The sequence below is a fragment of the Erythrolamprus reginae genome, chromosome 11 (genome assembly GCF_031021105.1).
Source record: "Erythrolamprus reginae isolate rEryReg1 chromosome 11, rEryReg1.hap1, whole genome shotgun sequence".
NCBI classification, from domain to species: Eukaryota; Metazoa; Chordata; class Lepidosauria; order Squamata; family Dipsadidae; genus Erythrolamprus; species Erythrolamprus reginae.
In genome coordinates, this window is record NC_091960.1 from 4,088,317 (window position 1) to 4,158,947 (window position 70,631).

At 43.7% G+C, this 70,631-nt stretch overlaps 4 protein-coding genes across 6 annotated transcripts in view; 1 reads left to right on the forward strand and 3 right to left on the reverse strand.

Moving 5' to 3' along the window:
* Positions 1-1,951: 1,951 nt before the first annotated feature.
* Positions 1,952-10,075, reverse strand: APOE (apolipoprotein E). The gene is made up of 4 exons (XM_070764691.1): positions 9,981-10,075; positions 9,102-9,159; positions 4,891-5,041; positions 1,952-3,080 (listed from the first exon to the last, which is right to left on the reverse strand). The coding sequence occupies exons 2-4, from the start codon at positions 9,142-9,144 to the stop codon at positions 2,453-2,455; spliced, it is 822 nt and encodes a 273-aa protein (XP_070620792.1). The 5' UTR covers positions 9,145-9,159; positions 9,981-10,075; the 3' UTR covers positions 1,952-2,452.
* Positions 10,076-28,578: 18,503 nt separating this feature from the next.
* On the forward strand, positions 28,579-32,094 carry LOC139174104 (apolipoprotein A-IV-like). Its single transcript, XM_070764185.1, has 3 exons — positions 28,579-28,666; positions 30,046-30,193; positions 31,491-32,094. The coding sequence occupies exons 1-3, from the start codon at positions 28,630-28,632 to the stop codon at positions 32,029-32,031; spliced, it is 726 nt and encodes a 241-aa protein (XP_070620286.1). The 5' UTR covers positions 28,579-28,629; the 3' UTR covers positions 32,032-32,094.
* An 18,971-nt stretch (positions 32,095-51,065) lies between these two features.
* TOMM40 (translocase of outer mitochondrial membrane 40) lies at positions 51,066-66,908 on the reverse strand. 2 transcript variants are annotated; one of them, XM_070764175.1, is made up of 10 exons: positions 66,803-66,908; positions 63,446-63,658; positions 61,676-61,743; positions 59,753-59,845; positions 58,533-58,634; positions 57,341-57,446; positions 57,034-57,156; positions 55,318-55,394; positions 54,554-54,656; positions 51,066-52,822 (listed from the first exon to the last, which is right to left on the reverse strand). In XM_070764175.1, exons 2-10 carry the CDS (start codon positions 63,648-63,650, stop codon positions 52,683-52,685), a joined length of 1,017 nt encoding a protein of 338 aa, XP_070620276.1. In that variant the 5' UTR covers positions 63,651-63,658; positions 66,803-66,908; the 3' UTR covers positions 51,066-52,682. The 2 variants fall into 2 exon arrangements, with proteins under 2 accessions (XP_070620276.1, XP_070620275.1); XM_070764174.1 differs by having other exon boundaries at positions 66,673-66,871.
* Positions 66,909-68,432: 1,524 nt separating this feature from the next.
* The window catches only part of NECTIN2 (nectin cell adhesion molecule 2), an 89,965-nt gene continuing 87,766 nt past the window's right edge, over positions 68,433-70,631 (reverse strand). For both annotated transcript variants that reach the window (XM_070764176.1, XM_070764178.1), the window contains exon 9: positions 68,433-70,631. This exon is cut by the window's right edge and continues 844 nt beyond it. The gene's annotated coding sequence lies outside the window, so the exon portion shown is untranslated.

The following is a 70,631-nucleotide window of genomic DNA, read 5'->3' on the forward strand; positions in this document are numbered from 1 at the left end:
ACATACCATGCATAACTTGTAATGGCCTAGGGGGAAGGAATATCTCAACTCCCCCATGCCTGGCGGTATAAATGAGTCTTGAGTAGTTTACGAAAGACAGGGAGGGTGGGGGCAGTTCTAATCTCCGGGGGGGAGTTGGTTCCAGAGGGCCGGGGCCGCCACAGAGAAGGCTCTTCCCCTGGGGCCTGCCAAACGAAATTGTTCAGTCGACGGGACCCGGAGAAGGCCAACTCTGTGGGACCTTATCGGTCGCTGGGATTCGTGCGGTAGCAGGCGGTTCCGGAGGTAATCTGGTCCATTGCCATGTAGGGCTTTAAAGGTCATGACCAACACTTTGAATTGTGACCAGAAACTGATCGGCAGCCAATGCAAGCCACGGAGTGTTGAAGAAACGTGGGCGAATCTTGGAAGCCCCACGATGGCTCTCACGGCTGCGTTCTGCACGATCTGAAGTTTCCGAACACTTTTCAAAGGTAGCCCCATGTAGAGAGCGTTGCAGTAGTCGAGCCTTGAGGTGATGAGGGCATGAGTGACTGTGAGCAGTGACTCCCGGTCCAAATAGGGCCGCAACTGGTGCACCATGCGAACCAGGGCAAACGGCCCCCTCGCCACAGCCGAAAGATGATGTTCCAATGTCAGCTGTGGATCGAGGAGGACGCCCAAGTTGCGCACCCTCTCTGAGGGGGTCAGTAGTTCCACCCCCAGGGTAATGGACGGACAGATGGAATTGTCCTTGGGAGGCAAGACCCACAGCCACTCCGTCTTATCAGGGTTGAGTTTGAGTTTGTCATCCAGGCCTCAACAGCCTCCAGGCACCGGCACATCACTTCCACTGCTTCGTTGATAAGTGTAATATACACAAGTGTAGGATGAAACATATTGCTAAGATCGTTTTTGAAATAAAAGCCTTTTTTTTTAAAAAGTAACACAATTTATGTTTCTAAGTGAGAAATAAATTTTACCCCATTATCAGTTAACCAGTTATCAAGCGTCAAAATGTTGATCAGGCATCAGCTAAAAGAGGCTGCAATGCTCATAAGTGTGAAAAATAGTCATAAGTCAATGACATTGCAACTTTGAACGGTCACTAAATGGACTGTTGTAAGTCGACAGTAATTGGACTAGTATCATTCTTTAGCAAGACAATGTAGATCACGGGTCCTAAAACTTGGCAACTTTAAGACTCGTGGACTTCAACTCCCAGAATTCATAGCTGCCTGGAGATTTTGGGGAGTTGAAGTCCACAAGTCTTAAAGTTGCCGATTTTGGGGGACCCCTAATGTAGATAAAAAGTTTTTTTTAAACCTCCAAAAGTTTTTTAACTTCTAAAAAAAACCTCTCCGGGGTGGGGGGTGTTGGTATACGTTGGCAGGGCAAAACATTACAATAATAGATTATTTTGATTAGGTGATTTATGGATTTGCTGATCAAAGAGGGCCGAATGTGGGAAGAAGGGAAAGATATTTTAAAATTTTAAACAGGGAAGGGTAAGAATTTATTTACTTACAACTGCTCTATGGGGAAGGTGCTTCTTAATATGCCTTTTTTGGGTTTCTTTGTGACTTTTCTCTCTCAGATGTTTTCTTTTTCTATCTCTCTTCACTTTTTTCTTTCCTTCCATTATTTCTTCCATTCTATCAGTTTTCTGGCCATGGTTTTTTTGCTACAAGTTGTAAAGATGGAAAGGCGGCTTAAAAAAAATAATCCCGCCACTAAATGTTTATTTTTTAAATTTTCTATTCTATTCTATTCTAGTCTAGTCTAGTCTAGTCTAGTCTAGTCTAGTCTGCGGGGTGGCAAACAAATCTAATAAATTGAATAAATTGAATAAATTGAATCGAATTGAATTCTATTCTAGTCTATTCTATTCTAATTTCCCCTCTGCAAAAATGTTTGAGGTCCATACCCATTCCAAGCAGGGAAAAAAACAACGCCAAGTGACCAGGAAAAGTTCATAACCAAAGTATATTTTATTGTTACAGATCAAAATACCAGTAAAGCTGAGGAATGGGTGGTGAAACACATCTGGAATGCAGGATGTTACAGTGGGAAGGGGGAAACAGGCCTCGGGAATCGTTCCAGGGTCTTTCCAGGAAGAATTCACAAGTACAACGGCACAGAACTCGGGTTAATGCGTGGAAGGGGAGTGTTGGTTAAGAGGGCCGGACAGCAGAGGACAATGGGGTCTTTTGTGCAAAGCAGCATGAGGTTAGTGCAGTCTTTCCCCCCACCCCCCCAAACTCTGGTGCGCTCCAGATGTGTCGGCTCGCAAGCCCAGTGCTGAAGGGTGTCACACTACACATCTGGAGGGCTTTCAGACAGTTGGGAAAGTTAGGTTAATACGTGGCTGGGCTGTCAAGGCCCATCTCAACCAAGGGGCCCTCGATTTTGGAGGTTCCGCTCGGTTTCCAAGGAGACGAAGCGGGCGAGTGGCGGAAGGCGCCGGCCCATCTCACGACTCCTGGCTGACCTCCCCCTGCCTGGCTTCGGCCTGCACGCCCATGTCCTCCAAAATGGGGTTGACCAACTGGCGGAGTTTGTCGACGGCCTGGTCGAAGGCGGTTTTCACCTCCTGGAGTTTGGCCTGGAACTGGACCTGGAGCTCCTGGACGCGGCTGCTGAGCTGTTGACGGACCATTTGGCCTTGTTCGCCGATGGCTTGCTGCAGGGCCTGGATCCTCTCCTGCCCCTTCTCCTGGATGTTGGAGAGGTAGGGCTGCAGGTTCTGGCGGACGGCGCTGACTTTCTCGCCGGTGTTGGTCCGCAGCTCCTGCGCGTAGCTGCCCAGTTTCTGGCGGAGGTCTTCTGTGTCCTTGGTGAGGCGCTTCTTCAGTTTGCGGATCAAGAGGTTGAACTGGGACTTGACGTTGTCCACGTTGTGGTCGATCACCAGGCGGGCGTCTCGGCAGTATTGGAGCAGCTTGCCCTTGGTCTCCTCCATGTCGCTTCTCAATTTCCCGGTCAGGGTGGACACTTCGGCGGTCAGGCGGCCTTGCAGCTCTTGGGTGTAGGGGCCAAACTTGGAACGCAAATCGTCGGTGTAGACTTCCACTTCCTCCATGGTGTCGGTGATAAGGACACTGAGAAGACAAGGGGAGGCAGGGGTCAATTCCTCGGGAGCATCACATTTATTTATTTTATTTATTTATTAGATTTGTATGCCGCCCCTTTCCGTAGACTCAGGGCGGCTGACAACATAATAAAACATACTATACATAAATCATATAGGCCCGGGGGAAATATCTCAATTCCCCCATGCCTGACGACAAAGGTGGGTTTTGAGGAGTTTACGAAAGGCAAGGAGGGTAGGGGCAGTTCTAATCTCTGGGGGGAGCTGGTTCCAGAGAGTCGGGGCCGCCACAGAGAGGGCTCTTCGCTTTATATTTACATAGCTGTTTTATTTATTTATCTATCTGTCCATTTATTTATTATTTACTTGGCGTATTTTTCACACCTTTTTTCCTCCCTAAAAGAGGCTGAAAATATACAACTGAATGCAGCTTTTTTCGAAGCTTTCTCCCCCCAACTAGGTGCTAACGATTTTCCTAGCTCTCTTACCTTGCAGGTTCTTTCATTGTTACTGTCTGCAAAGAATGTTTTCCAAGCCTTAAGTCTTTGCAGGGGTTTTTTCCCATTGCTATAACTTGCTCCGAATGGTTCTTTCCAGCCCTAACCAGGTGCTAATGATGTTCCCAGCTCTCACCGGCTTGCAAGCCCTTTCATTGTTACTCTTTGCTAAGAATGTTTTCCAAGCCTTAAGTCTTTGCAGGGTTTTTCCCCATTGCTATAACTTGCTCCGAATGGTTCTTTCCCGCCCTAACCAGGTGCTAAATATGTTCCCAGCTCTCACCGGCTTGCAAGCTCTTTCATTGTTACTCTCTGCTAAGAATGTTTTTCAAGCCCTAAGTCTTTGCACGTTTTTTTTCCATTGCTCTACTTGCTCCAAATTTTGCTTTCCAGCCCTAACCAGGTTCTAACAATGTTCCCACCTCTTACTGGCTTGCAAGCTCTTTCATTGTTACTCTCTACAAATAAGGGTTTTTTGTTAAAAAAAGTCCTAAGCAAGGGATAAAATAATGTGCTGAAATTGACCTGACTAAGGACGTTAGCCAGATAAGCAGATTTTTTTCCCTATTTTCCTCCCCCAAAACTAAGGCGCGTCTTATATTCCGAAAAATACTTATATATTTATTTATTAGATTTCTATACTGCCCTTCTCCACAGACTCAAGGCGGCTCACAACAAAGGTAAATAAGAAATCTAACTTAAAATATACTCTAAACCCCCGATTTTTAAAAACCAATCCTCCACATTCATCTTTTCATACATTATACATTCAGTCATCGGCTGGGGCCAGATGTTAAAAGTCAATGGCCCCAAGCCTGTCGACAGAGGTGAGTTTTTAATACCTTGCGGAAGGCTGAGAGGGCGGGAGCAGTGCGAATCTCTGGGGGGGATTTGATTCCAGAGGGCTGGGGCCACCACAAAGAAGGCTCTTACCCACGGGCCCGCCTAGGGTGGTTGGTTTAGGAATGGCAAAGGACCAAATTAGAAACTAGGAGGCCGGGAGTTCTAGTTTTGCCCGAGGCAGGAGAATTGGCTGGGGGACTTTGGGCCAATCGCCAGGAGATTGTGAGTTCTAGTCCCACCTAAGGCACCGAAGCCCACTTCTCAATTCAATTCAATTCAATTTATTAGATTTGTATGCCGCCCCTCTCCGAAGACTCGGGGCGGCTCACAACAGCCCAACCCACCTCCCCAAATTGTTGTGGTAGTGGTGGACAAAACAGGTAGAGGAAGGATGATTACCAGCAGTTTTATTCTACTTCGTCGTGTTATTTATAAACATAACAAAGGCGGGATTAAAAAAAAAATAAGGAAGACACTCACTCCAGTTCCCGGCTGAGCTGCGAAGTTCTGATCTGAGCGGTGACGTCATCGGCCATGTTCGCGGCCTTGGTGACGTAGCCCCAGAAGGCGTTCACCGTTTCCTCCCATTTGGATTTGGGCTCGTCTTGGTAGAAAGGATTGGCCCAGGAGGCTGCGGACAAAATTAAGAGGAATAAAACTCAGCTAAAATGTCTCTATTTCGAACTCAGGGCCTCCATCCCTCTATAGTAGTTTCTTGAGTAAGTGTCAATGCTGAAGGTTCGATGGTGAACTTTGCAACAAACGCCCCCACCTTGCCCTGATTTGGGGTCCTCGAGAAGTTGCACCAGGTCCCATAATCCTGCATTAGCTGGGCATTATGGGGTCTAAACCCCAACACAGCCTCGGGGAAGGAAGGCTCAGATTAATCGATTTACATCTGTAGCAGGTGATCATTGGAGGGGGTCCTTTGGTGGTCTCTGAGCTTGGTTGCTTTCTTGCAGATGTTTCATAACCCAATAACATCATCAATGCTAGGACTGACATTGATGATATTCCCTAGCTGGGTCATGAAACGTCTGAATGAAGACAACCCAGCTTCGAGACCATCAAGGACCCGTCATTTCAACTCTGAGCTACAAATATTCTCCTTTATTGGAGCTCTCTTGGGTTCCAAATCTTCCTAAATCCGTACTTCAGCATGTTGGTCTTGTCAAACCCTTTCTTAATCTTTTTATAGAAACATAGATGATTGATGGCAGGAAAAGACCTCCTGGTCCATCTCGTCTGCCCTTCTTCTATATCCTGTATTTTCTCTGAATTTAAATGACGTGAAACGAAACGTTAATTTTAATTGAAATTTAACATTGATCTCTTCTGTGTATATTTTTTTTACTTCCCCAGCAAAATAATAATAATAATAATAATAATAATAATAATAATAATAATAATTTATTTGATTTGTATGCCGCCCCTCTCCGTGGACTTTAATAACTTTAATAACTAATAACAAAATGTATTTTGTTAACATAGAAACATAGAAGATTGACAGCAGAAAAAGACCTCCTGGTCAATCTAGTCTGCCCTTCTACTCTTTCCTGTATTTTATCTTAGGATGGATCTATGTTCATCCCAGGCATGTTTAAATTCAGTGACTGTGGATTTACCAACCAAGTTTGTTCCAAGGATCTACTGCTCTTTCAATAAAACAATATTTTCTCACGCTACTTCTAATATTTCCCCCAAGTAACGTCAGATTGTGCCCCCTTGTTCCTGGGTTCCCTTTCCTATTAAAAAACACTTCACTCCTGAACCTTATTTATCCCAGGCATGTTTAAATTCAGTGACTGTGGATTTACCAACCACGTCTGCTGGACGTTTGTTCCAAGCATCTACGACTCTTTCAGTCAAATAATATTTTCTCACGTTGCTTCCGATCTTTCCCCCAACTGACCTCAGATGGTGCCCCCTTGTTCTTGGGTTCACTTTCCTATTAAAAAACACTTCCCTCCTGAACCCTTATTTATTCCTTTAATCTATTTAAATGTTTCGATCATGTCCCCCCTTTTCCTTCTGTCCTCCAGACTATACAGACTGAGTTCATGAAGTCTTTCCTGATAGGTTTTATGCTTAAGACCTTCCATCATTTTTGCAGCCCCAGTCCCCCCCTGCTCCTTTATCTTCACAACGACACTGCGAGGTAGGCTAAAAGTTGAAATATTGCAAGCAGCCCAGGTTCTACTACACAAGCAGGACAAACCACAACAAGAAAACTGCTTCCTGGCAGTGTGTGTGTGTTTTTTTTTCTTTTCCTCCTGTGGTTAATTACAATGCCCTCCCGTCCTTATGCAGGATGCCCTCACTTATCCGAGAGCTTTGTTGTGGCAGGGAGTCCCAGAGGCTAGACGGGAAACAGGAAACAGACTGGAATGGAGACCAATTCAGGCCTGTGGCATTTACTCAAGTCTGAAAGTAGTTTGTTCTTAGACAAGTTTAGTCACAGATGGGTTCAAGCATGACTCAAATCCTGATTCTCTCGCAATTGACATGAGCCCAGGATGCTACAACAGGCATAAGGACATGCCAGTTGCTAAGTGTCTGAATTTTGATTATGTGACTTCAGGGAGGCTGCGATGGTTCTAAGTATGAGGACTCTTTCAGGTCATATTTTTCAATATTATTGTAACAGTTGTAAGTCGAGGTCTATCTGACTTAATGAACTCCATCTGTATAGTCTAGAGGACAGAAGGAAAAGGGGGGACATGATCGAAACATTTAAATAGGTTAAAGGGTTAAATAAGGTTCAGGGGAGAAGTGTTTTTAATAGGAAAGTGAATCCAAGAACAAGGGGACACAATCGGAGGTTAGTTGGGGAAAGATCAGAAGCAACGTGAGAAAATATTATTTGACTGAAAGAGTTGTAGATGCTTGGAACAAACATCCAGCAGACGTGGTTGCTAAATCCACAGTAACATGAATTTAAACATAGATCCATCCTAAGATAAAATGCAGGAAATAGTACAAGGGCAGACTAGATGGACCATGAGGTCTTTTTCTGCCGTCAATCTTCTGTTTCTATCTAAACTCCATCTTTCATTAAAAAAAGGGTGGGGATGGATATATGCCATACACAATATCTTCACTGGCTTCCCACAAACTACTCAACCTTATCTCAGTGTGGGAAAATGATCCTCTCTGGATCAAAGCAGGCGTTAGAAGAAGATAGAATAACAAAGATGGGAGGGACCTTGGAGGTCATCTAGTCCAACCCACTCCCCAGCTCAAGGAGGAGACCCTGCATCATTTCTGACAGGTGTCAATCCAGTCTATTCTCAAAAGCCTCCAGGGTTGGAGCTCTCACAAACTTCCAAAGGCAACTTCTGTCCCACGAGTTGATTTTTTCTCACTGTCAGAAAATTTCTCCTTTTATTTTCAGGTTTGAATCTCTCCTTGATCGGTTTCCATCCATTATTCCTTGTCTGGCCTTCGGGTAATTTGGAAAACAGGGTTCGGCCCCTCCAGTGTTTAGAGACAAAGACTCTCAAACCTACGGAGATCCTCCTCCTGCCCAGGGACCCCAAATTTTTAACCTCTTTTTTTTTAAAGTACGTAGGGCTGGAAGCTAGCCAAGGAGAGAACCAACCTAGGACGAAGGACAAATTTCCCCAGAGTGAGAACAATTCACAATTATCTCCAGGCATTGTGGGTGCTCTCATTGCTGGAAGCTTTCAAGAAGACAAGATAGCCATTTCGACCGAAATGTTATAGGGTTCACCTGCTCTAGTAGCAGGGTGCTGGATTAAAACAAGGGTCTCCAACCTTGTCAACTTTAAGTCTTGTGGACTTCTTCAACTCTTAGAATTCCTCAGCCGAGAATTCTGGCAGTTGAAGTCCACCCAAGTCTTAAAAGTTGCCAAGGTTGGAGATCCCTGAAGATCCTTTCCTGCCTGGATTATTCTTCTTTTCAGAGAACTCAGAAGCTACCCTGCCACTATCTATAGAAGCTCCACCACTGTGAAGGAGAGGCATCGTCTACATGCCAACGACTTTCAAGAGAACCAAAACGGGGTCGATAAAACAGACCACTTACCATATTTTTCGGAGTATAAGGCACACCTGTTTCCTCCCTAAAAGATGCTGATAACTTGGGCGCATCTTATACTCTGAATGTAGCTTTTTTCCCCCAGCACTAATTAGCTGCTAACAATCTTCCCATCTCTTACCTTGCAGGTTCTTTCATTGTTTCCCTCTGCAAAGAATGTTTTCCAAGCCCTAAGTGTTTGCAGGGTCTTTCCCATTTCTCTAACTTGCTCCGAATAAGTTTCTCTTCAGCCCTAACCAGGTGCTAACAATGTTCCCATCTCTTACCAGCTTGCAAGCTCTTTCATTATTACTCTCTGCAAAGAATATTTGCCAAATCTTTTCAGGGTTTTTTCCATTGCTCTACTTGCTCCGAATGTTTCTTTCCAGGTGCTAACGATGTTCCCAGCTCTATACTAGCTCGCAAGCTTTTTCATTGTTACTCTCTCTGAATAAAGTTTTTTTAAGCCCTGGGGATAAAATAATATGCTGGCTGAGGATGCTAGCCGGATGAATACCTGGTAAGCAGATCCTTTTCCCTATTTTCCTCCCCAAAACCTAAGGTGCGTCTTATACTCCGAAAAATACAGTACTTATTTTTCTACCTCTCCGCTTTGTAGAATTGCTCACCTCCCCCCAACTTGATTACTTACCACTCAACAGCCCAACGGCGAAGAGTAGAGTGAAGACTTTCATGGTGATCAGTCGATCCTTTGGGTGGGGGGCAAAAAAGAGAGAAGCACATCAGGTTAGGGGGTGAATTTAGGGGAATTGGGAGATGGGGGAGATTTCTTTTTCCCCTTAAAATTAAAATTTGGACCCTACAACCCCCAAACGTAGCCGTCCTGAATCCCATTGGTATGAGCTGCATACAAATATAAACAATTAATAAACAAATTAATAAATAAACTCCCCATACCCAGGACCAGTCAAGGCTCACCCCTCTATTCTTTTTTATTCTGTTCTATTATTCTATGCTAATAACCCACCAAGAAAATGTAGCAATGCCGAAAGTTTGAAACAGAAATTAGAATCTAAATCTTGGGTTTCCTTTTGCTTTTGGGAGATGGGGGAGATTTCTTTTTCCCCTTAAAATTAAAATTTGGACCCTACAACCCCCAAACGTAGCCGTCCTGAATCCCATTGGTATGAGCTGCATACAAATATAAACAATTAATAAACAAATTAATAAATAAACTCCCCATACCCAGGACCAGTCAAGGCTCACCCCTCTATTCTTTTTTATTCTGTTCTATTATTCTATGATAATAACCCAGAAAGAAAATGTAGCAATGCAGAAAATTTGAAACAGAAATTAGAATCTAAATCTTGGATTTTCTTTTGCTAATTCAACGTCCAAGATTTAGATTCTAATTTCTGTTTCAAATTTTCTGCATGGCTATCACTAGCTAGAGCTACCATCTCCCCCAGGGTGTTCAACCCCTCCATCCTCCCTGTTTCTAACCTAGTTTGCAACCAGCCACCATCCCAGGGGGGGAAATGATGCATAAAGAGTCAAAGAAAAGACTCACCAAGTAGCCAATGAATTCTCCTGTGAATTCACCTCCCTTTCGGCTGACTCCAAGGAAGTTTGTCCTACCAGCCCTTCTCCTCTGCAGACTTATAAATACCCGGTTCAGCCGGAGGGGGTGGGTGGGGGCTCCAGGAAAGAGGCGGCCCTGGCAAGAGTCAGCAGCTGGAAGAACACACAAACACACACACACACAAAAAGTTTGTCATGGTGGCACTGGGGACAAAGTTTAATCTCCATCACCACTCGTCCACGTTGGCTTAACCCTGAGATCTCCAGGATAAAAAGAAAAGAAAAAGAAAAGAGGGAAAGAAACAAGAGTGCTTTGCACACCTGGGAAAGGTGTGCAGTTTCTTTGGGCAAAAAAATATTTGCACACCTGGGAAAGGAGGGAAAGTTTCTTGGCATACAAAATGCTTTGCCCACCTTGGAAAGGAGGCAGGTTCTTTTGCAGGCAAAATGTTTTGCACACTTGGGAATGGAGGGAAAGTTTCTTTGCACGCAAAATGTTTTGCACATTTGGGAAAGGGGGAAAAGGTTTTTTTGAACACAAAATGCTTTGCACACTTGGGAAAAGAGGCAAAGTTTTTTTTGTGCACAAAATGCTTTGCACACTTGGGAAAAGAGGCAAAGGTTTTTTGCACACAAAATGCTTTACACACCTGGGAAAGGAGGCCTTTTCCGGGATGTCAGGAGACACACATACCTGGGCATTTTTCTTCTTATTCCCCCTGTGATATTGGCTGTGTTTGTTTGATTGTTATTTTATTTATTTGTATTTATTTGCTATACTCAATTATTCAATCGGTACACAGCCTGATGCCTGACTAAAAACAAACCAACAAAACTGAGAGCTAGTTTGGTCGGACGGTGAAAAAAGTGCTTTTTCAAAAGGCAACTGGACTTTCTGTTTTTCCCTTGAAGATGTTTCACTTCTCATCCAAAGGAGTTCGGCTCTGACTGAAGAAGAAGCATCCTAAAGTTTGTGACCACAGTGGCAACCACCATGTGATTGTGTATATGTGCGTGCGAGCGTTTTTAAAGTTTAAATCAGTTTCCGGTCACAATTCAAAGTGTTGGTTATGACCTATAAAGCCCTTCATGGCATCGGACCAGGTTATCTCCGGGACCGCCTTCTGCCGCATGAATCCCAGCGACCAATTAGGTCCCACAGAGTTGGCCTTCTCCGGGTCCCGTCAACTAAACAATGTCGTTTGGCGGGACCCAGGGGAAGAGCCTTCTCTGTGGCGGCCCTGGCCCTCTGGAACCAACTCCCCCCAGAGATTAGAATAGCCCCCACCCTTCTTGCCTTTCGCAAGCTTCTTAAAACCCACCTTTGTCGTCAGGCTTGGGGGAATTAAGATATTCTTTCCCCCTAGGCTTCCACAATTTATGTATGGTATGTTTGTACGTATGATTGGTTTTTAAAATAAGGGTTTTTAGCTTCTTTAGTATTGGATTGTCGCACGTTGCTTTTATTACTGTTGTTGGCCGCCCCGAGTCTGCGGAGAGGGGCGGCATACAAATCCAATAAAATGAAATGAAATTAAATTAAATTAAATCTGCAAAAGAGAGAGAGAAGGGTGATGGAGGGGACATGATTCTATCTGGCTCAATTGCTCAAGAAGACCGATTAGATTTTTAAGTTGGTCAAATGTTATTGTTGAACAAGAGGTCACCAGGAACAAAATCTTGGTTTTAGGCTGCTGAAAATCACGGCCATTTGGGGTTTGTGACTCTGACTCACTACCCTAAACAGGGACTTTCTAAGATCCCTTTCAGGCAGGCTGCCAAGTCAACGCACTACTTTGCTTTGCAAAACAAAAATAACATGACAAAACCCCAACACAATTGGCACGAAGTGTCATCCCCCCCCCCCAAGCATCAGATGTTCTCCTTCCACAAAATTCCTAATTGGGTTGATCATGTAAGGGAGGGAGGGGGCATTGATTTAGCTGACAGAGCCATTCTTTCAAGTCCAGCTGTGTTTGAGGGTTGCACAAACACACACTCACACGCAAAAACCTTTATTCTACATGAGGCAACAAGCTCGGCGCTTTCTTTAAACCGGTGTTTCCCAACCTTGGCAACTTGAAGATATTTGGACTTCAACTCCCAGAATTCCCCAGCCAGCGAATGCTGGCTGGGGGATTCTGGGAGTTGAAGTCCAAGTATCTTCAAGTTGCCAAGGTTGGGAAACACTGCTTTAAATGGTAAGATTAGCACCCGAGATCTTTCCAGATATGCAGAAACTTGGTTGCAAGAAATACGACGTCAGCCACAGAATGGTCAACACCTGGAATGCTCTACCTGACTCCGTGGTTACTTCCTCAACCTCCTCCAAACTTTAACCTTAAACTGTCTACCATGGACCTCTCCCCCCATTCCTAAGAGGTCCGTAAAAGGAGTAGGCATAAGCCCACCAGAGTGCCTACAATCCCTGTTTAACCATCCCCATTTATTTGTATTTATTTCCTTTGTTCATGTCCATGTTCATATTTATACCGGCTATCTTACACATGACCGACAAACTAACTGAATAAATTAGTAATAAATAAATTAGTAGAACAAGAAGTAATGGGTGGAAACTAAACAAGGAGAGAAGAAACTTAGAACTACCTACGGCACCGCCTTCTGCCACATGAATCCCAGCGACCGATAAGGTCCCACAGAGTTGGCCTTCCCCGGGTCCCGTCAACAAAACAATGCCGCTTGGCGGGACCCAGGGGAAGAGCCTTCTCTGTGGCGACCCCGACCCTCTGAAATCAACTCCCCCCAGAGATTAGAACTGCCCCCAACCTCCTTGCCTTTTGCAAACTCCTAAAAACCCACCTTTGTCGCCAGGCATGGGGAAATTGATTCCCTTTGGCTGCTCCATTTTATGAATGGTTTGTTTGGGTTGTATGATTGTTTTTAATTAAGGGTTTTAAAACTGTTTTTGCTTTTAACATTGGATGTGTATATTGTATTGCTGTTGTGAGCTGCTCCGAGTCCTCGGACAGGGGCGGCATACAAATCTATTATTATTATTATTATTATTATTATTATTATTATTATTATTATTATACATCACGCAGTCCTAGGTGCTTGGGAAGTGCCCGACTGGTGATGAAATACGAATTATTATTATTATTATTATTGTTGTTGTTGTTGTTATACAGTGTATAAGTGAACGAGAACGGAAAGAGTTTTAGGGGTGGCAATTTGTACAAATAAAACATTAGATAAGCAACCATAAAAAGTAACGATAGTTTTGATGTCATCAGGCTGCCCACAATTCTGTTCTTAAAAGGGCGGCTGTACAAATCTCTCCCATAAAATAAATACAAATAAAAAGATGTACAGGCAAGGGTTCACAGCTGGCTTGTGAAAGCGAAGGCTGTCCAGCTCATTAAAAATAAGTTTCATTCATCCATCTGTAGCCATTAATTCAGGATCACAAGAGGCTGTTTTAGAAATGTTCTCCCCGAAGGATGGAATTGCCTCCAGCGACCTCTTGGTGTTTCTGAAAAGAGTTCCCTTCTCCTTTCAGATTTTGCCCTGAAGTAACCTGGCTTAACACTGCAAACAAAGTTCAGGATGATTTGATCAGGGTTGATAGTGACATCTGGAAAAATAGCTTTAAGGGTTGTTTTTTTTTCTTGGAGAAGATAAGCAAACCGAGTGGGCTTTTCGCCATCTCTGGCTGAGAACAGCCTGAAGCTACAAAGTTAGTTCTTTGTTTAGACAGGAGCTTCCCTTGTCTTGCATTTAATAATTGTTTTGTAAGTTGATGTTTTACAAAGTTTAGGGCAACAACAAGCCTGGGGTAACAAACTCTCTCCTTTTCCAGGCTGAGTGGAAAAAATAATAATAATTGCAAATGTCTTGGAAAGGAGAAACCAAACAAATAATTTTTCTTTCCTCTACTCTCCAAAGTCAGGGATAGCATTTCTTTTTCTTAGAAAAAAAATAATCTATTTTAAGTTTCTACATATAAAAACAATTTAAAGAAACAGAACATACAAAGAAAAAAAAAGAAAGAAAATGGAAAAAATGGACAGACAAATCAACTTATAAACTTAAACGACATAGTTCTGTGTTAGCAAAAAGTTCTGTGTTAGCAAAAACTTCAGAAGAGAAGGATTTAGGGGTCGTGATTTCTGACAGTCTCAAAATGGTGAGCAGTGTGGTCGGGCGGTAGGAAAAGCAAGTAGGATGCTTGGCTGCATAGCTAGAGGTATAACAAGCAGGAAGAGGGAGATTGTGACCCCACTGTATAGAGCACTGGTGAGACCACATTTGGAATAATACTGTGTTCAGTTCTGGAGACCTCACCTACAAAGAGATATTGACAAAATTGAACGGGTCCAAAGACGGGCTACAAGAATGGTGGAAGGTCTTAAGCATAAAACGTATCAGGAAAGACTTCATGAACTCAATGTGTATAGTCTGGAGGACAGAAGGAAAAGGGGGGATATGATCGAAACATTTAAATATATTAAAGGGTTAAATAAGGTCCAGGAGGGAAGTGTTTTTAATAGGAAAGTGAACACAAGAACAAGGGGACACAATCTGAAGTTAGTTGGGGGAAAGATCAAAGGCAACAAGAGAAAATATTATTTTACTGAAAGAGTAGTAGATCCTTGGAACAAACTTCCAGCAGACATGGTTGGTCAATCCACAGTAACTGAATTTAAACATGCCTGGGATAAACATATATCCATTGTAAGATAAAACACAGAAAATAGTATAAGGGCAGACTAGATGGACCATGAGGTCTTTTTCTGCCGTCAGTCTTCTATGTTTCTATGTTTCTATATAAAGCATTCAGTTTCTGCGGTGTTCGATATATGCACATAGAGAGTTATTTCTGCATTTTTTTAAAAATATATATGTTATGCCATTTTATCCTTTAGGTTAGTCTGAGTGCTTAGTCTGAGTTGTGGGTTTTAAACTGGGGTTTATATTTTAGATATTTATATTTTTCTTTATATTGTACACTATTTGTGTTTTTTATAGTGTTGTGAGCCGCCCTGCGTCCTACGCGATTGGGGAGGCATCGAATAAAATAAATGAATAAAATAAATAAATAAGAGTCTTCTGATCCGCTTTCCAAACTTCCCAAATTTCCAGGCAGCACGGTCGAGGGAACGCCGGGAATTATAGTTTTGAGACTACATTACGCGTAGCCTTCAAGGTGGGTGCCCCTTTGAGTCCAATTTTTTCAAAAACTTGCAAAGTGGGACCGTTGTTAAGTGAGTTCTGCCCCATTTTATGACCTTCCTTGCCACAGTGGTTGTTAGGTGAATCACTGCAGAAGTTGCAACAACATGGCCTTTTTTTCATACTTATGACAGTTGCTGCAACTCCATGGTGACGTGATCAAAACTCAAATGCTTGGCAACTGGCTTGGACTTATGGCTGCCTATGAATATCACAAAGTGTTGAATCTTATGACTCTTGATGAATGTACAGTGGTCCCTCTACTTACGAACTTTTCTAGTTAAGAACCGGGTGTTCAAGATTTTTTTGCCTCTTCTCAAGAACCATTTTCCACTTACAAACCCGACCCTCCGAAACTGTTACTGGAAAAGGCAGGGAGAAGCCTCCGTGGGGCCTCTTTAGGAATCTCCTGGGAGGAAATGGCCGGAAAAGGCAGGGAGAAGCCTCCGTGGGTCCTCTTTAGGAATCTCCTGGGAGGAAATGGCCGGAAAAGGCAGGGAGAAGCCTCCGTGGGGCCTCTTTAGGAATCTCCTGGGAGGAAATGGCCGGAAAAGGCAGGGAGAAGCCTCCGTGGGGCCTCTTTAGGAATCTCCTGGGAGGAAATGGACGGAAAAGGCAGGGAGAAGCCTCCGTGGGGCCTCTCTAGGAATCTCCTGGGAGGAAACAGGGCCGGAAAAGGCAGGGAGAAGCCTCCGTGGGGCCTCTCCAGGAATCTCCTGGGAGGAAACAGGGCCTCCACCCTCCCTGTGGTTTCCCCAATCACACGCATTATTTACTTTTACATTGATTCCTATGGGGGGAAAATTGCTTCTTCTTACAAACTTTTCTACTTAAGAACCTGGTCACGGAATGAATTAAGTTCGTAAGTAGAGGTACCACTGTATTTTATTTTTCTTTATGTACCTCGAGAGCATATGCACCAAAGTCAAATTCGTTGTGTTTCCAATCACACTTGGCCAATACAGAATTCGATTCTATTGATACAGGATTTTCTGCTTTGGAGTTTTCACTGGTATTCAATAAATTTGCCCGTGGACTAAAAAAAAAATTCAAAAAAAAGATATGCTTTTGAAGGATGGATGCCAAAGTGCCATAAAACATTATCAGTTGCCCAGACCTAACGTGGCACTTACTTGCTATCTCACCAGAAGGCAACAGAGTCCACAAATTCCAGCGATACAACTGGAAAATGCCATCCTAGGCAGATCCAAAAAGAAGGCTGCTATCTCATCGATTTCAACTCTCGTTCAGCAATTTTTAGGTCCGGGGTTCAAGATAGGTGGCCCAGGAATATGGGTGTGTGAAGGAGGTGTACCGTTTCTAAAGTTGTTCTAGTGACAGCTTGAACTCTGCACCAAAGGACAGGGTCGTTATTATAGATGTGAATAGAATAGAATTATTTTGTTGGCCAAGTGTGATTGGACACCCAAGGCATTTGTCTTTGGTGCAGATGCTCTCAGTGGACATAAAAGAAAATATAGATTTGTCAAGGATCATGAGGTACAGCATTTAAAGGGTAAAATAAGCAATGAAGAAACAGAAACATAGAAGACTGACGGCAGAAAAAGACCTCCTGGTCCATCTAGTCTGCCCTTATACTATTTCCTGTATTTTATATTAGGATGGATCTATGCTTATCCCAGGCATGTTTACATTCAGTTACTGTGGATTTATCTACCACGTCTGCTGGAAGTTTGTTCCAAGGATCTACTACTCTTTCAGTAAAACAATATTTTCTCATGTTGCTTTTGTTCTTTCCCCCAACTAACTTCAGATTGTGTCCCCTTGTTCTTGTGTTCCCTTTCCTATTAAAAACACTTCCCTACTGAACCTTATTTAACCCTTTAACCTATTTAAATGTTTCGATCATGTCCCCCCTTTTCCTTCTGTCCTCCAGACTATACAGATTGAGTTCATGAAGTCTTTCCTGATACGTTTTATGCTTAAGACCTTCCACCATTCTTGTAGCCCGTTTTTGGACCCGTTCAATTTTGTCAATATCTTTTTGTAGGTGAGGTCTCCAGAACTGAACACAACAACTGAAACAATCAATATTAATAAAAATCTTAAGGATACAAGCAACAAGTTACAGTCCTAAGTGGGAGGAGATGGGATGATAGGAATGGTGAGAAAAAACTAGTAGTAATAATAGTGCAGACTTAGTAAATAGTTTGACAGTGTTGAGGGAATTATTTGTTTAGCAGAGTGATGGCGTTGGGGAAAAAAACTATTCTTATGTCTAGTTGTCTTGGTGTGCAATGCTCTGTAGTGACATTTTGAGAGTAGGAGTTGAAACAGTTTATTTCCAGGATGCGAGGAATCCGTAAATATTTTCACCGCCCTCTCTTTGACTCGTGCAGTCTACAGGTCCTCAATCAAAGGCAGGTTGGCAGCCATTGTTTTTCCTGCAGTTCTGATTCTCCTCTGAAGTCTGTCAGTCTTGTTGGGTTGCAGAACCAACCCAGACGGTTATAGAGGTGCAGATGACAGACTCAGTGATTCCTCTGTAGAACTGGATCAGCAGCTCCTTGGGCAGTTTGAGCTTCCTGAGTTGGTGCAGAAAGAACATTCTTTGTTGTGGTTTTTTTAAATGATGTTTGTGATGTTAGGTGACCATTTTAAGCCTTGAGATATGATAGAACCTAGAAATTTGAAGGTCTCTACTGTTGATACTCTGTTGTCTAGTATTGTGAGAGGTGGAAGGATGGGAGGGTTTCCCCTAAAGTCTATCACCATTTCTACGGTTTTGAGTGTGTTTCAGTTCTAGATTGTTCCGGTCACACCAACTTTAAAAGCAAGGAGTTTGATTCTCAGCCACCAAGCTCTAAATGCCTGGACTCCAACTCCCAGAATTCCCCAGCCAGCAGGCTTTAAGATGGCTGGCTGGGGCATTCTGGGAATTGAAGTTTATCTATCTTAAAATGTCCAAGCTTGACAAACACTGCCCTAAACACTAATTAGCAAGAGTGAGAGCTGCTATTTCAGGGAAATGCAAAATTCAGACCTCTCGTTTTAGGTTTTCTCTTCCTAACTCATTCTTCCAAAATTGCTCTCGGCTCCCCGAAGGATGAGGAAATTGCTCCCCACTTTAGGCAAAACCTCTTGGTCCTGCCTGCGTCTCACATCTTTAATTCCTTCTCCCATCCCAAAAAATTTGTACCGAAAAGAAATTGTGTTTTGACACTTCATTACTTTTCCAAAAGACAAACTGCTTTGGCAACGGAGCTTTTTTCCGCTGGAAAGCGAATCGAAGAAGACAAAAATGTAATCAGAGATGCTTGGTATATATATATTTATGTCGGATCACCCTGGTATATAAATGGTCCTGGGTTGGGCCTAGAGGCAAAAAGGAGCTGTGACGTTCCTTCTATATACCAGGGTGATCCGACATAAATATATATATACCAAGACCGTCATATATATATACATGAAACACCAGCCTGAAGATGACGAGTGAGACCTCGTCGAAACGTCGCCAGAAATTTCCAAATCCTACACGGGAAGAAACCCGAATATACCAAATATATACATACATACATACATACATACATACATACATACATACATACATACATACTTACTTACTTACTTACTTACTTATTTATTTATTTACTCCAATACATAATACACATTGAAGAGAACAGATATTTAGTAATATAACTAAAGAAACAAATAGAAGAATATAACTAAAGAAACAAGTAGAAGAAAAGATATAAAAGTATAGGTGAACAAATTTGAAAGGAAGAAAAGATAAATGAGAGAAGGAGAGACAATTGGAGAGGGGATGGAAGGCACACTGGTGCACTTATGCACGCCCCTTACTGACCTCTAAGGAACCTGGAGAGGTCAATCATGGATAGTCTAAGGGAAAAATATTTGGGGTTAGGGATTGACACTACAGAGTCAGGTAATGAGTTCCACGCTTCGACAACTCATTTGCTGAAATCATATTTTTTACAGTCAAGTTTGGAGCGGTTAATAATTAAGTTTGAATCTGTTGCGTGCTCTTGTGTTGTTGCGGTTGAAGCTGAAGTAGTCATTGACAGGTAGAACGTTGCAGCATATGATCTTGTGGGCAATACTTAGATCGTGTTTTAGGTGTCGTAGTTCTAAGCTTTGAAGACCAAGGATTGATAGTCTGCTTTCGTAGGGTCTTCTGTTTCCAGTGGAGGAGTGAAGGGCTCTTCTGGTGAAGTATCTTTGGACATTTTCAAGGGTGTTGATGTCCAAGATGTGGTATGGGTTCCAGACAGATGAGCTGTATTCAAGGATGGGTCTGGCAAAAGTTTTGTAGGCTCTGGTGAGTAGTGTGAGATTGCCAGAGCAGAAGCTACGTAGGATCAGGTTAACAACTCTAGAAGCCTTTTTGGCGATATATATATATATTATTTTTATTGCTAAACAGAAAGGATGTGATCCTGGGGGGTTGGAAAACTCCCAGATTTGGTAGCGGAGGGAGAGTTACTGGAAAGAGAACAAGGCGAGATTTTGTTTGGCTTTTCACTTATAGGAAATCAGAAGGACGCAGTGACTTGCTTAGTTACACAATGATTCAGAAGAATTCTTCCCTCCCCACCCACTCACCCAAAACAGAAACTAGGGAGACAGAAGTCAAATCAAGAATCCATTCAGAGCAATGAGTTTAGTTTTTACCATGTGCCTTGGTCGGTGAGAACAGCCTCCCCTTCTCGGCTCCTTCTGGGGGGGTCTTGGAGTCCCACACCCATCATTCCCTGCCGAGGTGGTCCTTCGTAATCGATGTTCTAGGGCAGGGGTCTCCAACTTGGGCAAATTTAAGCCTGGTGGACTTCAACTCCCAGAATTCCCCAGCCAGCAAAGCCCGGTTTAAAGTTGTCAAAGTTGGAGACCCCTGTTCTAGGGGGTTGTTTCGGAGCAAATGGTGAGGTTTGGAGAGATACTTTAGAAGGGTGTGAATATTTCAGAGGTTACGTGCCTGACTCCTGAATTTGTGAAGGCTCAATCGCTGGAGGTTTTTAAGACATCCTTGGACAACGATTGGTTCAAGATGGTATAACGACTCCTCTCTTTGAACAGGGGGTTGAGCTAGAGGACCACCAAGGTCCCTTTCAGCTCTGGGATTCTAGGATTCTGGGTATGGTGCCGATGAGCTTCAATCAGAGGGCCTATGGCCTTCAAAAGTGTGTGGGATGAAACATGTAACCATTTCTTTCTTTCTTTTTCCTTCTTTCTTTCTCTCTCTTTCTCTGTCTCTCTCTTTCCTGCCTCTATTTCTTTCTTTCTTTTTTCCTTCTTTTTTCTTTCTCTCTCTCTCTTTCTCTGTCTCTCTGTCTCTTTCTTTCCTGCCTCTTTTTCTTTCTTTCTTTCTTTCCTTTCTCTCTCTCTCTTTGTCTCTTTCTTTCCTGTCTATTTTCTTTCTTTCTCTCTGTCTCTTTCTTTCTTTTTTTCTTTCTCTCTCTTTCTCTTTTTCTCTTTCTCTCTCTCTTTCTTTCTCTCTGTCTTTTTCTTTCTTTCTTTCTCTCTTTCTCTCTCTCTTTCTCTTTCTATCTCTCTTTCTTTCTTTCTCTCTGTCTCTGTCTTTTTCTTTCTTTCTTTTTCTTCTTTCTCTTTCTTTCTTTCCTTTCTTTCTTTCTTTCTCTCTCTTTCTTTTTCTCTTCCTATATTTCTTTCATCTGTCTCTATTTCACTCCCTATCTCCCCTGCTATCGTTCTCTTTCTTTCTTTGTGTATTCCATTCATTTTCTCTCTATCTTTTCTTGCTTGCTGGTTTTCTGTCTCTCTTTCTCCCCCCACCCTTTCTCTTCAAACAAATATAAACAACATGCCAAGACACACACTAAAAACAAAATGTGACTTTTCACATCAAATCCTGTTCCTCTTTCTACCCCAACGTGTCTGGGTCGCAGTGCCATCAAATGCCAGCCTGGGCATGGGGCAACTTCCCCAGACAGCTATACTTGGAATGCAGAACCACTGGTGGTGGTGGTGGTGGTGGAATGACAACAATGGCTTGTGACCGTCCACGTTAACCACAAAGATTACAAGTTTAACTGGAGCCCTTCACTTTTCAAGGTGGCTTAATAAGCCGATAACAGCAGTCTTGATGTATGTCAAAAGTGAAAGGAAGAAAGGGGGAGTTTAAATGAAGGGCAATGACCAACTGCAGAATCAGAATTGTTGAGTAATGCTGGACAGAGGCTAAACGATTGCAGGATTAGAAAAATAAGACCAACAAAGCTACAATAGATCAACCAGTACTGGGGCAAAGTTCTCTTTCATGTGAACAGAAAGCATTAGAGATGCATTTTCTAGGATTTTACAAGAGGGATGTGATTTTAAATACAAGTTATATATTGTTCACTCCAAAGTTCTTAGATTCTTGGCCGCTTCTGAATGTATGGACTTCAACTCCCAGAACTCCCTAGTCAGCATGGCTCACTGGGCAATTCTGGGAGTTGTAGTTCACAACATCTTAAAGTGACCACGATTAAAAACACAGGCTTATTCTAAAGTTTCTTTCCTGTATACCAGTAAGTGCTCAGTCACACAAACCTGGCTTGCTGGAGAGAATTAGAGTTAATAACTTATTTTATTATTTATTTCAATTCTTCCTCTTTGATTTTGGCATCCCCTGACATTGCTGCATTTATAAAAATTATTATTATTTATTGGATTTGTATGCCGCAGAGTCGGGGCGGCTAACAACAGCAGTAAAACAGTATATAACAAAATCCAATACTAAAAAACAGTTAAAAACCCATTATATAAAAACCAATCATACATACAAACATACCATGCATAAAATTGTGAAGGCCTAGGGGGAAAGTGTATCTTAGTTCCCCCATGCCTGGCGGCAGAGGTGGGTTTTAAGCAGCTTATGAAAGGCAAGGAGGGTGGGGGCAATTCTAATCTCTGGGGGGAGTTGGTTCCAGAGGGTCGGGGCCGCCACAGAGAAGGCTCTTCCTCTGGGTCCCGCCAAGCGACATTGTTTGGTTGACGGGACCCGGAGAAGACCCACTCTGTGGGACCTAACTGGTCGCTGGGATTCGTGCGGCAGAAGGCGGTCCATGAGATATTCTGGCCCGGTGCCATGAAGGGCTCTTTTCATTTACTGAGTGTGTTTTGTTCAGGATGGTGGTTGGTTCGTACATGAAAATCTAATTGTAGTAGCAATAGTAATAATAATATTAGGAATAATAAATCTGGTGAGCTGTCTAAAACAGTGTTTCTCAACCTTGGCCATTTTAAACCATCTGGTTTTCAAATCCCAGAATTCCCCAGCCAACTGACTAGGGAATTCTGGGAGTTGAAGTCCACATGGCTTAAAGTAGCTGAAGTCTAATGCAGAGGTCTTCAAACTTGGCAACTTTAAGACAATGTTGACTTCAACTCCCAGAATTCTCTGGCCAGCTATGAATTCTGGGAGTTGAAGTCCACAAGTCCTAAAGTTGCCAAGTTTGAAGACATCTGATCTACATTGTCTTACTCAAGAATGATATTCGTCCAATTACAGGTAGACCCTTGACTTACAACAGCTCATTTAGTGACTGTTCAAAGTTACAATGGCTCTGATTTATGACCATGTTTTACATCTTAATGGTCACCTGATCAACATTTGAATGCTTGATCACTGGTTCATAATGGGGTTAAAACTTATTTCTCACTTAGCAACAAAACTTGTGGTTGTACTTTTTAAAAAATTGGACTACACCTGTGTACATCCCACACATCTGAGAAGTAATTGTAGGTTGCGATATTAGTAAATTTCTGATAATTATCAAATGGATTGAACCCAGAGAGGGGTTGTATTGATTTTGGTCCGAACTTCTATTGTGTATATCTTTATTTTGATTTATATTAAGAGATTTTAATTGTTTTTTGTTTTATTGTCCTTAAAGTTGGATAGACATCTGAACCATTTCTCCCAGGCCTTGTAGAACTGTGAATCATTTTTGTTTTGAATTTCCATTGTTAATTTTGATAGTTCGGCGCATTCCATAATTTTACTAATGATGGTTAAATTTGTCGGTGTGTCTTCTTTTTTGTGCATATGTTAATCTGGCGGCCGTTGGTATTTGAATAATAAGGTATCTGTCTTCTTTACTTAGTTTCTGTCTAAAAATGCCCAGAAGGAATAGTTCTGGTTTAGTTATTATCTTTGTCAATATGACTTGGTCCATTATTTTTTTAATTTGTGTCCAAAATTTTTGGGCGTATGTACAAGTCCACCACATATGATAGTATGTTCCCTGGTTTTTTTAACATTTCCAGCATGAAGATGATACGTTTGGGTACATTTTAGAAAGCCTAGCAGGTGGAAGGTGCCATCTGTATATCATTTTGTATAGATTTTCCTTGTAGGAAACAGCGAGTGTCATTTTATAATTAATTGCAAATATTTTTTTCCCATTCTGTGAGTCACATCCCACACATCTGGATGAGAGTGTTAAAAAAAACACCTACAAAAAGCAGTGGACTTTACTGATTCCTTTTAGCTGACTGCCTCCTTTTGATACAGTTCAAAATGATGAATCCCAAGTAATAAAATATGGGCCACATGACAAACATGTCCTTAGCCATCCGAAATGTGATTTTATTTTATTTTCTATTTTAATGTTTTTGATGAAACCATCTTTTCAAAAGCTTAGCACAAATTTCCCAAGATTTAACTTCTGGATCAAATTTCTCAACGTTGCTAGATAGCAAACTTGTTCTGGGAATAGAAGTCCACAAGTTTTAAACTTGCTAAGTTTGGGGACCCAAATTCTCACGCTGGCTGGGGAATTCTGGCAGTTGAAGCCCACCCATGTTACAGTTGTTAGGTTTGAAAACACAGGCCTCCTCTTTAAAAAAATTAAGGATTTAAGATTTGTTTTGCTCCACAAGGGTCCCAAACACAGAATTGGCCTGTTGAGCAGAATTACTTATCTGTTGTTTTTCTTGGCAATCTCATTTTTTGGATAAATCCCCAGATTGCTAGCACAGTAGCACCTACATTTTCTATCCCCGAAAAATGTTATGAAATCAACTTTTCCAATCGAGATAAGACTCCCGGTAAACAAGTCAATAAAAGGAGTGATTCATAGCGGTCCTGAAGAGATTTTTAGTTGTTATCAGCTGATAGCTGGTAGATCTTTCTAGGTGGGGAGACATCCTGTCAGACAGTGCAAAAACTACACAACACAAGCACTTTTTAAAACAGTTTCTGCCTTGCAACGGGACTAAAAAGAGACCTGGGGAAAACCAGACTATTTGACTAAGCAAGAAAAGCCAGTTTATTTTGAGTTGTGGTGACTGGCACCCTGTTGTATTGCAGTTGTGAATAATTTTCATTGCCTCATTTTTCGTCTGTGAGGGTGCTGATGGCATCTTCAAAAGCAGAACTGGGAAAATCAATGCAAAATGTTTGAGGTGTTAAGAAAAGAGACCGACAGAATTGCAAAAATGTTCCCTAATATGTCCCCGTTGTGCTGGAAGTGTAAAAAAGAAATAGGTTCATATTATCATCAATGGTGGAGCTGTAGCAAAGTCAAGACATATTGGAAAATGATAGAAAGAATAATAAAAGAAATAATAAAGCAAGAGATAGAAAAAACTCCGGAATTTTACTTACTAGGTATAAACAAACAGAAATCACAGTCACTCATGCCCTCATCACCTCGAGGTTCGACTACTGTAATGCTCTCTACATGGGGCTACCTTTGAAAAGTGTTCGGAAACTTCAGATCGTGCAGAATGCAGCTGCGAGAGCAGTCATGGGCTTCCCTAAATATGCCTATGTTACACCAACACTCCGCAGTCTGCATTGGTTGCCCATCAATTTCCGGTCACAATTCAAAGTGTTGGTTATGACCTTTAAAGCCCTTCATGGCATTGGGCAAGAATATCTCCAAGACCACCTTCTGCTGCACGAATCCCAGCGACCGATTAGGTCCCACAGAGTGGGCCTTCTCCAGGTCCCGTCAACTAAACAATATCGGTTGGCGGGCCCCAGGGGAAGAGCCTTCTCTGTGGCTTATCTAACTGTCTTGTCATCATATCCATTTCAGCGCAGTCTAATATTTTCTTAATAACCTCCTCCTCTTTGGGAATATCTTCCCCCTTCCAATTTTGCGCATATACTATCCTGGCCACTGTCGTTATATGAATAACTAAATGTAAAATATCTTTCTTATATTTATTTATTTATTTATTTATTTTATTTTATTTTATTTATTAGATTTGTATGCCGCCCCTCTCCGTAGACTCGGGGTGGCTCACAACACAATAAAAACAGATTTATAACAAATCTAATAATTTACAATTTAAAATATTAAAAAACCCCATTATTAAACAGACAGACACACAAGCATACCATACATAAATTGTATAGGCCCGGGGGAGATATCTCAGTTCTCCCATGCCTGACGACAAAGGTGGGTTTTAAGGAGTTTGCGAAAGGCAAGGAGGGTAGGGGCAGTTCCAATCTCTGGGGGGAGCTGGTTCCAGAGAGTCGGGGCCGCCACAGAGAAGGCTCTTCCCCTGGGGCCCGCCAACCGGCATTGTTTAGTTGACGGGACCCGGAGAAGGCCCACTCTGTGGGACCTGACCGGTCGCTGGGATTCGTGCGGCAGAAGGCGGTACCTGAGATAATGTTGTTAGATTGATTTGGGATTTACAGGGTTGTTAGGGACGTGGAGTTTTATTTACTATTGTTGCTCAACTTTTTTTTGTTATTGTACTATTGTATTGTTTTTTAAAGCTGCCCAGAGACTTACGGGAGTGGTCAGCATAGAAATCAAATAAATTAAATTAAATTAATTAAATTAAATGAGTACAAGATAGCAGGTATAAACATAAACAAAAGCAAAATAGGTACAGGTAAATTAGGCAATAGGACAGTAGGACAGAACAGGTGCACTTATGCAAACAAACTTGTTGCTTGCATCCTTACGATTTATATTAATATTGATTGCTTCTTCATTGTTTATTTAACCCCTATGACAATCATTAAGTGTTGCACCTCATGATTCTTGACAAATCTATATTTTCTTTTATGTACATCTTCTATGTACTTTTGGCTGCATAGCTAGAGGTATAACAAGCAGGAAGAGGGAGATTGTGATCCCCTTATATAGAGCGCTGGTGAGACCACATTTGGAGTACTGTGTTCAGTTCTGGAGACCTCACCTACAAAAAGATATTGACAAAATTGAACGGGTCCAAAGACGGGCTACAAGAATGGTGGAAGGTCTTAAGCATAAAACGTATCAGGAAAGACTTTATGAACTCAATCTGTAAAGTCTGGAGGACAGAAGGAAAAGGGGGGACATGATCGAAACATTTAAATATGTTAAAGGGTTAAATAAGGTTCAGGAGGGAAGTGTTTTTAATAGGAAAGTGAACACAAGAACAAGGGGACACAATCTGAAGTTAGTTGGGGGCAAGATCAAAGGCAACGTGAGAAAATATTATTTGACTGAAAGAGTAGTAGATCCTTGGAACAAACTTCCAGCAGACGTGGTTGGTAAATCCACAGTAACTGAATGCAAACATGCCTGGGATAAACATATATCCATTGTAAGATAAAATACAGAAAATAGTATAAGGGCAGACTAGGTGGACCATGAGGTCTTTTTCTGCCGTCAGTCTTCTATGTTCCTATGTTTCTACACTGAGAGCATCTGCACCAAAAACAAATTCCTTGTGTGTCCAAATCTTACTATACGTTGATACACAGTCACTCCACTGGTATTCCATACAGTCACAATCACTTTGGGGTTGGAGGCTCTAATTATTGTTGAAAGAACCAGAAATAAAATGTGTGTAGAAGGCTAATAGAGAATGAGGGAAATCTGGTAGGATGACCTCAGTCTTCATCGCCCTCTGGTGGTGGATGGCTTAATTTAACATTCAATTTATTTACACAATTTTTAGAAGTTCTTTTTTTAATACGGGTTGTGGTCCTCTACCAGGGGTGGGCTACTGCCCAGATCGGGAGGAACCAGTGATGGGCTACCGAAATTTTTACTACCACACTGATGACTACAATTGATCCCAAAGGTTCTGTGGCTAAGTGAGGCATTTGTTAAGAGGGGTTTGCCCAACTTTACAACCTTTCCCGCCACAATTGTTAGAAACACAGAAACATAGAAGATTGACGGCAGAAAAAGACCTCCTGGTCCATCTAGTCTGCCCTTATACTATTTCCTGTATTTTATCTTACAATGGATATATGTTTATCCCAGACATGTTTAAATTCAGTTACTGTGGATTTATCTACCACGTCTGCTGGAAGTTTGTTCTAAGCATCTACTACTCTTTCAGTAAAATAATATTTTCTCCCGTTGCTTTTGATCTTTCCCCCAACTAACTTCAGATTGTGTCCCCTTGTTCTTGTGTTCACTTTCCTATTAAAAACACTTCCCTCCTGGACCTTATTTAACCCTTTAACATATTTAAATGTTTCGATCATGTCCCCCCTTTCCCTTCTGTCCTCCAGACTATACAGATTGAGTTCATGAAGTCTTTCCTGATACGTTTTATGCTTAAGACCTTCCACCATTCTTGTAGCCCGTCTTTGGACCTGTTCAATTTTGTCAATATCTTTTTGTAGGTGAGGTCTCCAGAACTGGACACAGTATTCCAAATGTGGTCTCACCAGCACTCTATATAAGGGGATCACAATCTCCCTCTTCCTGCTTGTTATACCTCTAGCTATGCAGCCAAGCATCCTACTTGCTTTTCCTACCGCCCGACCACACTGCTCACCCATTTTGAGACTGTCAGAAATCACTACCCCTAAATCCTTCTTTTCTGGAGTTTTTGCTTTTGTTAAGTGAACCACGCCAGTTACTAAGTGGATCTGGCTTCCCCATTAACTCTTGTTTGTCAGAAGGCCGCCAAAACCTCTGGGCATGAACCCTGGGATTCTGCAACCATCATAAATTCAAACCGATGGCCATATGTCCGAATTCTGACCATGGCCATGCTGCCATAGTTCTAAGTTTCCTTGTGCTACTCTTACACCGATTTCCCAATCCCCTATCCGTTGAATTGAGTGGTCATTTTGCAATTGTAACTGCGAAGCTCCTTGATTGTAAGAAAGAAGGAATCCTACAACTCATGTATGGTATCTACAAAGATTGACGCATAAGCTCAATGCCTTAACGTCTCCAAGGTTATTGCTTTGGAGGAGATAGATCGGACAAAGAAGGTGGATCAATGAAATCCACCTTCTTTGATGTCCTCTTGCGTTCCTTATCGAAGATTCTCCTTTTTTGCTTCATCTTCTTTTGTATCCCAGTTGACCTAAGTAAAGAAGACCTTCTAGTGTCCCTCATCCAGGGACATCCAGAGGCCTGCCTCGTGTTAATGAATGACAGGAAGTAGAGATGGAAGCGTTCATTTAAGCTTGGCGTTCCTGCTACTCGTACAATTTCTGCTTTCCTCTTGGTCGAACATCTCAAGAAGGTCCAGGAGCCACCATGAAGTTCCTCATTCTGGCTGTTGTCACTTTCTCAGGTGAGTGGAGGATTTGGCTGAGGCTGAAAAGCTGAGACTTCTTTTGGCTAGTTGGACAATCTCTTTTGCTGGCTCTCCCCTTCACGCTTGTCAATGTGTGTTTAACCTTTCTTCATCCACCCCCCTAATGTACCAACAACTATAGAGATGTCTTTGAAGACCTTTCGTACAATCTATCCATTTTGATAATTGGATATCTGTGTTTTTATCATTTCTTTCCATTCTTAATGCACCAATAGCTATAGAGATGACTTTGAAGACCTTTCATACAATCTATCCATTTTGATAATTGTATATCTGTGTTTTTATCATTTCCCCCCATTCTTTTCCTTTGGTTTTACTATCTCCAGACATTGCTACATCTATTCAAACTTCCTCTTTTCATTTCAGTTGTTAGTGTGCTGTCTTGTAGATGGCAATTGGGTTTTTTTTTAAAAATCCAACCATGAGAGTACTAGTAATAAAAATATTTATTAGTAGTATTAGTGCTATCTCTTTTATTCATTAAACATGAAACTCAAGTCAACTGAATATTTAAAAATGTATCACAAATAGTATTATTGACTGGTACTGGTGGTTGATATGGGTTGCATCCTAGGTATCAACCACGCATCTTCTTAAAATGTATGTTAAAATGTGTGAATCCAGTTTTTTGCAGTTCTGCTGGTGTTATTGCAGGAAGCTGCAATTTCCTGATGTGTTTTGTAAAATTCTTGGACATGGTAGCTTGTGCCCCGATAACAATGGGTATCACTGTTACATGTTGCTGTTATTGTTGGTTGTTGTTGTTGTTGTTGTTATTGTTATTATTATTATTATCATCATCATCATCATCATCATCATCATCATCATCATCATTTCTGGTAGTTATAGTCCACACATCTTAAAATTACCAAAATTAAGGAACATTGATGATAATGAGAATATGACCTAAAATATTCCTTAACTTTGGCAACTTAAAGAGGTGTGAACCAATCCCAGAATTCCCCAGTCTGCTATACTGGCTGAGGAATTCTGGGAGTTGAAGTCCATACCTCTTTAAGTTGCTGAGCTTGAGAAACTCTGGCCTAAACTCCTCGGGGAGTGGCAGCATATAAATCCAATTAAATAAATAAATTAAATAAATAAAGTCTAGCGAGACTGTGTGTATGTTTCAACAAAACTTTAAATCAAATTGGTTGAAATACATGGACCATCTCAATTAATTTAATCGATTTAATTTCAACAAACGTATATTGGACAGAGATGCAATACCTGCTCCCAAATCCTCCACTTTTTTGTAATAGAAAGAAGGTTACATTCATCATCATCATCATTATTATTATTATTATTATTATTATTATTATTATTATTATCATCATCATCATTTTCTCACGCAGCATCCCAAGCCTATGTTCTCCGAGATGAGCCATATCCTCACCTGGCCAAGTTAAACCAAGAGCTCCTAGAATACATGCAGAATGTCACCAGGATCGTGAATGAAAAAATGGACTATATCCAAAACCTGGAGCTTAGCCAATCAGCACTGTAAGAAAACTGATTGTTCCATGCTATTGGTGGGGGCGTGGGGGTGTGGGAGGAAAGAGATAAAGCAAAGTAGGTCTTATTGCTTGCCGGTGTAAAACAGGCTGGACGGCTGGCTTTCCGCTGGCAATTAATCTGATTAATAAATAAAAATAAATAAATAAATAAATTGCCAACTTCTGGCTGGGGGTAGAGCAGTTTCAGTTTGCTGCTGTTTTTTTAAAAAAAAGTATAAAGAAAGTTCGTTTATGTCTGTCTGTCTGTCTTTCTTTCTTTTTTCCTTCCTTCCTTCCTTCCTTCCTTCCTTCCTTCCCCTCCCTCCCTCCCTTCCTTCCTTCTCTTTCTCCGTTTATCCATTTATCTATTTATCATCTGTCTCTATCATCTACTTAGCTATCTATCTATATAATCTATCATCTATATGTCTGTCTGTCTGTCTGTCTGTCTATCTATCTATCTATCTATCTATCATCTATCTAATCTCTATCTATCTATCTATCTATCTATCATCTCTCATCTATCTATCTATACCTAACCATCCATCATCTATCTATCTATCTATCTATCTATCTATCTATCTATCTATCTATCTATCTATCTATCTATCTATCATCTATCTATCTATCCAGCCATCCAGCCATCATCTCTGTCATCTCCCTACTTATCATCTACAGTATCTATGATCCTTCCATCAATCCTTCCATCAATCCGTCTGTCTGTCTATCTATCTCTATCTCTACCTTCTATCGATCTTATCCACCCACCCACACATCTATTCCTCCCTCTCCCTCCCCCTCCCTTCTCTCTTCCCATTTTCAGGAATTTCCTATTCTGTAACATAGCTCTTAATTGTTTCTTCATTGCTTATTTGACCCCTATGACCATCATTAAGTGTTGCACCACATGATTCTTGACAAATGTATATTTTATTTTATGTACACTGAGAGCATCTGCACCAAGACAAATTCCTTGTGTGTCCAATCACACTTGGCCAATAAAGAATTCTATTCTGTTCTATTCTATTCTATTCTATTCTATTCTATTTCTATTCTATTTCTTTTCTATTCTATTCTATTTCTTTTCTATTCTATTCTATTCTACTGTATTTCTATTCTGCTCTGCTCTATTCTATTCTATTCTATGTCTATTCTGTTTCTATTCTATTTCTTTTCTATTCTATTCTATTTCTATTCTGTTCTGCTCTGCTCTATTCTATTCTATTCTATTCTATTCTATTCTACTCTTTCACCTCTAACCCTAACCCCCAAACCATTTTCTTCTCTCTCTCTCTCTCTCGCAGAGACCGCCTTCGTCACACCTACTTAAAAATAAAGGAGCGCTTGAGTTACTTGGAGTCTAAATTGCCTCCTGATGTTCCGAGGGCGTATTATATGACCCTGGCCATGTCCATGGGCTTGGTGGAGAGAGGCTTCGATACCTTAAACCACGTCAAGAGGCGAGTGAGCCCAGTCACGGACAGAGTGGCCCAATCCCTGTACTCCATCGTGGCTCCCTTTGCCGATTCGGTCCTGGAGAAAGTGGGGCCCTACTCCGAGGCCCTGCGTCGGGCCGTCAGCAGCACCTCAGTTGAGGGACTCAACCCGAAGTTGAGCGAGAAACTCAAGAAGCTCTTGGAAAGGCTGGCGAAAGAGTTGGCTCCGTTGCTTCAAACCCTCCAGGAGGAACTGCGAGAGTTCAAGGCGTCTTTGCAACCGGCGACGGACCATGTCCAGAAGAAGGTGAAGGAAAACATGGAGAAGATACGCCAGCAGTTGCAACCCTACATCGCTCCGATTCTTGAAACCCTCGAAAAATACACCAGGGGCTTTCCGGAGGAATAGCGATAGCGTTTGCGCAAGCAGAACCTTAGCTGATCTCTACGGAGAAATCGGTCGATAATAAAATATACGGATGTGGCCCTTTGGATTAGAGCTCTTTGTGATTCCCCACTTTTTTCAGGCCATACAGCAAAGGGGAAGTAGGGAGCGGTGGCCCTTTTAGGACTTGTGGACTTCAACTCCCAGAATTCCGGAGCCAGCAAGGAATTCTGGGAGTTGGTCCACAAATCAATCTATCAATCTATCTATCTATCTATCTATCTATCTATCTATCTATCTATCTATCTATCTATCTATCTATCTATCTTTCTATCATCTATCTATCTATCTATCTATCTATCTATCTATCTATCTATCTTTCTATCTATCTATCTATCTTTCTATCTTTCTATCTATCTATCTATCTATCTATCTATCTATCTATCTTTCTATCTATCTTTCTATCTATCTATCTTTCTTTCTATCTATCTATCTATCTATCTATCTATCTATCTATCTATCTATCTATCTTTCTTTCTATCTATCCCCCCCTTCCCTGGGGTCGAGGCTGGTGCCATATCTGAAACCCGGCTGGACATATTTCCGAGAGAGGCACCCCTCCCTCTGGGCCCAGCCAGGTTTCAGTAACACATGCCAGATCGGCCTCCTCATCCAGGATCAAATCTCGGATGAGGAGAGCTTTATTCACGACCAATCTGGCATTGAGTAGCAGCAGCTTGAGCCCAGGGCCCGGACTGCACTCATCACCAGGGCTCCGGTTTGAGCTCACGGGACCGGAACAAGGGATCGCTATTAAGCAGCGATCTCTTTTTCCTCCAGAACGGCTAGCCCCGTGGCTCCCGCCATATCTACCTCTCCCCAGCAGGACCGGAATATTCTGGCCCTCTGTCACCCCGGAGAAAGATACCCCCATGCCTCCTGTCTCTCTACCGTCAGGTAGGCTAAATTCTGCATTCATACTGACCCTATTATTCCCATACATGCCATCCCACTCACCCCACCCATTCATATTATAAAAATTACAATTACCATTTACCCATCCTGCAAGTTAATCCCACCATTCATTGGATTCATTTCATATATATACCTTCCATCCGATCCCAAATATCCATCACTAAAATTACCCCCCCAATAAATCAGTTAAAAAATGTATAAAAATTAAAAAAATAATTAATTAATTTTAAAAAAGGTTAGCCAGTCAGTTATAAAATTAATCTGAGACAATAGTATAAATTAGAATCAGTTAATATGAAATCAGTTCTTGAATAAATAAGTAGATTAAAATTCATCAGTCAATCAGTCATCAGATGATAGATAGATAGATGGATGGATGGATGGATGGATGGATGAATGGATATGGAGGAGAGAGATGATAGTGAGATGATTGATAGATTGATTGATAGATAGACGGATGATACATGATAGATGAATGGATGGATAAATAGATATAGATGAAAGAGAGATGATAGATCAATAGGTAGACAGACAGAAAGGCAGCTGTTCATCATTCTATGTTGCTGAACATTGGAACCATTCCACGATCCTTTTCCCAGAACAACCAAAGATTGTTGCTGATGAACAAACAGGTCATTTGTCTTGGCAAACTGCAGCCCTGTTGCCTCCGGCCTCAACTGAGTTGGCCTTTTAGGGCATCATGACCAAGAGCTTCAAGGACGTAATGAAAGCCATCCAGATTACCCTGCATTAATGATTGACAGAAGGTAGGCATGGCAAGGACACAGTTTATCTCCTTTGGAGCCTTCACAAGCTCAGAGTCCACTGTACCTTCAAACAGGCAGGTTTTGGGGAACCTTGGTTGGCTCAGTCAACCCAGAAAAGCGTATGCAGTAAGCTAAGTGTACACAATATTTTTTATCTGAAATTATTATTATTATTATTATTATTATTATTATTATTATTATTATTATTATTATTTATTAGATTTGTATGCCGCCCCTCTCCGTAGACTCGGGGCGGCTCACAGCACAATAAAACAATTCATCACAAATCTAATAATTTACAATTTAAAATATTTTAAAAAACCCATTATTAAGCAAACATACCTACAGTCATACCATACATAAATTGTATAAGCCCGGGGGAGATGTCTCAGTTCCCCCATGCCTGATGACAAAGGTGGGTTTTGAGGAGTTTACGAAAGGCAAGGAGGGTAGGGGCAGTTCTAATCTCTGGGGGGAGCTGGTTCCAGAGAGTCGGGGCCGCCACAGAGAAGGCTCTTCCCCTGGGGCCCGCCAACCAACATTGTTTAGTTGACGGGACCCAGAGAAGGCCCACTGTGTGGGACCTAATTGGTCGCTGGGATTCGTGCGGCAGAAGGCGGTCCCTGAGATAATCTGGTCCGATGCCATGAAGGGCTTTATAGCTTTATACACTTTGAATTGTGACCGGAAACTGATCGGCAACCAATGCAGACTGCGGAGTGTTGGTGTGACATGGGCATACCTAGGGAAGCCCATGACTGCTCTCGCAGCTGCATTCTGCACGATCTGAAGTTTCCGAACACTTTTCAAAGGTAGCCCCATGTAGAGAGCGTTACAGTAGTCGAGCCTCGAGTATACATCAAGCTTTTAGTCTTTTCTATCATTCTAGCCTGACAAAAATGGCTAGAATGATAGAATTCTCGGAAAAATGCCATTCCTAACTCCCCAGTTCCCTCCAGTGTGTTTTCCTTCCCCCACTGGGTCAAACTGTTGCTAGCCAGTATTAACTACAGATATTGCCACGTCAGCAGTCAAACACTGATTAGTTGAGATTTCTTGGGTTCATCTTTGGACCTGGATGTGAGCTCTGTAGACCTAGCGTCTCCTAATTAGTTTCATACTATTTCGGGAATTCTGGGAGTTGAAGTCCGCACACCTTAAAGTTTACTACCTTGCTGGCTGTGGAATTGTTGGAGTTGAAGTCCCCACACCTTAAAGTTTACAGTGTTCCCTCACTTTTCGTGGGGGATGCGTTCCGAGACCGCCCGCGAAAGTCAAATTTCCGCGAAGTAGAGATGCGGGAGTAAATACACTATTTTTGGCTATGAACAGTATCCCAAGCCTTCCCTTAACACTTTAAACCACTAAATTGCAATTTTCCATTCCCTTAGCAACCATTCAGATTATTACTCACCATGTTTATTTATTAAAGTTTGTTTTAAAAAAATATTTATTAAAGGCAGACAAAAGTTTGGCGATGACATATGACGTCATCGGGTGGGAAAAACCGTGGTATAGGGAAAAAACCTGCGAAGTATTTTTTAATTAATATTTTTGAAAAGCCGTGGTATAGACATTTCGCGAAGTTCGAACCCGCAAAAATCGAAGGAACACTGTACTACATTTCTGGCTGGGGAATTGTGGGAGTTGAAGTCCACACACCTTAAAGTTTACTACCTTTCTGCCTGGGGAATTGTGGGAGTTGAAGTCCACACACCTTAAAGTTTATTACCTTTCTGCCTGGGGAATTGTGGGAGTTGAAGTCCACATACCTTAAAGTTTATTACCTTTCTGCCTGGGGAATTGTGGGAGTTGAAGTCCACACACCTTAAAGTTTACTACCTTTCTGCCTGGGGAATTGTGGGAGTTGAAGTCCACACACCTTAAAGTTTACTACCTTTCTGCCTGGGGAATTGTGGGAGTTGAAGTCCACACATTTTTCATATTGCCAGAATTGAGAAACATCGATTGAAACGCTTGGGATGAGCTGATTTTTCATCCCAAGGGGTTGTCCAATGGCCCTTTTTTCTTGCCTGGGATGAATTCAGCCAAAATGGACTTTTCCCTCAACAAGGAGGACACCGAGACAAAGTCTTTGCATGTCACGCTGTGTTTATTGTTCCAGGAAGTGGATAATGGTTACAACGAGGTACAGGGCCAGATCGGCAGATCCATGACGGGGTTCTTCCTCAAGCCTACTTCCACTTCTTCTGGGTTCATCAGGCTCTCCACCCACCTTCTCAGGGACCTGTGGGCTTCCATGGGAGGCTTCAGAAACTCATTTTCCTTTGCATCATGCCGTAAAAAGAGTTAGGGCTTTGTTCCCCCATCCACCCGACAAGCCTCTGGATCTTGTTAGCTATAGGTTCTACCACCTCCTCGTTCATCGTCATCACGGTCGGATGCTTCTTCATCTCCGCTAGCGAGCTCACCACTTTCTTGTACTGATCGTTCATCGCCTCCCTGCCTTGATTGAGAAGCGTCTGGCCGTAAGACATACAATCCTTCAGAATGTAACTGAACCTGCGGTTCGCCAATTTCTGTGCGTTGTATTTCTTCCCGACCTCCGTTGCGTAGGCCATAGCATCAGTCGCGGTCCCTCTGTGGAAGAGAAGACTTAGAATAACTTTAGCGTCACTTGAAAGTTGGCCATCTCCAGGTCCCATCGGCTAGACCAGTGATTTTCAACCTTTTTTTGAGCCGCGGCACATTTTTTACATTTACGAAACCCTGGGGCACATTGAGCGGGGGGGGGGGGGCTAAAAAAGTTTGGACAAAAAAAATCTCTCTCTCTCTTCCTCCCTTTCGCTCTATTTCTCTCTCCCTCCCTCTTTCTCTCCCTTCTTTCCGCTTTCTTTCTCTTCCTTCCTCTCTTTTTTGCTCTCTTTCTCTCTCCTTCCCTACCTCCTTCTATGTCCTTCTCTCTCTCTCCTTCCCTCCTTCTTTTTCTCTCTCTCTCTTGCTTTCTTTCTCTCTCTTTCTCTCTCTCTTTCTTTCTCTTGTTCTCTTTCTCTCTCTTGCTTTCTTTCTCTCTTTCTCTCTCTCTTGCTTTCTTTCTCTCTTGCTTTCTTTCTCTCTTGCTTTCTCTCTCTCTTGCTTTCTTTCTCTCTGAGCTTTGCGGCACACCTGACCATGTCTCGCAGCACACTGGTAGAAAAACACTGAGCTAGACAATGTCATCTGGTGGTGGGTCCTAAAGGAAGAGCCTTCTTTGTGGGGGGCCCGGCCCTCTGCAATCAGCTCCCCCCCCCGGATATTCGCAGTGCTCCCCCCCTCCTCGCTTTTTGTGAGAATCTGAAAACGTACTTATGCCGTTAGGCTTCGGGTCACTAGACCCCAGCCTATGGCCAGTGAAAGTGTAGGATGTTTTTTTAACGATTGATTTTTAACGACGTGTTATTTTGTTATACATGGTGGATATGTATATTAAGAGATACAGTGTTCCCTCGCTTTTCACGAGGGATGCGTTCCGAGACTGCCCGCGAAAGTTGAATTTCCGTGAAGTAGAGATGCGGAAGTAAATACACCATTTTTGGCTATGGACAGTATCCCAAGCCTTCCCTTAACACTTTAAACCCCTAAATTGCAATTTCCCATTCCCTTAGCAACCATTCAGATTATTATTCACCATGTTTATTTATTAAAGTTTATTAAAAAAAAAAATTATTAAAGGCAGACGAAAGTTTGGCGATGACATATGACATCATCGGGTGGGAAAAACCGTGGTATAGGGAAAAACCCCCGCAAAGTATTTTTTAATTAATATTTTTGAAAAACCGTGGTATAGACTTTCCGCGAAGTTCGAACCCGCGAAAATCGAGGGAACACTGTAGTTGTGAGTTAAGTTGTTAGTAGGGTATAGATAAGTATCAGGGGAATTAGACTCAGACAGAGTATGTGATTAGCTTTCGGTCGATGCTTTTGTTGTATATGTTTTTCCTTCGTTGTGGAATGAAAGATTCTCAGTTGGTTTCTGTTTTATTGTTTTGTGGCATAGATGGTAAACGATTGATTTTTAAACGCTTAGCTTTTTAAAAATTATTTTAAATTAATTGTTTTGTTAATGGGATTCAGAAGTATTTTATATATTGTATTTTTTATTGAACTGTTGTAAGCCGAGTCCATGGAGAGGTGTGAATGAATGAATGAATGAATGAATAAACAAATAAACAAATAAACGTACACCCAACGGCATATATTAAAATTAAATTTCGTTGCCTACCGCAGTGTTTCCCAACCTTTTTTGAGCCGCGGCACATTATTCACATTTACAAAATCCTGGGGAACATTGGGGGGGGGGGCTCAAAAGTTTGGACAAAAAACCCTCTCTTCCTCCCTTTCACCCTATTTCTCTCTCCCTCCCTCTTTCTTTCCCCCTCTCTCTCCATCCTTCTTTATTTCTTCCTTCCTCTCTTTTTTCCTCTTTCCCTCTCCCTCCTTCCCTCCCTCTTTCTCTCTTTCTTGCTTTCTCTCTTTCTCTTGCATTCTCTCTCTCTCTTGCTCTCTTTTATTCTCTCTTTCTCTCTCCCTTGCTTTCTCTCTCTCTCCCTTGCTTTCTCTCTTTCTCTCTCTCTTGCTTTCCTTCCCTCTTTCTCTTTCTCTCTTGCTTTCTCTCTCTCTCTCTTTCTCTCTCTCTCTTTCTTACTTTCTTTCTCTTGCTTTCTCTCTCACACACACTCTTTCTCTTTCTTTCTCTCTTGCTTTCTTTTTCTCTCCCTCTTGATTTCTCTCTTGCTTTTACTTCTCTCTCTTTCTCTCTTGCTTTCTCTCCTCCTTTTTCTCTCTCTTTCTCTCTCGTGCACCACACCAGCAACAGAGAGAGAAAGAGAGAGAGAGCGGAGAGAGAGTGGAGGGCGGCTTGCTGGTCCACGACCCCCTGGATCAGCAGCCCCGCATGGCCCCAGCACGGACTCCGCCGTCGCCTTCGCCTCCGCCTAAGAGGCAGCAGCCACATTCACCCCTTCGCCCTCCCAGGTGTCCATGGCGCTCAGCGCCCGGCCACGCGCCGCCTCCGCCTCCCGGTACCCCCGCCTGACTGCTACCTGCAGGAATGGGTGGTGGGGCGCCACGAAGGGCGGCGCTTGAAAGCCACCACAGCGCCGTTGTTGTCATCACGGCGCAAAGCCACACAGTCCCGGATCGCTTGCTTCTCCGGCCAGCAAGCCGGCTGCCCGGGAAAGCGGCGCGCTTTTAAAATGCGTGTTTTTCAAATGCGCCGCTTTCCTAGGCAGCAGAGTTTGCTGGCCGGAGAAGGGAGCAATTCAGGACTGCGTGGCTTTGCGCCACTTCAAAAATTTCTGCGGGGGGGGGTGTGTTTCCTAATGGCTGTGCGGGCGCCCGCCCACGCAGCTTAAAAGCAACAGTGGCCAGTGCCCTCCCACGGGGCCCCAAAAGCTCACGCCGTCACCGCTAGGGAAGCTCCAGCCAAGCCGGGCTCGCGGCACACCTGACCATGTCCCGCGGCACGCTAGTGTGCCGCGGCACACTGGTTGGGAAACACTGGCCTACCGCTCTCAAAGGATCACCATCTCCAATATAGAGTACAGAACCATGAAAAAAATATCAACCAACTGTTAAATATCGCATACATACAATTAAACTTAATAAAAACTTCACTGTAAATAATCAAAAGTGAGGGGCAGTATGCACCCACTATAAAAACAGAAACCATAGGTCGTTTGTTCATTGACATATCTATTCCTTTCTCTTTTCTCTTTAATATTTTTCTTTCCGTTCTACTTTTCTACCTTGACAAAATTGAACTGGTCCAAAGACGGGCTACAAGAATGGTGGCAGGTCTTAAGCATAAAACGTATCAGGAAAGACTTCATGAACTCAATCTGTCTAGTCTGGAGGACAGAAGGAAAAGGGGGGACATGACCGAAACATTGAAATATGTTAAAGGGTTAAATAAGGTCCAGGAGGGAAGTGTTTTTAATAGGAAAGTGAACACAAGAACAAGGGGACACAATCTGAAGTTAGTTGGGGGAAAGATCAAAAGCAACATGAGAAAATATTATTTTACTGAAAGAGTAGTAGATCCTTGGAACAAACTTCCAGCAGATGTGGTAGATAAATCCACAGTAACTGAATTTAAACATGCCTGGGATAAACATATATCCATCCTAAGATAAAATACAGAAAATAGTATAAGGGCAGACTAGATGGACCATGAGGTCTTTTTCTGCCGTCAGACTTCTATGTTTCTATGTTTCTATGTTTCTATGTTTCTTTCCCTTTTATATTCTGTTACGTTGACATTTGAATAATCATTTTTTACCCAGATGTCAAATGTACAGGAGGTAGCACTGGACGGATTATGAATACCCAATTCAAAGATTTTATTATTATATTGTATTATAAAATTGATGGGATATTATATGGCATATGTGATTGGTGGGGGGGGGGGGGAAAACATTTTTCCTGAAAAAATTAAATTAAGAAGTTGAAGTCCACCTGGTTTCGGTTGGTGGGCTCCCAAACGTTTTGAAAATAATTAGTTTAGTTTAGTTTAGTTTAACCAGATGTGTATGCCGCCCCTCTCCGCAGACTCGGGGCGGCTCACAGCAACAACAACACAATGTAAAACAAATCTAATATTTAAGTTAATTTTAAAAACCCCAATTTAAAAACCAATCATAATCATGAGCATATTTGCCTATTTGCCGATGACTCTAAAGTGTGCAATAGGGTTGATATTCCTGGAGGCGTCTGTAATATGGTAAATGATTTAGCTTTACTAGATAAATGGTCAAAGCAATGGAAACTGCAGTTTAATGTTTCCAAATGTAAAATAATGCACTTGGGGAAAAGGAATCCTCAATCTGAGTATTGTATTGGCAGTTCTGTGTTAGCAAATACTTCAAAAGAAAAGGATTTAGGGGTAGTGATTTCTGACAGTCTCAAAATGGGTGAACAGTGCAGTCAGGCGGTAGGGAAAGCAAGTAGGATGCTTGGCTGCATAGCTAGAGGTATAACAAGCAGTAAGAGGGAGATTATGATCCCGCTATATAGAATGCTGGTGAGACCACATTTGGAATACTGTGTTCAGTTCTGGAGACCTCACCTACAAAAAGATATTGACAAAATTGAAGGGGTCCAAAGACGGGCTACAAGAATGGTGGAAGGTCTTAAGCATAAAACGTATCAGGAAAGACTTCATGAACTCCATCTGTATAGTCTGGAGGACAGAAGGAAAAGGGGAGACATGATCGAAACATTTAAATATATTAAAGGGTTAAATAAGGTCCAGGAGGGAAGTGTTTTTAATAGGAAAGTGAACACAAGAACAAGGGGACACAATCTGAAGTTAGTTGGGGGAAAGATCAAAAGCAACATGAGAAAATATTATTTTACTGAAAGAGTAGTAGATCCTTGGAACAAACTTCCAGCAGACGTGGTAGATAAATCCACAGTCACTGAATTTAAACATGCCTGGGATAAACATAGATCCATCCTAAGATAAAATACAGAAAATAGTATAAGGGCAGACTAGATGGACCATGAGGTCTTTTTCTGCCGTCAGACTTCTATGTTTCTAAAGCCCCTTCCCTCCCCTATGGAAATTAATTCTCTCCTGATCGAGGTCATCACACGCCCTTTGGGAGATGCCAAATTTACTCTGGGTCGGAACAACCTGTGACACCGAGCGAGAGGCCAGGAGATAAGAGGGGAACTCTTGCATCACGTTGGCTGATGAAATCTTTGCTTCAACTCACTTTATCGTTTCCAAACCATCGTTGATGCTTCCGGTAACTTGGCTGGAAATTTTGCCCAACTGCTCTTTCAACTGTTCCAGAACGGTTTGGTTCGGCTCCGTGATCGGTGGAGGAGGCTCCTCATTGGGGGCAGTAGCTTGAAAACCTGGGAAGGGAAGGAAATAGCAAGGATGAGGGGACGCCCCCCCAAAAAGAGTGGGAAGAAACCATGTACTGTAGGTCATATACCTTTCTTCTATTCCTATATTTCTTCTTCTATTCTTTCATTCTTTGATATATTCTATTCCTATATCTTCTTTTCTATTCTTTCTTAGATATATTTTACTATGAGTATCTCCTCCATAACCTTCATCATGTATTTTATTATGTCTATATAGATATATACCCACTAAAACCCTCCTTGTGTGTTGGACAAAATAAATAAATAAATAAAAATAAAATTAAAAGTAGGTCATCTAGTCCAGTGTTTTTCAACCGGTGTGCCGCGGCACACTAGTGTGCCGTGAGACATGGTCAGGTGTGCCGCAAAGCTCAGAGAGAGAAAGAGAGAGAAAGAAAGCAAAAGAGAGAAAGAGCGAGCGAGAGAGAAAGAGAACAAGAGAGAGAGAAAGAGAACAAGAGAAAGAAAGCAAGAGAGAGAGAAAGAGAGAGAAAGAAAGCAAAAGAGAGAAAGAGCGAGCGAGAGAGAAAGAGAACAAGAGAGAGAGAAAGAGAACAAGAGAAAGAAAGCAAGAGAGAAAGAGAGAGAAAGAAAGCAAGAGAGAGAGAAAGAAAGCAAGAGAGAGAGAAAGAGAGGGAGGGAAGGAGAGAGAGAGAAAGACATAGAGGGAGGGAGGGAGGGAGAAAGAGAGCAAAAAAGAGGAAGGAAGAGAAAGAAAGGGATGGGGAGAGAGAAAGAAAGAGGAAGGAAGGGAGAGAAAGAGTGAAATAGAGCGAAAGGGAGGAAGAGAGAGAGATAATTTTTTCCCAAACTTTTTTTAGCCCCCCCCCCCGCCCCGCTCAATGTGCCCCAGGGTTTCGTAAATGTAAAAAATGTGCCGCGGCTCAAAAAAGGTTGAAAATCACTGATCTAGTCGCAGGGGTTCCCAACTTTGGCAACTTTAAGACTTGTGGACATCAACCCCCAGAATTCTGGCAGTTGAAGTCCACAAGTCTTAAAGTTGGCAAAGTTGAAGACCCCTGGATCTAGTCCTGCTCCACGCACAGACAGGAGACCATACACCAGCCACTTGTGGCTCTGGAGCCGCATATGGCTCAGAGGTGGGTTCTTACAGATTCCTAGTTTTTTGGTGCTATCTTTGTTGGTCCGTGTGTGGTGCCTTTTTTTTTTAACCCCCTAATTTTTGGCTATTGATCTATCCAACTGCATTTCCGGTCACAATTCAAAGTGTTGGTAACAATTCAAAGTGTTGGTAATGACCTATAAAGCCCTACATGGCATCGGACCAGAATACCTTCGGGACCACCTTCTTCCGCACGAATCCCAGCGACCGATTAGGTCCCACAGAGTTGGCCTTCTCCGGGTCCTGTCGACTAAACAATGTTGCCTGGCAGGATCCAGGGGAAGAGCCTTCTCTGTGGCGGCCCCGGCCCTCTGGAATCAACTCCCCCCCCCGAGATCAGAACCGCCCCCACCCTCCTTGCCTTTTATAAGCTATTGAAGACCCACCTATTTTGTCAGGCATGGGGTAATTGAGATACCCCATGGCTTATATTGTTTGTTTGTTTGTTTATTTGTTTGTATGTTTGTTTATTTATTCATTTGTCCAATACACAAATACATAGGAAGAAAAATAGACATGTGGTAATATAAATAAGGGTAAAAGAGAACTTAGAGGAGAGGATATATGAAAGGAAGAGAATATATAAGATAGGTGAAAGAAAGGAAAGACAATTGGACAGGGGATGAAAGGCACACCAGTGCATTATGTACTTATGTATGGTATGATTGTGTTGCATGGTTTTAATAATGGGATTTTAGATGTCTTTTAAATATATTGAATTTCTTTCATTGCTGTTATTGTTGTGAGATGCTCCGAGTCTCTGGAGAGGGGCAGCATACAAATCTAATAAATAATAATTATAATAATAATAATAATAATAATAATAATAATAATAATAATAATAGTTGTTTTGTTGTTATTATTATCATCATCATCATCATCATTATTATCATCATTATTATTATTCATCCATCTATCATCCATCCATGCATCCACCCAGCCCACCCGTCATAAGTCGAGGACAAGAAAACCTCCCCTCCCACTAAAAATGATAGGAAGTGGAGTTACTTGTAGAAGCTGTCAAGCGTTTCATACAATAGATTATCCTTAACTTACAACTGTTCGTTTAGTTCAAGGTTACAAAAGCACTAAGGGGGGAAAAAGTATCTTATGACCAGTCCTCACACTTATGACTATCTTGGCATCGAGGGATCAAAATTCAGGCATTTGGCAACCAGAATGCATTGCCAATGATTCCGACAAGCAACGTCATTGGGGGAGGTCAGATTCGCTTAGCGACCAAGTGCAGTGACTTGCTTAACAAACATGGCCAATAAAAAGGTAATTAAATCAGGTGGGGCTCCGTTAACATTTGCCTTGCTCATTCCAAGGGTGGCTATAAATTGAAGATTAACTGTCTTTTTAGAATAGAACTGACATGTTTGGAAACAGAAAGATAGAAGACTGACGGCTGAAAAAGACCTCATGGTCTATCTACTCTGCCCTTATACTATTTCCTGTATTTTATCTTAGGATGGATATATGTTTATCCCAGGCATGTTTCAATTCAGTGACTGTGGATTTATCTACCACATCTGCTGGAAGTTTGTTCCAAGTGGAAGTTTATTCATATGTTTTATGAACAACTGAGAAAACATCCAACTAATAATAAATAATAATAATAATAATAACAACAGAGTTGGAAGGGACCTTGAAGGTCTTCTAGTCCAACCCCCTGCTTAGGCAGGAAACCCCTACACTACTTCAGACAGATGGTTATACAACATCTGCTTAAAAACGTCCAGTGTTGGGGCATTCACAACTTCTGGTGGCAAGCTGTTCCACTGGTTAATTGTTCTAACTGTCAGGAAATTTCTCCTTAGTTCTAAGTTGCTTCTCTCCTTGTTTAGTTTCCACCCATTGCTTCTTGTTTTACCCTCAAGCACTTTGGAGAATAGGTTGACACCTTCTTCTTTGTGGCAATCCCTGAGATATTGGAGCAGTGCTTGAGCCCAACCACCCAAAAAATGAAATAAAAATAATCAGTTTTCCCCCCTTCCTTTATGGATTTCTTGCAAGCAAATGTAGCTATTCACCCCCCCCCCCCCCCTTTGACCAAATTAGCCAAATATATTTTACTTTATGGAGTCTCACAATTTGCTCCTTAAATTCATATACTTTATGGAGCAACAGTCAGTGAATCCATTTCTTTATGGACTAAGATAGCTAAGCCCAGTTGACGGAATAAATAAAATGATCAATTAGCACCCTGGGTGAGCCTAGCTCAATATTTGGTATATCGGAGTGGCAGGCTGAAATACAACAGGTGCAGAGCTTTCTTGGACCCAGAGCCTGGCAAAAAAAAAAAAAGTTCTCTATCGGGTTCTGAACAGAATTGGGGTTTCTGTAAGATTTAAGAAACAGAGAAGATTGAGGGAGAAAAAGAACCCCTGGTCCATCTAGTCTGCCCTTATACTATTTTCTGTATTTTATCTTAGGATGGATCTATGTTTATCCCAGGCATGTTTCAATTCAGCTACTGTGTATTTACCAACCACGTCTGCTGGAAGTTTGTTCCAAGCATCTACTACTTTCAGTGAAATAATATTTTCTCACTTGGCTTCTGTTCTTTCCCCCAACTAACCTGATTATGCCCCTCTTGTTCTTGTGTTCACTTTCCCATTAAAAACACTTCCCTCCTGGATTTCATTTAACCCTTTAACCTATTTAAATGTTTCGATCATGTCCCCCCTTTTCCTTCTATCCTCCAGACTATACAGATTGAGTTCATGAAGTCTTTCCTGATACGTTTTAAGACCTTCCACCATTCTTGTAGCCCTCTTTGGACCCGTTCAATTTTATCCATATCTTTTTGTAGGTGAGGTCTCCAGAACTGGACACAGCATTATTCCAAATGGGGTCTCACCAGCGCTCTACACAGCGGGATCACAATCTCCCTCTTCCTGCTTGTGATACCTCTAGCTACGCAGCCAAGCATTCTACTTGCTTTCCCTACCGCCTGACCGCACTTGTTCACCCATTTTGAGACTGTCGGAAATCACGACCCCTAAATCCTTCTCTTCTGAAGTTGGGAAAGGGTTCTGTAGCATTGGGAAAGTTTTGGGTCGCCATACCTGTATGAAAGTTCTTCTATCGCTGTCTGGTTGAGCATCTCCTTCTGATCGCGGTCCACCATAAACTAACCTGGTTTACTTACTTACTTACTTACTTACTTACGTACGTACTTACTTACTTATTACATTTGTATGCCGCCCCTCTCCGTAGACTCGGGGCGGCTCACAACATAATAAAATAATTCACAACAAATCCAATAAATTTTAAAATTTTAAAAACCCCATTATTAAACCAGACATACACACAGACATACCATACATAAATTGTATAGGCCCGGGAGAAGGGAGGGGAATGCCTCAATTCCCCCATGCCTGATGGCAGAGGTGAGTTTTGAGGAGTTTACGGAAGGCAAGGAGGGTGGGGGCAGTTCTAATCTCCGGGGGGAGCTGGTTCCAGAGAGTTGGGGCCGCCACAGAGAAGGCTCTTCCCTGGCACTCGCCAGACGACATTGTTTAGTCGACGGGTCCCAGAGGCCAACTCTGTGGGACCTTATCGGTCGCTGGGATTCGTGCGGCAGAAGGCGGTCCCGGAGATTGCAGGTAAGGATGGGAAGACTTACCTGTGAGTTAAGGCCACCTGAGAAGACTTACCTGTGAGTTAAGGCCACCTGAGAAGACTTACCTGTGAGTTAAGGCCACCTGAGAAGACTCACCTGTAAGGAAGGCCAAGATAAGGAAAATGGCAATAGACTTCATGGTGGTATCAGCCCAGCTTCTTGCGAAGAATGAGAGAGTTACAACAGCTTGCCCGGGAATGAAGGACCCATTTATGGAAGGTAGGACAAGGTGACCATCTGGAGCTATAATTTATTAACCTGGTCTCCAGGAGTGGAGAGACAACGAAGGGTTTTTTGGGGTTGTTTTTTTAAAAAACCAGTTTCATTACCTCTTCCTTGCCAAATCGTGGTTTCGTAACCCGAGATGTATAAACACACATACCGTCATTGATTCTCGGAAAAAACAGCCATACGAAGCCGTCTATATCGAAAGAGTTCTGTTTCAATTTTTTAACCACCGCACGAAGTCCGACCATCTTATGGTGCTGGTGGAAGAGAATCTTTGCAGCTCAGGGTTGACCTTGGTGTTCTCTGACCTTGGGGGTTTCCTTGGAGACCTTTCATTACTCAACTCGGCATCATCATCAGTCCTAAAAGGGTTTGTGGAATGGAGGAGGAGGACGAGGAGAGGAAGGAGAGGAGGAGACAATTGTGGGGTCCTTGGTGCTCTCTGAGCTTTGTTGGGTTCCCGCAGACCTTTCATTACAAAACTAGATAACATGATCAGTGCTAGAAGGGGAAATGGTTTGCAGAGACTGGGCAGGCCATGTTGCTAGGATGCCAGACCATCGCATCCCTAAACAGCTCCTCTATGGTCAGCTGTCTAAAGGAAAGCGATCACGTGGTGGACAAAGGAAGCGATACCAAGACACATCGAAAGTCTCCTTCAAGTCCCTCAATATTGTTCTTAGTAGCCTCCTCCCGAAAATTCACAGGTACAAATTTCAGACACAGACACGTTTGAAAATTCAAAACAATGTTCTTTATAATGAAAATTCACTTAAACCATGTCCTCTTTTGGTATAGCCAAGAGCACTTCTCTCCAAACAAACTGGTAATTTATACAAGTCCCTTATCAGTTCTGTGATACTTAGCTTGCAGCTGTGAGGCAATTCACAGTCCTTCTTCTTTCACAAAGTGAAACACACTTTGCTCTGGTTTAGTTTCAAAGCAGGGAAACATCAGCACACAAAAGGTCAAAGTCAGTAAAGCAGTCACGAAACACAACAATCAGATAATCTTCCACAATGGCCAAACCCACAGGCTGCTCTTTATAGCAGCCTCACTAATGACCACAGCCCCACCCAACCACAGGTGGCCTCATTTTCTTTAATAATAATCTCTCAGTTGTTGCTGCCTAGGCATCGCTCTCCGCCTGCGTGGCTGTATCATTAACTCTTGTTCCGAATCCAAGGAGGAGCTAGAGAATTGATCTCCTTCTGAGCTGTCTGCCCCACTCTCCTCCTCCCTGTCACTCATGCCTTCTTGGTCAGAGGAGCCTTCATCAGCAGATTCCAACGGGGGCAAAACAGGCCTGCAGCATGTGGATGTCTCCCCCACATCCACAGTCCTTGGGGCAGGAGCTAACCACAACAAAGAGGAGGAGGAGGAAGAGGGGACAATTGTGGCATTCCTGGTGCTCTCCAAGCTTTGTTGGGTTCCCGCAGACCTTTCGTTACCAAACTAGGTAACATTATCCGTGCTAGAAGGGGAAATGGTTTGCAGAGGCTGGGCAGGCCGTGTTGCTAGGATGCCAGACCATCGCATCCCTAAACAGCTCCTCTATGGTCAGCTGTCTAAAGGAAAGCCATCACGTGGTGGACAAAGGAAGCGATACCAAGACACATCGAAAGTCTCCTTCAAGTCCCTCGATATCGACACCACCTCCTGGGAAACTCTGGCGCAAGATCGACCCACATGGCGCATGTTGAGCCACCAAGGCTGTCGGACATCTGAGGCCAGAAGAACATTCATAGCAGAAGAGAAGCGAGCACTCCGCAAAGCCAGGGCTGCAAATACTGCGATAATGGTGCCTAGACATGTCTGCCCAACATGTGGCAGAACATTTCATGCCCGTACAGGCCTTATCGGCCACCTGTGGGCACATCGCGTACAGCTCACATCCCATTGGATGTCAAGGTCCTCTCCGAACATGATGGACGAACATCGTCATCATCATCACTCCAACCCATTGGTTACTAATAGGATGGAGTCTATTTTCTGGATGCTTGATGTGTAAGTCAGTGTTTCCCAACCTTGGCGACTTGAAGATATTTGGACTTCAACTCCCAGAATCCCCCAGCCAGCAAATGCTGGCTGGGGAATTCTGGGAGTTGAAGTCCAGATATCTTCAAATTGCCAAGGTTTGGGAAACACTGGTGTAAGTCAACCAGATTGACTTGCCTTCATTCAATAAGAGGGGCGTGCATAAGTGCACCAGTGTGCCTTACGTCCCATGTCCTAATATTTCTCATTTACTAGTATCATGTAGTATCGAGCCGCTCTGAGTCTCCGGAGAGGCGGCATACAAATCTAATAAATTATTATTATTATTATTATGTATATAAATATTATATCGCGATTGCTTCAGCTCTCGAGCCTGCAACACCACAAACATGTACAGTGGTACCTCTACCTAAGAACGCCTCTTCTTACGAAATTTACTAGATAAGAACCGGGGGGTTCAGGATTTTTTTGTCACTACTCAAGAACCATTTTCCACTTACAAACCCGAGCCTCTGAAACTGTAACCGGAAAAGGCAGGGAGAAGCCTCCGTGGGGCCTCTCTAGGAATCTCCTGGGAGGAAACAGGGCCGGAAAAGGCGGGGAGAAGCCTCCGTGGCGCCTCTCTAGCAATCTCCAGGGCCGGAAAAGGCAGGGAGAAGCCTCTGTGGGGCCTCTCTAGGAATCTCCTGGGAGGAAACAGGGCCGGAAAAGGAGGGGAGAAGCTTCCATGGGGCCTCTCTAGGAATCTCCTGGGAGGAAACAGGGCCTCCACCCTCCTTGTGGTTTCCCCAATCGCACGCATGATTTGCTTTTACATTGATTCCTATGGGAAAAATTGCTTCTTCTTACAAACTTTTCTACTTAAGAACTTGGTCACGGAATGAATTAAGTTCGCAAGTAGAGGTACCACTGTATTTTAATTATTTGTTTTGTCAACTACGTATTGGTGGTGTACAAAGATATAATATACTTAAATATCGTATCTTTGTATACCACCAATATGTACTTGACAAAACGAATAAACAAAATACATATTTGTGGTGTTGCAGCCTCAAGGGCTGAAGCCATCCAAATCTTGCAGGCTTCGATGTGTACCTAGGCATTGTACAATCCCTGACACACAATTAAACCGGGGGTTTGCCCCGTTCATCTCTGGGACCACGATGACTTTATTTATTTAGCTTATCGCTTGGATGGTTTCCATTTGAGGTTTCACACTGTACTTTGATCAAGTCTCTAAACATTTGGAAAGTGACTTGGAGGGTGGTATTACTACAGTATATTATTTCACCAGCCCATTCAAGGATAATGAAATAAGAGATCGGTTATCAGCTCCGGAATATAAATTGATGACCTGCTTGAAAATTGGCCCTTCAAAGACAGCTTCCCTTAGAAACATAGAAGATTGACGGCAGAAAAAGACCTCCTGGTCCATCTAGTCTGCCCTTATACTATTTCCTGTATTTTATCTTAGGATGGATCTATGTTTATCCCAGGCATGTTTAATATTCAGTGACTGTGGATTGACCAACCACGTCTGCTGGAAGTTTGTTCCAAGGATCTACTACTTTTTCAGTGAAATAATATTTTCTCACGTTGCTTCTGATCTTTCCCCAAACTGACCTGAGATTATGCCCCCTTGTTCTTGTGTTCACTTTCCTATTAAAAACACTTCCCTCCTGAACCTTATTTAAACTTTTGACATATTTAAATGTTTCGATCATGTCCCCCCTTTCCCTTCTGTCCTCCAGACTCTACAGATTGAGTTCATGAAGTCTTTCCTGATACGTTTTATGCTTAAGACCTTCCACCATTCTTGTAGCCCGTCTTTGGACCCCTTCAATTTTGTCAATATCTTTTTGTAGGTGAGGTCTCCAGAACTGGACACAGTATTCCAAATGTGGTCTCACCAGCACTCTATATAAGGGGATCACAATCTCCCTCTTCCTGCTTGTTATACCTCTAGCTATGCAGCCAAGCATCCTACTTGCTTTCCCTACCGCCCGACCACACTGCTCACCCATTTTGAGACTGTCAGAAATCACGACCCCTAAATCCTTCTCTTCTGAAGTTTTTGCTAACACAGAACTGCCGATACAATACTCAGATGGAGGATTCCTTTGCCCCAAGTGCATTATTTTACATTTGGAAACATTAAACTGCAGTTTCCATTGCTTTGACCATTTATCTAGTAAAGCTAAATTAGTCTCCGAACACAATTCAAAGTGTTTATATATCATTTGACGTCAAGATTCTCGTCGTAATGCCCACCCAGTTGTCCACATTCAACCCGTTTCAGAATTCTGGGAGTTGAAGTCCAAATATCTTCAAGTGGCCAAGGTTGGGAGAAACACTGACCTAGATGATGGCAGGATCTCCACTGACCTTCTCGACAGCCCCCCACCCGCCCATTTGCCACCGAGGTCCCCTGAAAAAGAGGGAAGGACCGGACGGGAAGTGTTGTAGATGAGTTTTATTCAAACCATATATTCTGAACTTAGAGGAGGGCAGCTACTCCTCTTTTTTGAGGTTGCTTTGTTTTCCACTTGTAAAAGATCCTCTCTTTCTTTTTTTGCCCTCCCCTCCCCATAACTTATAAACATGATTTACACGCAGTCTCTGGTGGTGGGAGGGGAGGGCAGTTGCAGACATTCCCCACCCTCCCCACACAAACTCCAAGTAGGACCTGGGTGTGACAGCAGGCAAGGCGGCTCTTTCTGGCTCCGATGGTCCCTTAAAGGTTTTTTTTCATGCACAGGAGAGAGGCTTCGGCCCAAGGGGGGGTGTCCGTATTGAGGGGGAGGTTGGAGAAAAGACTGTTTTCGTACGTCCAGCAAATGCAGGGAGACAACAGCAGCTCCTGCAAAATTTGAGGGCCGAGGCGGCTGGGAGGGAGATGGGGGAGGAAGCCCCCAAAAGAAGGGCTTGATAAAATCGTAATGGATGTTTACCTTTTGGCAAACCCAACAGAAAGAAGGGAATGGAGGAAAGGAGGGAGGGAGGTAAGTAGGCAGGGAAGAAAGGAAGGAAGGCAAGGAGGAAGGAAGGAAGGGAAAGGAAGGAAGGAAGGAAGGAAGGAAGGAAGGAAGGAAGGGTCCCCAAAACAGGCTTGACAAAATCACAATTGATGTTTACCTTTTGGCAAACCCAACAGAAAGGGGGGAGGGAGGATTTTGAAGAGGGAGAGAAAGAAGGAAGGAAGGAAGGGAAAGGAAGGATGAGTCCCCCAAACACGGTTGCCATTTAGCTTTTGACAAACACAACAGGAAGGAGGGAGGATTTTGAAGAAGGAAGGAAGGAATCAGGCCTGAAAGATATCACAATTGCGTTGACCTTTTGGCAAACCCAACAGAAAGGAGAGGAAAGGAGGATTTTGAAGGGGGAGGGAGGGAAGGGTCCCCAAAACAGGCCTGAAACCCCCCCTGCAATTGCCGTTTGCCTTTTCAGCAAACCCAAAAGGGACGGAAGGTGCAAATGGGGGGCCCACAAAACAGGGCCCGACAATAACACAATTGCCCTTCGTTTTTTTTCCCCTTTTGGCAAACCCATCAGTGAAGTGAGAAACAATGCCCCCCCCCCTAAAAAATACCCCCAATAAACCAAAAACCGAGGGAAGGCTCTGTGGAGTGGGGGAACGGTCAAAATGATGAAAACGAATTTTTCCTCTTTGGAAAAACCCTCAAAGTCGGCTCTCTCCCGCCTTCCAGGATGGAGGGGGGGAAATGGGTGGGGGTGGGAGGGGCTAAGCGCCCCTCGGCCTCAGACATCTGCCACCGCCATCCCTGGAGAAGGACGCCTTTCCCCATTCCCGATGCTAGAGCACCCCCTGGTGGCAGGAGGCAGCCAAGCATTGTCGCACGGATTTGTGAAATGTATTTTGACGTCCAGGTTCTCTGAGAACCGCCGGCCTCTTCTTGTGAGTGGAAGGGACCCTTCCTGCTCTCCACCACCAGGTGACCCCCCTCTCTGGCCAGACAAGGATGCGGGCGGGAGGAAAACGGGGCCCACGAACTGCACTGAAGGTGGTGAAGAGGAGGAGGAAGAGGAGGAGGGAGGAAGGAAGGAGCAGGGCAGTCTAACCAATGGTCAGGCCAAAGCCACACTGGAATTTGTTCTTGCGGTGATTCAGGAAGGCGCCCATGGCTAGCGTGAGGGGTAACGGGATGAGCTTCTTTTCCAAGGCCGCGCCCACGATCCAGTTGCTGTCGACGGAGCCTGAAGACGGAGAGGAATCGGGGTCAAAAATCTCTAAGACAGAAAAATAGATAGATAGATAGATAGATAGATAGATTAGATAGATAGATAGGAAGATAGATAGATAGATAGATAGATAGATAGATAGATAGATAGATAGATAGAAAGAAAAGTAGGTAGATAGAGAGATAGAAAGAAAGAAAAGTGGGTAGATAGATAGATAGATAGATAGATAGATAGATAGATAGACAGATAGAAAGAAAGAAAAGTAGGTAGGTAGGTAGATAGATAGAGATAGATAGAAAGAAAAGTAGGTAGGTAGATAGATAGATAGATAGGAAGATAGATAGATAGAAAGAAAGAAAAGAAGGTAGGTAGATAGATAGATAGATAGATAGATAGATAGAAAGAAAAGTAGGTAGATAGATAGATAGATATAGATAGATAGAAAGAAAAGTAGGTATAGATAGATAGATAGATAGATAGATAGAAAGAAAAGTAGGTAGGTAGGTAGATAGATAGATAGATAGATAGATAGATAGATAGAAAGATAGATAGAAAGAAAAGTAGGTAGGTAGATAGATAGATAGATAGATAGAGTGAGAGAGATAGAAAGAAAAGTAGGTAGGTAGATAGAGATATAGATAGATAGAAAGAAAGAAAAGTAGATAGATAGATAGATAGATAGATAGATAGATAGATAGATAGATAGATAGATAGATAATGAATGCATAAATGAATAGTCAGAGAGATAGGACACAGACAGAGGTGGACAAACAGAAAGAGATAAATTGATAGACTGAGAGATTTATTATTTCATTTATTTTATTAATCGGATATGTTGGGCGTCCTCCTCGACCCACAGCTCACATTAGAGAACCATCTTTCAGCTGTGGCGAGGGGGGCGTTTGCCCAGTTGCGGCCCTATCTGGACCGGGACTCACTGCTCACAGTCACTCATGCCCTCATCACCTCGAGGCTCGGCTACTGTAACGCTCTCTGCATGGGGCTACCTTTGAAAAGTGTTTGGAAACTTCAGATTGTGCAGAATGCAGCTGCGAGAGCAATCATGGGCTTTCCAAGGTATGCCCATGTAACACCAACACTCCTCAGTCTGCATTGGTTGCCGATCAGTTTCCAGTCACAATTCAAAGTGTTGGTCATCACCTATAAAGCCCTTCATGGCACCGGACCAGGGTATCTACGAGACTGCCTTCTGCCGCACGAATCCCAGCGACTTATGTTCACTTTCCTATTAAAAACACTTCCCTCCTGGACCTTATTTAACCCTTTAACATATTTAAATGTTTCGATCATGTCCCCCCTTTTCCTTCTGTCCTGCAGACTCTACAGATTGAGTCCATGAAGTCTTTCCTGATACGTTTTATGCTTAAGACCTTCCACCATTCTTGTAGCCCGTCTTTGGACCCCTTCAATTTTGTCAATGTCTTTTTGTAGGTGAGGTCTCCAGAACCGGACACAGTATTCCAAATGGGGTCTCACCAGCGCTCTATATAAGGGGATCACAATCTCCCTCTTCCTGCTTGTTATACCTCTAGCTATGCAGCCAAGCATCCTACTTGCTTTTCCTACCGCCCGACCACACTGCTCACACCATAACTTCCAGAAATTGATTTATTGTAAAGCGAGTGGATGTTGTTGTTATGATTTTTCCTGTAATGTGACTGGAGAGAGAAAAAATAAAAAAATAAAAATTATTTCCCGTATAAATCAATCCCAAGAATTCCGTACCTCTGAAGAGGAGGTTGGCTTTGGGTAAATCCAGCTGGTAGCCAAAGGTTGCGCTGGTGTCTTGCATGCGAGTGCTGGCTTCGAATTCTACCCCCACCTGCAACTGGAAAGCCGGACCACAGAGAAGACATGAGAGGCAGGTCCCTGGCTCTCCCCGTAAAGCACACCCGACCCCCCAAAAATAGACCCTCCGCATCCCCCCTTCAGGCCACAGGCCGGGTGAATCTTAATTACAAGTTATTGGAGCCATGGAGGAAGGGTAGGGTGCTATGATGCTATAGGGTAGGGGGGGTCAAACTCAAGGCCGAGAGCCGAATCCAGCCCGCGGGGTGCTTAGATCTAGCCCTGCGAGCAAAAATGGAACTCGGGGGAGCTGCCCATGGCCCTTGCAAGCTGTTTTCGACCGGGACGGCCTCTTGCAACCCTCTGCCAGTGAAAACGGAACTCGGTAGGGCCACCCGTAAGCAGCTGCCCCTTCTCCTGGGACCTCAGGGTCTTATCTAGTCTGTCCTTATACTATTTCGTGTATTTTATCTTAGGATGGATCTATGTTTATCCCAGGCGTGTTTCAATTCAGTTCCTGTGGATTGACCAACCACATCTGCTGGGAGTTTGTTCCAAGCATCTACTGCTCTTTCTGTCAAATAATATTTTCTCACCTGTTGCTTCTGATCTTTCCCCCCCAACTGACCTCAGATTGGGGCCCCTTGTTCTTGGGTTCACTTCCCTCCTGTTCCAGGCGTCGTCTCCCCAAACCCACTCACCTGCTCGCTGGCTTTGTGGTAGTACGTGGCGTGGGCTCCCGCCTGTCCTATCGTCAGCGTCGCGACCCAGTTTGGCGCTGTGGAGGGAGGAAAAGGGGAGAAGTTCTGCTTTGATCCCCCGGGGAAGAATTCTGCCCCAGACTGAGTGGCATCACCACCATAGATAATCCTCGATTTATGACGAGAGGGACTGGAAAATGTTTCCGTTACACGACGGGTCTTGTGATCTTATTTACCGTATTTTTCGGAGTATAACACACCCCTTTTTCCTCCCTAAAAAAGGCTGTTAATTAGGGTGCGTCTTATACTGTGAATGTAGCTTTTTTCCCAGCCCTAACTAGCTGCTAACGATGTTCCCAGCTCTCACCAGCTTGCAAGCTCTTTCATTGTTTCTCTCTGCAAAGAATGTTTTCCAAGTCCTAAGTTTTTGCAGGGTTTTTTCATTGCTCCAACTTGCCCCGAATCAGTTTCTTTCCAGCCTTAACCAGGTGCTAACTATGTTCCCAGCTCTTACCAGTTTGCAAGCTCTTTCATTGTTACTCTCGGCAAAAAATGTTTTCCAAGCCCTAAGACAATGATGGCGAACCTTTTTTTCCTCGAGTGGGTGAGAGCTATCGCGCATGCGTGAGTGCCCACACCCATAATTGAACGCCCAGGGAAGGCAAAAACAGCTTCCCCATCCCCTGGAGGTCCTCTGGAGGCCGGAAACGGACTGGTGGGCCCAGTAGGCTAGGGTTTCACCCTCCCCAGGCTCCAAAGGCTTCCCTGGAGCTTGTGGAGGGTAAAAACGCTCTCCCCATCCCCCTGCAGGCTCTCTGGAAGCTAAAATTACCCTCCCAGAGCCTCTGTGAGCCAAAAATCAGCTGGCTGGCACAAACATGCACATTGGAGCTGAGTTGGGGCAACATCTTGGGTGCCAGCAGATATGGGGCTCCCTTTGAAAAGTGTTCGGAAACTTCAGATAGTGCAGAATGCAGCTGCGAGAGATGGGCTTCCCCAAAAATGCCCTGTCACACCAACACTCCGCAGTCTGCATTGGTTGCCAATCAATTTCCGGTCACAATTCAAAGTGTTGGTTATGACCTATAAAGCCCTTCATGGCATCGGACCAGAATATCTCCAAGACCGCCTTCTGCTGCACGAATCCCAGCGACCGATTAGGTCCCACAGAGTTGGCCTTCTCCGGGTCCCATCAACTAAGCAATGTCGGTTGGCGGGACCTAGGGGAAGAGCCTTCTCTGTGACGGCCCCGACTCTCTGGAACCAGCTCCCCCCCCCCCCCCAGAGATTAGAACTGCCCCTACCCTCCTTGCCTTTCGTAAACTCCTCAAAACCCACCTTTGTCGTCAGGCATGGGGGAATTGAGATATCTCCCCCGGGCCTATATAATTTATGTATGGTATGTTTGTAGGTATGTCTGCTTAAAAATGGGGTTTTCTTAACTACTTTAAATTTTAAAATGTAAATTATTAGATTTGTTATGAATTGTTTTATTATGTTGTGAGCCGCCCCTAGTCTACGGAAAGGGGTGGCATTCAAATCAAATCAAATCAATCAATCAATAAATAAATATGGCTCCATGTGTCACCTGTGGCACCCGTGCCATAGGTTTGCCATCACTGCACTAAACCACAAATGTACCCAAGCTGAACTGAACCCTCCTAATGTCCACAAATGGCTGGGTTCATGCAAACACGGTAAAATTGACATTGGTACCTGTGTATTTTCCAGCTAAAGACATGACGGTGCCCTCTTCCCCCGCTCGCCGGTGGTACACCAGTTCTCCGCCCAGTGCCAGGCACGGCGTGATACTTTGCAGGTAATGTGCCACTAGGATACCTGTGGAACGCAGGTGGGGAGGGAGGGGGGCTGTTTAGCACCATTCCTGGGGAGAGAGAGGGGGGGGGGCTTTCTTGGTCCCCTGGGAAAGATCCCCGCTGGGCAGCCCTGCCAGGAAAGGCCGGGGACTCAATCCAAGGCCAGGCCAAGCTGGAAAAAGAACCGGAGGATGGAAGTTGCTCACCTGAGCCTACTAAAATATCAGGGTTCCCTAGCGTGACGGCAGCGGTGAAATCTGTACCTCGGTATTCACTGTCCACTTGCCAGTTCACAAATTTGGCTTGCTGCGTCTGGAGGGGGGAAGCAAAGACTGGTCTGCATTCGGATATTCACTCACTCACTCACTCACTCACTCACTCACTCACTCACTCACTCACTCACTCACTCACTCACTCATTCATTCATTCATATTTCTAGGCCGCCTTTATCCTTTATCCGGTCGGACGTCTTTGTGACGTCAAAGCTCCGCCCATGGAATTCCCTATTGGGATTCCCCACCTTCTTTCTAGCCTCCAGATCGGCCGAAAACGCCGCCGCCGATCGCAAAAACGGCGCTCCGCTGCCCGGCGCTAACCTTCTGAAACAGCCGGGCGCTTCTCGGTGGCCTTCGGAACCTGAACCCGAACTTCCGGGTTCAACGTTCGGGAGAACGCCGAGAAGCCCCCCGGCTGTTTCAGAAGGCGACAGCTGAGCAGCGGCGCTTCTCGGCGGCCTCCGAACCCCAAACCCGAAAAGTTCGGGTTCAGGAGAACGCTGAGAAGCTCCCCGGCTGTTTTAAAAGGTGACAGCCGGACGGCGGTACCCAGCGGAGTGCCATTTTGCGATCTGCGGTGGGTTCGTAAGCCGAAAAAAGTTCGTAAGAAGAGGCAAAAAATTTCCGAACCCCGGGTTCGTATCACGAGGGGTTCGTGTCATGAGGTACCACTGCATTCAGAATTTGCAAAACTACAGAAATAAAAAAACCCTGACACATTTAGCTCAATCTTGCAAAATGAATAAATTTAGTAGGATTTATAGCTAGCTTTCCATTCAGGGAAATATTTGAAGTGGCAAACATTTAGAGTTTTTTTTAAAAAAATCCAACCGTATAATAAAAGCACACAAATGTCCGATAAATATTAAATATGCTTGTTTGAGAGATACTCAAAAATTGACCAGCAGTGGGTGCCAATTAGACATCTTGCAATAAACAATTAAGACACAATTATGAATGTAGGGGTGCAGGTGTTTTGGAAATAGAAGGTGGCATTTGTGTACAACACAACGCAATACACAATCCTGGCGAAGACTCCCTGTGGCTTAGAAGGGACGGATTCCCTGTTAAGTCAGCACATCTGGAAGAAATAATCATCGGTGTCGGCCCGAAGGACACGTACCTGAAAAGCCACCTTTGAACGAATTTTATTTGTTAGCTGGTGGATAATCTGTGCATTAAGGCTGCCGCCGTTGTCCATGTCGCCCACCAGCACTGGGAAGGCCTGAGAGAAAGAAGTGGTATATTTCATTAACGGAATTAGAAGAGACCTTGTCAATCTTCTAGTCCTCAAGTCGCACTTTGGCATTATTATTATTTATTTTATTTATTTATTGGATTTGTATGCCGCTCCTCTCCGAAGACTCGGGGCGGCTAACAACAGTAATAAAACAATGTACAATAATAATCCAATAAATACTAAAAATGATTAAAAAAACCATTAATATAAAAAAACCAAACATACATACAGACATACCACACATGAAATTGTAAAGGCCCAGGGGGAAAGAGCATCTCAATTCCCCCATGCCTGGCGGCAGAGGTGGGTTTTAAGGAGCTTACGAAAGGCAAGGAGGGTGGGGGCAATTCTAATCTCTGGGGGGAGTTGGTTCCAGAGGGCCGGGGCCGCCACAGAGAAGGCTCTTCCCCTGGGTCCTGCCAAGCGGCATTGTTTAGTTGATGGGACCTAGAGAAGACCCACTCTGTGGGACCTAACCGGTCGTTGGGATTTGTGCAGCAGAAGGCTATTATTATTATTATTATTATTATTATTATTATTAAGATTTGTATGCCGCCCCTCTCCAAGGACTTGGAACGGCTCACAACAAAAATACCATGTCACAAATCCAATATATTAAAACACATTAAAACACATTATTTTAAAAACCATACACTCAAACAGACCATACAAAACTCTACCATAGCCTTAGCATAGCCTAGGGACAACTCAGTTACCCCGTGCCTGGCGACGTCGGTGGGTTTTGAGTAACTTATGAAAGGCAAGGAGGGTGGGGGCGGTTCTAATCTCCGGAGGGAGTTGATTCCAGAGGGCTGGGGCCGCCACAGAGAAGACTCTTTCCCTGGGTCCTGCCAGACGACATTGTTTCGTCGACGGGACCTGGAGAAGGCCGACTCTGTGGGACCTAACTGGTCGCTGGGATTCATGTGGCAGAAGGCGGTTCCTGAGATATTCTGGTCCGATGCCATGTAGGGCTTTAAAACTCATTACCAACACTTTGAATTGCGACCGGAAACTGATCGGCAGCCCATGCAAGCCAAGGAGTGTTGGAGAGATGTGGGCAAACCTAGGTAAACCCACAATAGCTCTCGCGGCAAACCTACCTCTGTGGGGCTTAGTTGCTTTGTCCCGACGTACGTCGCCCCGAAGTGATAATTAGAGTCCCCGACTGTGCTAAGCGCCACCGTATGATTGACCTGGAGAAAGAAACGGGTCAGAAAAGGACATCTAGAAGCAGGTGTCTTAGTAAACATCCACCAGGTTAGCCAAGGCGAGGAAGAGGCACCACCAGGTGATCACACAGCAAGGCCCTTGAAACGAAGGGTGCTCATATATTAAAGCATGGAACGATGTAGGAGACCCTGGACAAACACACTAGGGGGAAAATAATACGATTTGATCGCGACTGTGTGAGCGCAGAAGATGTAGCGATGCCTACATCGGCGTTCACCAATTCCTTTGTTACTTTTTTTAAAGAAGGAACTCAGGACAGTTTTGACAATACAGTAATCCCTCGCTACTTCACGGTTCATCCTTTGCAGATTCGCTATTTCACAGGTTTTCAAAGGGGGCTTAAATCCATTTAAATTTTTTTTTTTTTAATAAACTTTATTGATTTTGGATAAAAAAGACATACAGACTTACAAACATTTAAACACATATTCGGGGTTACAATTACCCCTCTTTTCTTGAAGTCAATTTTTAATACAGAAAAAAGGATAAAGTCTTAAGTCTTTAAATCAGACTAATATTCTAATTGAAAAGAAGAACTTTGTTTATATATTCTAATAAAGATAAAATTAAATTGGTTAAAAAAAAAGAAACCAACAACACTAACAACAGCAAAAAATGTCAATAACATTTAATTATATTCATACCGTTTTCTTTACCTTGTTTTCAACTTATTCTTATCTATCCATATATAAAGTTTATCCCAAACAATGTAAAAGTCAGATTCTTCTTGATCATTCAGCCTTCATTTAAAATTTTAAATCTATTAAACATTCATAAAATTCTTCTACAGTACTACTGTACTCTATTAAAGAAACTGGTAGGATATCACATGTAGTTCCAGCTAAGAAACATTATTTATTTATTTATTTATTTATTTATTTATTTATTCATTCATTCATTCATTGTTTATTTATTTGTTTGTTTGTTTATTTATTGGATTTGTATGCCGCCCCTCTCCGGAGACTCGGAGCGGCTAACAGCAACAATAAAACAGTGTACAATAATAATCCAATACTAAAAACGATTAAAAAACCCATTAATATAAAAACCAAACATACATACATACCACGCATAGAATTGTAAAGGCCTGGGGGGAAAGAGGATCTCAATTCCCCCATGCCTGGCGGCAGAGGTGGGCTTTAAGGAGCTTACGAAAGGCAAGGTGGGTGGGGGCAATTCTAATCTCTGGGGGGAGTTGGTTCCAGAGGGCCCGGGCCGCCACAGAGAAGGCTCTTCCCCTGGGTTCCGCCAAGCGACATTGTTTAGTTGACGGGACCCGGAGAAGACCCACTCTGTGGGACCTCACTGGTCGCTGGGATTCGTGCAGCAGAAGGCGGTCCCTGAGATAATCTGGTCCGGTGCCATGAAGGGCTTTACAGGTCATAACCAACACTTTGAATGACTGTTTAATACAAAGGGTGGGTTTTAAAAGTCCAAATACTCGTTAAATACATTAAAAAATATCTTTCCTCTACTTAATGGAAATTCGTTTCTCATGGGTGGTCTTGGAACGCATCCCCCGCGAAAAACGAGGCATCACTGTAATTAAGAATGCTGCTTTTTTTTTTTGCTGAGTTCACAAGGGATTGTTGATCGCGGGCAGACAATTTTAAGGGAATCAAAAGCTGGATGCAAATAAGGGAAGAGTTTAATTCTTCCTCCAGGCCCTGGGAGTCAAGCCTCTCCAGATCTTGCAACATCTGCCAAGCAACTGGGGAGGGCGGAACTGAACATCTGGAGGGCTACAAGGTCCCTCACTTTATCATTGATTTGTCACACGGTCACTCTCTTACCTGAAAGTAGTTGCTAAGACCTTTGTTTACCGTTAACTTCACCCCCTCCATTTGGATAGGAAACAATTCTGCAAAGGGAAGAAGGAACGGCGGTCAGTGGCTGTTTTGCTCCAGCTGAGCAATTTTCTTCTGCAAAAATCAGATATTACCGTGTTTTTCGGAGTACAGTAGTACCTCTAGATACGAGTTTAATTCGTTCCAGAAGGGAGCTTGTATGTCGAACAACTCGTATCTGGAACAAATGGCTTTAGACTTTGTTTTTCCCCTCCGAGATAACCAGAAGCAAGGATTCTTGCGCCACCTAGTGGACGCTCGGCTCGTATCCTGAATTTGAGCTCGGATCTGGAACAGAAATTTCTCTCCCCTCGTGGCTCGTAACTTGGAATACTCGCATGTGGAGCAGCTCGTATCTAGAGGTACTACTGTATAAGATGCACCCTTTTCCTCCCTAAAAGAGGCTGAAAATTCATCTTATACCCTGAATGTAGTTTTTTTCAAAGTTTTTTCCCCCAGCCCTAACTAGGTGCTAATGATTTTTCCAGCTCTTACCTTGCAGGTTCTTTCATTGTTACTGGGAATTGTTACTCATTGTTGCAGGGAAGATCGCATTAGCACCTCGTTAGGGCTAAAAAAAAAGCTTAGTAAAAGCTACATTTGGAGTATAAGATGTACCCAAATTTTCAGCCTCTTTTGGGGGGGGGGAAAAGAGGTAATTTCCAACCCTCTCGAAGTGGTTTACAGAGTCAGCCACTCGCCCCCAACAATCTGGGTCCTCATTTGACCCATTTCGGAAAGAGGGAAGGCTGAGTCAACCTTGAGTTAGGAAGAAGGAGGAAAGGAAAAATAGGAAGGAAGTAAAAAAAAGGAAGGAAAGAAGAAAAAATAGGAAGGAAGAAAAGAGAAAAAATGAAAGAAGAGGAGGGAGGAGAGAGGAAGGAAGGAAGGAAAGAAGAAAGGAAGGAAGGGGTTGGCTGGATAAATGGATGAATGGATGGAGGGAAAGAAGGAAGGAAGGAGTTGGATGGATGGATGGAAGGAATGAAGGAAGAGCACTTAGACTTATATACCACTTCATAGCGCTTTTTACAGCCCTCTCTAAATGGCTTACAGAATCAGCCTCTTGCCCCCAACAATCTGGGTCCTCATTTGACCCACCTCGGAAGGATGGAAGGCTGAGTCAACCTTCAGTCAGAAAAAAGGAAGGAAGGAAGGAAGGAAGGAAGGAAGGAAGGAAGGAAGGAAGGAAGGAAAGAAAGAAGGGGTTAGTTGGATGAATGGATGGATGGAGGGAAAGAAGGAAGGAAGGAGTTGGATGGATGGATGGATGGAATGAAGGAAGAGCACTTAAAATAGAATAGAATTTTATTGGCCAAGTGTGATCGGACACACAAGGAATTTGTCTTGGTGCATATGCTCTCAGCGTACATAAAATAAAATATACATACAAAATATACATATAAAATATACTTAGACTTATATACCACTTCATAGCGCTTTTTACAGCCCTCTCTAAGCGGTTTACAGAATCAGCCTCTTGCCCCCAACAATCCAGGTCCTCACTTGACCCACCTCGGAAGGATGGAAGGCTGAGTCAACCTTGAGCCTGGCGAGACATGAACTGCTAAATTTCAGGCAGCAAACGTAGCCGGCAGTCCTGCGCTCTAACCCCTGCGCCAACACGGCTCACAGAAACCCATGCACCTGGATAAAGGAACCGAAGGTTGTGGTCAATGCCCCGGTCGCGCTGCCCGACACACCAATGGGATTTACCTTTGCATTTCCGATGACATTCCTCAAACGTGCCAGGGTTAGGGAGATCGTCACATTTTTCCTCTGCGCTGCGGTCTTGCAAGGCAGGGACCAATCCGGTGACGGGAGGCATGGTGAAACCCGGTGGTACCGATACTAAGCCCGAGCCTGGCCCTGACACTGTAGGAGGGGGGGCCGGAGAGCTGGCAGCCAGGACGTTGCCCATGGTGTAAACTAGAGAGTAGGGAAAGAGCTGCTGATTATTACATGGTAGGGGGTGTCAAATTATATTGATTGATTGATTGATTGATTTGTATGCCGCTCAACTGCCAAGGGACTCCGGGCGGCTCACAACGAAAGAATGAAACATACATGCGACACCAAAACCCTATGAAAAGTATCCAAAACAATTCAAAACGATACAGGTCATTAATGGCCGAACCTTGATGGTGCACCATCAGATCAACAAACAACAGAGCAGAATATCTCCGGGACCGCCTTCTGCCGCACGAATCCCAGCGACCGGTTAGGTCCCACAGAGTTGGCCTTCTCCGGGTCCCGTCGACTAAACAATGTCATTTGGCAGGACCCAGGAAAAGAGCCTTCTCTGTGGCGGCCCCGACCCTTTGGAACCAGCTCCCCCAGATATCAGAGTTGCCCCCACCCTCCTTGCCTTTCGCAAGCTCCTTAAAACCCACCTCTGTCGTCAGGCATGGGGGAATTGAAATTTTTGAACTTTTTGACCCATTTTTTTCCCCGCAGTTCAAAATGTTTTTGTTTCAAGCAGAAATAAAAATGTGTTTTCTCTGTAGCAGGTGATTGATTTCATAAATGCAACACACTCTCATTTTTTAATTCATAACGTAAAGGTAAAAAAATAATATAGGCAGTGTTATCTTCATTTTAGATGTCAAAAGTCTATGGAAAGGGGCGGCATACAAATCCAATAAATGAATGAATGAATGAATGAATGAATAAATAAATAAATAAATAGGGTTTTGTGACTCCCGGGGTTTTCTTTTCTGTAGGAAACGGATCCGAATGGCTCTTTTGAGTGTTTAAGGTTGCCAACCCCGTCCTAATCCATCCCTCTACTCAAGCAGGAGATACCACATTCCAGACAAATGGATGCCCGGTTTTTCCTTGAAAAATCTCCAGTGATGGAGCACCCACAACTTCTGTAGTTATCTAACCAACATTTTTTTTTAATTGTGAGGTTATTTCTCCTTAGTTCTAGATCACGGACTGCCAGTTACACCCCTGTTCTAGGTTGCTTTTCTACTTCAATAGCAATAGCGTTATGCTTATATACCGCTTCATAGTGCTTTTACAGCCCTCTCTAAGCGGTTTACAAAGTCAGCATATTTGCCCCCAACAACAACAATTTATTAGATTTGTATGCCGCCCCTCTCCGTAGACTCGGGGCGGCTAACAACAGTGATAAAAAACAGCATGTAACAATCCAATACTAAACAACTAAAAAAAACCTTATTATAAAACCAAACATACATACAAACATACCATGCATAAATTGTAAAGGCCTAGGGGGAAAGAATATCTCAGTTCCCCCATGCCTGACGGCAGAGGTGGGTTTTAAGAAGCTTACGAAAGGCAAGGAGGGTGGGGGCAATTCTAATCTCTGGGGGGGGGGAGTTGATTCCAAAGGGCCGGGGCCGCCACAGAGAAGGCTCTTCCCCTGGGTCCCGCCAAACAACATTGTTTAGTTGACGGGACCCGGAGAAGGCCCACTCTGTGGGACCTTACTGGTCACTGGGATATGGCTCCGTATGCCACCTGTGGCACCCACGCCATAGATTCGCCATCACTGTCCTAGGCACATAGTGTTTCAACAACTCCTGTTGGGATGCCACTGTAGGGCATTGCATGCCAAAACATTTAGGCACAGAGACAGCTCACACACACACCCCTCGTGCCATCACTCTGCTGAACACTTAATTTCCACACTGTCCTGTCTTTTGCATGTTTATCCATGTTATATAGCTGTAGTATTATTTTTATCCTTCTCATCTTTCCTATTACCCCAATGGTATCATGTTTTCCCAAAGCACCAGAAGGCCAGGAGAACAAACAAGGGATAGAAACTAATCAAACAGAGAAGCAACAACAGAAACTAATCAACAGAGAAGTCTACGGAGAGGGGCGGCATACAAATCCAATAAATAAATAAAATAAATATATGTAATTAAGGGAGAAATTACACTGATCATGAGGATAAATAATCAGTGGAACAACTTGACAGCAAAAGCTATGGGTGCTCCAATACGGGAAGTTTTTAGAGATTAGACAAACATGTGTCTGGAATGATGCAGGGTCTCGACTAGAAGACCTCTAATGTTATTCTGGAACTCATGAATAGGCTCCCAGTGTGCTTTTAGCCCTTAATTACAGCTCTGCCGACAGTCAGTTGTTTGCAGGCTTTTCACAGAGTCCAATCACTTTGATTTAACTGATATCACTCTCCACACACCCTCCCACACACCCTTACCTGGAAACAAAGATGAATGAACGAACAGGAATCTCTGTAGGACCTCTTCTGTCACTGGGATTCGTGTGGACTTCAACTCCCAGAATCCCTGAGCAAGCATGATGGGCTCAGGAATTCTGGGAGTTGAAGTCCACAAGTCATAGAAGACCCAACTTGGTCTACCCCTGAACTAGGGTCTCCTGCTTGAGCAGGGGGTTGACTAGAAGACCTCCCAGGTCCCTTCCAGCTCTATTCTAATTTATTGAGAGGGTCTAACGCCTCCTGCTTGAGCAGGGGGTTGGACTAGAAGACCCCCCAGGGTCCCTCCCAGCTCTATCCCGATGGTGCCTGTGCATGCATGCACCTCCACCGCTCCTGCCCCTCCTGCCCCCCCGTGGCTCCAACCAGACCCCCAGGGCAAGAGAAGCATCCTTTCCTATTCATTCCAAAAAGTCCAAGTTCCCGCCAAGGGCTTCCGCAAAGGACGGCGGGGAAGAGGAACCTCCGCCCGGGCGAGGGAAGGGCGCCAAGGACCGAGGCCGGGCAGGGGATTCCGGCTGCTGGCCTTCCCGCCTGTCCGGAGGGGATTCCTGCTCCCGCCCCGCTGCCGGGGCCCATTTTGGCTTCGTTTCCCCGCGGTCCCTGCGGGCTCCTCCGCCCCTGCCCGGCCTCCCCCGCTCCTCCGAGGCCGGGCCTCCCTTCCCCGTCCAGGCCGCGCCCTGCCCTCCCGCTCGGACCCTCCTCGCCGGGTTCCCCCACTCACGCGGCGGCGGGAGCAGCGGCAACGAGGGCTGGAGCCGGGAGACACCCGAACACGCTTGGTCTCGGGCCCCGCCCCTCCGCCGCTGCCATTGGTCCGAGAGGTTTTCGGGCCCGCCCTCGCCCAGGCTGACCTCTATACTATTGGTCGGCTCTCCGTTCAGCCGCGCCCCCTTCCCCGGGACCATGCAGCCCTCATGGAGTTTAGGCCTCCGCCGAGGTCCCGCCGCTTCCTTCCTCTCAGAGAGGATCCCTATTGGCTGGCTGCCGGGACGTCACGCGCCGCCCAAGCTGTCTCGATTGGGCAGATTGTGGAATAAATCTGGTTCCTCCCGGACGATTGGTCGCGCTGGCTTGCGTTTTCATTGGTCGCTTTATCTACGGAGGGGAACTTGGGGCGCCACTCGGGGCTTCGCCTCACCAAGGGGCGGGGCTGAAGAAACAAGGTCAGCGGTGAAGAGCGGCCGCAAGGTCAGGTGGCTATCCCGAAGTGCAGCGCGGCCAACCAGTAAGTTTCTGGGACTAGAGGTGCCCGCGGAAACCATAGAGAAGAGCGTTGATCACCCTCCCGCCCCACCCCATGGCTTCCATGGAAACCGTTTTAGACGGTTTCTAGGCTCCTCAGGAAGAGCATCTAGGCTAAATATGCTTTTCTTTAGGGAATATTTACTCTCCTGTTAATTTGATTGCAGCAGCTCTCGTATTTGCATCCTCACGTGCAGTATGGGACTTTCACGCGAGTCTTTCCACCCTATTTTCAGTGCACCCCAGAAAATGATGGTTTCTAATCCTCATCCTGGTCTTCTCTAGGACTACAACTCCCATATTTCTGAAGCATTAGATTACAAATACAACGAACCTGCTGGCTGAGCAGTTTGGGAATTGGGCTCCAACATCATCATCATCATCATCATCATCATCATTATTATTATTATTATTATTATTATTATTATTATTATTATTATTATTTATTGGATTTGTATGCCGCCCCTCTCCGCAGACTTGGGGCGGCTAACAACAGAATAAAAACAGCATGTAAATCCAATACAAAACAGCTAAAAAACCCTTAATTCTAAAACCAAACATACATACAAACAATCATACTATGCATAAATTGTAAAGGCTTAAGAGGAAAGAATATCTCAATTCCCCCATGCCTGACGGCAGAGGTGGGTTTTTAGGAGTTTGCGAAAGGCAAGGAGGGTGGGGGCAATTCTAATCTCCGGAGGGAGTTGGTTCCAGAGGGTCGGGGCCGCCACAGAGAAGGCTCTTCCCCTGGGCCCCGCCAAACGACATTGTTTTGTTGACGGGACCCGGAGAAGGCCAACTCTGTGGGACCTAACTGGTCGCTGGGATTCGTGTGGCAGAAGGCGGTCTCGTAGATACCCTGGTCTGGTGCCATGAAGGGCTTTATAGGTGATGACCAACACTTTGAATTGTGACCGGAAATTGATTGGCAACCAATGCAGACTGCGGAGTGTTGGTGTTACATGGGCATTTCTGGGGAAGCCCATGATAGTTCTCGCAGCTGCATTCTGCACGATCTGAAGTTTCCGAACACTTTTCAAAGGTAGCCCCATGTAAAGAACGTTACAGGAGTCGAGCCTCGAGGTGATGAGGGCATGAGTGACTGTGAGCAGTGACTCCCGGTCCAAATAGGGCCGCAACTGGTGCACCAGGCGGAAAGCATCAAGTCCCGAAGACTTGCAAAGCTACAAATTGGACATTGTGCTTCTCTCAACAGAATACACTGTGGCAGCCGCGTAGATTTGGAAAAAAATGTATTTATTTATTTTTTAAGAAACATCCATCTGGAATATAAAAATTTCCCTCTGTGTCCCTGCTAAAATTCCATCCCTTAAGAGTGTCAGATTGAGGCACGTAAAAGATACCAGGGAAACAAAAAATAAGGCATTAGTGTGTTTGTGTGCGACAATAGTTCGTTCCGGTTGACCCTGAGATTCAGGTCTTGTTAGCAGGATAGATGAGCAACAGCTATGACAACAAAATCATAAACACAATTTAAAAATCCCAGAGCGCCAACTGGTACCCGCATCTAGAAAACAACAGCAGCAGTGGCAGAGTGTAAGGCAGCTTTGCCATGGAATGCTAAATCAACTAGTTTTAAAATGTAGTTTTAAAATATCCAACTCAAGAACAGTGATCCAAAAAACAGAACAAAAAAACCACAATTCACATTTTCAGGTTAGGAGCCCAAAAAGGATTAGAGTATTAACGGAGCAGAACTGAAGATCTGGGGGATGCAAAAAAAAAAAATCACAATTCAAGTAACAACCGGAGCCTGTGTCAGAATGCTAAAGAAAGGACGAAGGCAGGAACAGTTTGGCACGCCCAATTTTACTAAATGGAGCAAGCTATCCATTTAGAAATTTGGAAGGCTCTTCCCCTGGATTGGGAGTTGCAGTGCGGGAGTATTGAACTCAGGCTCAGTACCTTCCAAGTGCCAGTGTACAAATCCTGTGTTTTGTTTTGGCCACTTTTGTGCAATACACAGGCAACTTTATTATCCGGTTAATACACAACTATTTGGGGAGTGTATATGCTGGTGCCTCCAAGGAGGTTTTTTTTTTTCAAAGCTGCATCTTTGGGGTCAACCATCCTCTATCAGAATTAGCCTCAAGAAGGCGTCTTACAAAATATTACTGCTCAAAATTAAATATATAAAAGGGAACGCTCAAATAACACATTCTGGAACTGAATGAATCAAATATTCTCATTGAAAATTTCATTTGCACAACTATTCCATTTGCACAACAGCATGTGAAATTGATGGCCAATCAGTGTGGACAGTTTGATTTCACAGAAGTTTGATTTACTTGGAGTTATATTCCCTTTATTTTTTTAAGCAGTGTACTGTATTTCAGAATTCCCTCAATGCATCAGTTTCCCTTTTTTCCCAAAATTCTTCAAGCGCGGTTAGCTGGGTGCTGAAAGGCCCAGTCTTTATACCTGGTCCCAGGCCTTTTGCGTATGACTTGTGAAAAAAATGTTATTTAAAAGGGTTCAAGAGTTAGGCTTCATTGGGCCATCTTTTACACAGATTGGGTGTGAAAAGAAACACAACGCCCGTGACGCCATGGCACCTTTTAAAAAGATGTTTTGCTCGACCGTGCAATTAAGGCAGGAGTGGGTTCTAACTTACTTCACTTCTGGTTTGCTGATGTGCGCAAACGTGCAGAAACGCAGCTTCTGCACATGCTCAGAAGAATTTTTTTTTAAAGATGGCGGTTCCCATGGACCAGTATCAACCGAATCGGTTCATTGATATCATGACATCAACAGCATGTTGCTGCCAGTTTGGGTGGATCGGTCTGAACCAGAGCAATCAGAGTCCAGAATTAGCTTAAGTTGGCTCATATGAATCTTTTAACAAGATTGCATGGACCCTCATGATAGGGCAGTATGGCGAACCTCTGGCACAGGTGCCACAGGTGGCACGCGGAGCCATATCTTCTGGCACGTGAGCTGTTGCCCTACTCAGCTCCAATGTGCGCGTGTGGGCCGGCCGGCTGATTTGTGGCTTGCACAGAGGCTCTGGAAGGGCGTTTTTGGCTTCCAGAGAGCCTCTGGGTAGATAGGGAGGACATTGCTACCCTCTGGCTGCAGGGAAGCCTTTGGAGCCTAGGGAGAGCAAAACACGAGCCTACTGGGCCTACCGGAAGTTGGGGAACAAGCCGTTTCCGGCCTCCAGAAGGCCTCCAGAGGGCAGGGAAAGCTGTTTTTGCCCTCCCCAGGCATTGAATTATTTATTTATTAGATTTGTATGCCGCCCCTCTCCGAAGACTCGGGGCGGCTAACAACAATAAAAAAGACAATGTAAACAAATCTAATATTAAAAATAATCTAAAAAACCCCAATTTAAAGAACCAAGCATACCATGTATAAATTCTATAAGCCTAGGGGGAAGGGAAAATTTCAATTCCCCCATGCCTGATGACAGAG

Excerpts from the sequence above, each read along its gene's own strand:
- APOE (XM_070764691.1), bottom strand. The coding sequence starts at position 9,144 with ATGAAAGTCTTCACTCTACTCTTCGCCGTTGGGCTGTTGAGTG. Across the intron at positions 5,042-9,101 it reads CGCCGTTGGGCTGTTGAGTG|CCTCCTGGGCCAATCCTTTC; the intron begins GTAAGTAATCAA and ends TTTTGTCCGCAG. Across the intron at positions 3,081-4,890 it reads CAGCTCAGCCGGGAACTGGA|TGTCCTTATCACCGACACCA; the intron begins GTGAGTGTCTTC and ends TTGTCTTCTCAG.
- LOC139174104 (XM_070764185.1), top strand. The coding sequence starts at position 28,630 with ATGAAGTTCCTCATTCTGGCTGTTGTCACTTTCTCAG. Across the intron at positions 28,667-30,045 it reads GGCTGTTGTCACTTTCTCAG|CATCCCAAGCCTATGTTCTC; the intron begins GTGAGTGGAGGA and ends TTTCTCACGCAG. Across the intron at positions 30,194-31,490 it reads GAGCTTAGCCAATCAGCACT|AGACCGCCTTCGTCACACCT; the intron begins GTAAGAAAACTG and ends TCTCTCTCGCAG.
- TOMM40 (XM_070764174.1), bottom strand. The coding sequence starts at position 66,856 with ATGGTCCCGGGGAAGGGGGCGCGGCTGAACGGAGAGCCGACCAATAGT. Across the intron at positions 57,447-58,532 it reads GTTCAAAGGTGGCTTTTCAG|ACGCAGCAAGCCAAATTTGT; the intron begins GTACGTGTCCTT and ends TCCCCCCTCCAG. Across the intron at positions 52,823-54,553 it reads AGCCAACCTCCTCTTCAGAG|GCTCCGTCGACAGCAACTGG; the intron begins GTACGGAATTCT and ends CTCCGTCTTCAG.